A 72089-nucleotide genomic window follows, 5' to 3' on the forward strand; every position below is an offset into this window, starting at 1 on the left:
TATAAATGTTATAATATTGCATGAAGAAATTACTTGAAAGAATGCGCATGCATCATGAAATATAAGAGATATATTTTGCATTCAGTGAGCATTATCATGCATCATCCTTTTAATATAAATGTTATAGTCTAAGGGTGAATGGAAGCATGTTTTGCTTGTTTTATTGCGGTTTTGTATAAGTGTTATATCAAAGAAGTAGCAATGAATGGACAATGCATTGAGCATGACATTTAAGTCGTTTGTAAGCATTATGAATGCCTTACATGTGTTAGCTTCGCGTTATGGTTATTTCTGTTTATAAGTTTTATAAAGGAAATTAGACCTAAAATCGATAATTCAGAGTTGCATGTGGACTTAGGGTAAACTCATTTTGTAAAAGGGTTTTAAAATTGGATTGAGATAGACCTAAGTTCAGTGGTTCTAAAGAGTTTAGTAACCTAGATTAATCTTTTAAAATCGGTTTAATAGGATTAAATTGGTTGGCATAAAAGATTAAATTTGTTGTAAACCTATCTATAAAGGACCTTTTGTCTAAGGTGGGTTCTGGCTAGGCTAAGGTTCTTAAGTTGATGGAAATGTAACACCCCTACCTGGAAAGGTGAATTAGAAAGATTTTCAACAAGCATGCGACGTTTTGGTCAAAGACCTCGTTAAAGAGTTTAATGGATGATGATCAAAAGTTGTTCAACTGTCCAAGGTAAAAGTTACTCTTGGGAAAACCTAAAAGTCACTTAGTTAAAATCCTTAGCTGTGTTTTTTCTAAGTAAACTAAACCCTAGGTTATAAAATACTCAGTGGGAGGAGAAGGTGTATTAGATATGTCTATGATTCCACTCACGTTTATCCTTGTGTGTTCACAATGTGAGATTCATGCTTAACCTCGAGATGCCTCAGGTTGCATTCCCCTTTGGATGGTGTTTGCATGAGTCAATATCAAGGTAGACGAAGAGAGTATTTATAGTAAGTGGGTGAAGGATATGTGCCAACACGTCCTATGGTCTCTGTCATTGGTTCACGCCATGAGATCATTCTGTACGCCCTCGTGTCGCCTTCAGAGTGGCCCCCTTCGGATGGATTTTGTGCAGTTGGTCAATATCAAGATGAACTCCAGAAATGGATAGGATCGCTTTAGGTTTTGCCCCAATCGGTTTTTTTTCCTTCGGATTGGCCTTTTGGGATGGGCGTCTAGGGATTAAAATGGTGGGTCACACTTACAGAAGTTTGTTAAGTAAATTAATGATCTCTTGGCCAAATCAATGATGGCTATTCATTATAGGAACAAGAGTTTTTTTGATATTAATGACTGATTGAGAACTTCTCAATTCAGAGGAGGGATAACTCACCTTCCTTCGGCTTTTATCCTAAACCTTTGAAGCGTCATTGCGAAACTAGATGTCACATGGGGTTCATGTTAGTTTTGCTAAAACCTTATTGGATGTTGTTTTATTTTACAACGGGTATTTGCTTAAAACCTAACATAGGTCAATGTGTTTTTCTTTTCAACAACTCGTTAGTATTTCCGTTTAAAGCTTTTAAAAATGACCGATTATTTACAGTGGAAAGAATCATGTGAAACGAATTTCGTGGAAAATGACCTCCATCCCACTACTCTCCAAAAGAGGAGACAAGACAATAAATATGATTTATTGGTCTTGGAGACATGTCTGATAGAGAATGATGATTCTGTCTGGATCCTCGATTCAGGTACTACTAATCATGTCAGTTCCTCTTACCAAGGATTTAGTTCCTGGCAAACGTTGCCACAGGGAGAAATGACTCTTAGAGTTGGTAATGGTGAAGTTGTTTCAGCTGTTGCTGTAGGTAGACTGAAGTTATTTATTGACAAGAAACGTTATCTGTTACTGGATAATGTTTTTGTAGTTCTCATATTAAGAGAAACTTAATCTCGGTTTCTTGTTTTATTGAACAAGACTATACCGTCTCCTTTTATGAGAATAAAGGGTTTTTTGAGAAAAATTCAAGAATGGAATGGAGATTGGTTCTGGTTCAATGGAAAATAACTTATATGTACTAAGGTCGTTAGTTATAAAAACCTTGTTTAATACTGAAATGTTCAATATGGCAACAACAGCGAAAAGACCAAAGGTTTCTCCAAAGGAAAATGCCCATCTTTGGCATCTAAGGTTAGGTCACATCAACCTCAATAGGGTTGAGAAGTTGGTGAAAAGTGGACTTCTAAAGAGTTTAGAAGAAAATTCCTTGCCGGTATGTGAATCATGCCTCAAAGGCAAGACGACCAAATGACCTTTTACTGAAAAAGGTTCCAGAGCCAGGGAAGCCTTGGAGCTTGTACATTCAGACCTCTGTGGTCCGATGAATGTTAAAGCTCGAGGTGGGTATAAATATTTCATCTTTTTCATAGATGATTATTCAAGATTTGGGTATCTCTTCCTAATGCAACGTAAGTCTGAAGCCCTTAACAAGTTCAAGGAGTATAAGACTGAAGTTGAAAACTTATTAGGCAAGAAGATAAAAACACCACGATCTGATCGTGGTGGAGAGTATATGGACCTCCAATTCCAGAACTCTATGATAGAACATGGGATTGCGCCCCAACTCTCGGCCCCTGGTACACCTCAGCAGAATGATGTATTAGAAAGGAGAAATAGGACCTTGTTGGACATGATTCGGTCTATGATGAGCTATGCTCATCTTCCAGACTCGTTTTGGGGTTATGCAGTGGAGACTGCATGTTATATCCTGAACAACGTTCCCTCAAAAAGTGTTTTTGAAACACCTATTGAGTTGTGGAGAGGCCGTAAAGGTAGTTTACGCCACTTTCAGGATTTAGGGTTGTCCGACATATGTGCTAGTGACTAACCCAAAGAAGTTGGAACCATGTTCGAAGGTTTGCCTCTTTGTGGGCTACCCCAAGGAAATAAGAGGAGGATACTTCTACGATCCAGGTGAGAACAAAGTGTTTGTTTCCACTAATGCTATCTTCTTGGAAAAAGATCACATAAGAGATCATAAGCCACGAAGTAAGCTCGTTTTACGTGAGATCTCTAGTGAGACTGAGACTGCTGAGGGTTCAACAAGAGTTGTTGAACAGGCCGACAGTTTAACAAGAGTTGTTGATGTAGGGGCATCTAGTCAACTAGCTCAAGAGTTGAGACTGCCTCGACGTAGTAGGAGGGTTATGAACCCACCAGATCGCTACATGGGTTTAATTGAAGCCCAAACCGTCATTACGAATGATGGGGTCGAGGATCCATTGTCTTTTAATAAAGCAATGGAGGATGTTGACAAAGATGAATGGGTTAAGACCATGAACCAGGAAATGGAATCTATGTACTTCAACAACATCTGGAAGCTTGTTGATCCACCTGATGGGGTAAGACTTATTGGGTGTAAGTGGATCTTTAAGCGAAAGAGAGGTGTAGATGGAAAGGTGCAAACCTTTAAGGCTAGACTCGTGGCAAAGGGTTATACCCAGGTTGAGGGAGTTGACTATGAGGAGACTTTCTCACCTATTGTTATGCTAAAGTCTATAAGGATTCTCCTATCTATAGCCACATTTTATGATTATGAAATATGGCAGATGTCAGGACTGCCTTTCTGAATGGTAATCTTGAGGAGGCCATCTATATGACTCAACCAGAGGGGTTTATAGTTTCAGATCAAGAGAAAAGAGTTTGCAAGCTTAGTAGGTCCATTTATGGGCTGAAACAAGCATCTCGATCTCGGAACATCAGATTTGACACTACTGTTAAGTCGTTTGGGTTTGACCAGAACGTTGATGAGCCTTGTGTTTACAAGAAGATCATCAACAGCTCAGTAGCTTTCCTGGTACTGTATGTGGATGATATCCTACTCATTGGGAATGATGTAAGATATCTGACTGACATTAAGAGTTGGATAGCTGCCCAGTTTTAAATGAAAGATTTGGGTGAGGCACAGTATGTTCTCGGGATCTAGATCATTCGGGATCGCAAGAACAAACGGTTAGCCCTGTCTCAAGCATCGTACATTGATCATGTTGATCAGGTGCAGGATGTAGGATTCCAAGAAGGGTTTGTTACCTTTCAGGCATGGAAACGTTCTGTCTAAGGATTAATGTCCTAAGACATCTCAAGAAGTTGAGAAGATGAGACGATTTCCCTATGCTTCTGCTATAGGAAGCTTGATGTATGGAATATTGTGTACCAGACCTGACATTTGCTATGCAGTAGGGATTGTCAATCGATATCAGTCCAATCCAGGATTTGGTAATTAGATGTCGGTCAAGCTGATCCTCAAGTATCTTCGGAGAACGAGGGTCTACATACTTGTGTATGGAGCTAAGGATCTAATCCTTACGGAATACAATGTTGTTGATCCTTTTACAAAGGCTCTCACGGTTAACGTGTTTGAAGGTCACATGGATAGTTTGGGTCTGCGGGATATGTGACATCTTGTCTAGGGCAAGTGGGAGATGATATTGAGGCATGCCCTAGTTTATTGTATATTGTACATTTTTATATTGTATCATACATTAGTCTCCCGAGTCATTAGAACAAGTGGGAGAATGTTGGGATTGGTATCCTAATTCTCCTAGAGTCTCGTTGTTTGATAAAGATACACATTGTTCAATGAATAAAATAAGTGTTATTTAATTCTGGCATTTACTCATATCCAATAAACAAAACTCCTTGGTTATCTTATGTGAACTTAAGTATGTATATATCATATACAAGTGGATCATGCCTTAAGTGATAACTTTAATCGGTCTGTAGTATAAGGATTAAGGTGAGATACCTGATTCTGGTGACACTACAAATACGACCCGCTTTGTAGAGGTTTGCAAGTATTGTAAACTACTACAGATGGTTGATCCGAACCATTCATGTGGAGACGTAGAGCGGAGGTGTCCTATAAAAAGAATTTGTATAAGACCTAGACCACGAGATGACTAGACTCTGTATATAACGTCGTTGATACTAGAGACATGCATCTCACCTAAACGACCATAGGTGACACGACCTCAATCCTGAGTGTTTTGTGAACTTCTGCCTTTAAGGGCGGTCCTTTGATTAGTATGGGTGAGAGTGGCCAAATTGCCAACTCAACATACCTACCTTTTTGGGGACTTGTCTGATCTGGGAGCTAGGAACTCAATCCACAATATGGAATTCACTCATTTTTTGAAGCAGGGATTAGTAGAGAGATTGCTCTCTTAAGGGCTAATTCCGAGGCTTGAACATAGTGACCACAACTTCTCTTTGGAAGATAAGACTTAGTCATAGTATGACTATGATTTATGTTCATTAGAGGGATCAGTGGTACTTAAGGAGACAGATGTAACTATAGGGGTATAGCGGTTATTGGCCCAGTTGTACTTACGAGCGATCTGTGAAGGGTTGTCGTACTGTTGATTGGTTAAGATGGATGCATAATATATCTGTAGTGAGGAGAGTTCAGCTGTCGATTTTTAGTGGAGTACCTAGCAGTTAACGGATGGTGGATCCCATGACTAAAGGGCTTAGTCAGTTATTCAAGTACTGTTGGAGGTTCGGATCTACAGGTCCATAAGGTCCCCTTGGTAGCTTGGATTCATGTTGAAGGATCAAGTTCTTGGTGTTGATTTGAAATGTTCAAATTGACAAGAGGTATTTTGATTACATATGATATAATCGGTATGATGTATGAGATACATCTAGTGGAGGATTGATGTAAATGAGATTTACATTAAGTACCATGGAATAAGAAAAGAACTATGGTTTATATGTTTCATGAGATGAAATATTAAAACTATAGGTTAAATATTAAATTTTAGAACTATCAATGATAGATATTGATAGACTTCTATCAGTGTCTATCAGTGATATTGTAAGACGCTAATAGAAATCTATCAATAGACTGATAGAAATCTATCCGTATCTATCAACGTCTATCATTGATAATTTGAAAAATTTGCTATATCTTGTAAATATTTTCAACAGTTTTACCATTTGAAATAATTTTCCTTTAATTTAAGTGAGATTAATTTGAAAAGTGGTTAAATAGAATCTAAATTAATAATAAAATCTGTTTTGAAACGTTAACTAGGTGAGGAAAATCAGGAAGGCGGTTAATTTGAGAAAGAGGTTATTTTTAGTTTTTCAAATGAATCGATTAGAGGAAAATTGGAGAATTAAAGACATCAACAATTACCCTATATACAGAACCTCGTCATTGTTTTTTATTCTACACTTACCATGTATTTGTAGTTTCATCAATAATAAAAGCTATGAACTAGATAAGTGTAAAAGCTACATTTATCATGGTGAGGGAGGTTGGAGGTAGGCTACAGTATCTTGGGAGCTTCTTGAGATATGAGGTCTTATTCAGGCAGTGGGGCCTAGGGTGAGGGGGGAAGATTATTGAGTTTTGGTGTCAGATGCTAGTGGTCGGTTTTCTATCGTTAATACGTGGGAGAGTTTGCGTCCTCGTTGTCCTAGGGTGTCTTGGATTGGTATTTTGTGGGAGGGAGTGGTATTTCGCGTCACTCCTTCTATGCATGGTTAGCTATGAGGAACATGTTGTATAGCAGGATTGGTTGAGGAGTTGAGGTGTGTTGTCAGAGGGGGGTGTCTTCTGTGTGGGGGAGGTGTGGAGCTGCGGGATCATTTATTTTTTTGAGTGTTGGTTTGGGAGAGAGGTGTGGTCTAGTGTGTTGCGTCAATTGGGTTTGTCGCATCGAGTGGCGGGTTGGGATATGGAGTCGAGTTGGTTGTGCCAAGTGAGGTTGGGTAAAGGGGTGCGTAGTAAGTTGTTCTGTGTATTCTGGTGTGCTTTCATATACTACATCTGGCAGGAGTGTAATCGGCGGCTGCATAAAAGTCGACCGAAGTCAGTGTCTGCTTTTGTTCACCTTATGATCTCTATGGTTCGTGCTCGTGCTGCTTTCGGTGGGTTGATCTTCTTGGTCTTATTTAGTGTGTTTACAAATGTTTTTTTTTCCTTTTGAACTTTCCGTTGTTCTTTGTTTTGCTGTTGTCCCTAGTTTGTGGGGTCTTGGTTTCTTTTCTCTGGCTTTCTCCCTGGTGTTTTGCGTTTTTGTGTTGGTTTTGTTCTGGTCTTATCTTGTAGGCTTTGTTTTGGTTTTGTTGCCCTGTCTTTGCTTGTGCTTTGTTGCTTTGATGCCCTGATCCCGGATTGTGAGATCTCCCTTGTTGACCTATTCTTAAAAAAAATAGAGATTTGAAAATTTGTGACCACATGCATGTCATGTGAGTTGCCATAAATCTTATTAATTGCTGGTTTTGCCATTTTTCAAAACAAAAACCCTAAAATTTGCCATATGCTTCAATTATCCTAAAAAACACGAGAAAACAACTATAATTTTAAAAACAAAAAACCAATGCCCTATTTAGTAACCATTTAATTTTTTGTTTTTGTTTTTTTTTGAAAATCAAGTATATTTCTTCTTAATTTCATATAATAATTTGTATCTTTTTAAGTAAACCTTAAATTCTTAGTCAAATTTAAAAAACAAAACAAGTTTTTAAAAGCTACACTTTTAGTGTACAAATTTTGGCTTAGTTTTTTAAAACATTGGTTAAAATTAGATAAAGAAACACTAAGCTCTCTTTTAGTAACAGCTTCGCTTTTTATTTTTATTTTTGAAAATTAAGTCTATTTTCTCTCGATTTATTAAATGATTTGCATATTTTCCACGTAAAGAGTTGAATTCTTAGCCTACTCCCAAAAATAAAAAACAAAATTTTACCAACTATTTAATTTTTTTTTTTTTTTTTTTTTTTTTTGTAAAATGTGACTTAATTTTTAAAAATATTGGTAAAAAAAATAAATAATAAAACAAGAAATTTAAAAATGGAATGACCGTGTTTACAAATTAAGTTTTCAAATACGTAAAGCAAATAAAACTCAAATAATTACCGAACAGAAAAAATAATATAAAAAACATCTTAATTCTTTCCTCTAGAATTGAACTCAAATGCTTTTTTTTCCCCAAAAGAATTGAAGTCAAATAAAAGAAAGAATGAAAGGGAAAAAAACAAATCTTCGTCTTGGCAGCACTCTCATGGATGCTCTCAATTTCCATTTAAAAAATCTCAAGCCGCCCAACACCATTGAAGAAGAACCTAGAAGCAGCATTTCTCAAAGTGAGAGAAAAATGGAGGTTTTCAAGTTTTAGAAAAGAAGAAGAAGATGAAGAGCTTCAAAAATGGCGGAACATTGAAAAACTTTCAAAAGCTCTCAAAAAAGGCACTGAAAAAAGCTGAAAAAATGATAAGCTTTATTGCTTTGGAGTAATGAAGGGCATGTTCGGCCATCATGTCTTTTCCAAAGCCCACCATTTCCATTATGACTCACATGCCTTTGCTTTTTACTCAAATCCAAACTAACAAACAAACAAACCATTTATTTTATTTTAATAAAAAAAAAGGGAAAACTAAGCCCAAAATTTAACTGTAAAAATATAATTTTTAAAATTTTAAAACTAAATAGAAATTAATCTCAAGATTAAAAACAGTTCTAATAACTATAAAAAATGGGAGCTTTTAAAACAATTTAAAATGAAGTTCATGAAGATTCATAATTGCCTAGATTAGCCCCAATTGCTTTCAATCCTTTCACATCATCAACATAATACAAGTTTCATCCGTTTTGATTTGCTTATTACGCCAATCTTGCACAATCCTCTGATGGGTAGGCCTTAATTTCCTTCTGTAAATCTTCTAACACAAACAAAAAACCCCATTAGAGAGAGAGAGAGAGAGAGAGAGAGAGAGAGAGAAAATGGTCCATTCCACTGTCCATCAATCGGCCGTCTTCCTGGACGCTTCGTTTGTGTGGGACTGTTTTTGTAACTGTCATCAGCTCACGTGATCTTCTTTCTTTTTCATTCCCCCATTTCTGATTCCCCTTTTTTCTTCAATTTTGGACGCCATTGTAGTTTTGGACGCCATTGTAGTTGAGCTTCTGTTTGTTTGTGTGCATTCTTCTCTTCTTTGAAGAACAGAGTCTTAACAGTGAGTTCTTCTTAACCCCCCTTCTTCTTATTTACTTGTTTTCTGTTTTGTTTTTGCTGTTTTACCAACTGGAGAGAGAAAAAATTTGCTTCAAGAATCTTGTCATATGGGGATTGTAATGATGAGGGTCCATGATCTCCCATTCTGCATTTATGACCCCATTTGGATATATTCATCAGTTACCCAGAATCAAAATATCCTCAACATTCAAATTTTGTCTTCCAAATACCTTTATTTCTCCTCTGTTTTGAGTTTTAATGGCTGTCTTGATAGAGATATCAACTGGGTTTACCGATAACTGATAACTGATAACTGATTGAAGTTCTCTTATCTTCTTCATTTGTAGGGGAATACAGATGAGGGTTTTTTTTTGTAAGCTCTATTTGCTTTCTTTCTTTCTTTTTCTTCTTTATATTCCATTTAGATCTACTGCTAACTGAACCCCACTTCAGGATTTTGCTTGAAGATCGAGATAAAGAAGCTATGGATCTTGAGCATGGGAAGTGTTGGGATAGTTCAAAGGTTTGTGTTGAATAGCTTCAACTTCTACATTTTGAAAACACCCCAGTTGTTGAAATTGCTGCAATTTTGGGTTTCTTTTCAGAAGGATTCTTGGAAAACGGTTCTTGTATTGGCTTATCAAAGCCTTGGTGTTGTCTATGGCGATTTGAGCATCTCTCCTCTTTACGTTTACAGAAGCACTTTTGCTGAAGATATCCAACATTCAGATACTAATGAAGAAATCTATGGTGTTCTTTCATTTGTATTCTGGACTCTCACTATAGTCCCTCTTTTCAAATACGTCTTTATAGTTCTTAGAGCTGATGACAATGGGGAAGGTAAGAAAAGGAAGAAGCATATAGTGAAAGTAAAAAAAGCTTCAAAACCCAGTTGATGAATTCTTCTGAAATCGCCATTGCAGGTGGGACTTTTGCTCTATACTCGTTAATTTGTAGACATGCCAAAGTAAGTCTTCTCCCCAATAGACAAGTTGCAGATGAAGCTCTTTCCACTTACTTGCTGGAACATCCACCAGAGAAGAAGAAGCAATCTAAGGTTAAATTGCTGCTGGAGAAACACAGGGCTCTTCATACTGCTTTGTTGATTCTTGTTCTTCTAGGGACTTGTATGGTGATTGGAGATGGGCTTCTCACCCCTGCCATTTCTGGTACACTTCTTTTTCCATTTTCTTTTGACCCTTCAAGAATTTGATTGTTTTATTTATTTATTTATTTTTTTGTTTTGTGCAGTTTTCTCAGCAGTTTCTGGACTTGAGTTATCCATGTCCAAGGCTCACCATCAGTGTAAGCACCTTGACTTCGACTAAGCACCTTGACTTCGACTATCTCTATTAGTTTTTCTTTCATGTTGAATTATAATTTACTCAATATGCCTTAACTTCAGTGGTTGAAAAATATGAATTTAGATTCGATTTTTAGATGCTAGTACAATAGAAAGAAAAGGTCTAAGGCCAAACCAAACGTAACCGAATGGACAAGGCACCCATTATCATCCATTCGATCTTCCTCTCCTGCAATTGTTAAATTAATAAAGAAAAGGGTCTTGGAACTATTATGTTAATTCTCATTAAGAACAATAGGGTGTTTGATAAATTTTAATGAATAAAAGAACAATAACAAAGGATTTACAAGTATAGTTTCTAAGTTTTTTTTGAAAAGAAAACAAAAAAACTTTTCATTGAAATAATGAAAAGAGTCTAATGCTCAAATCACAAGGAGATATAATAATATAAAAGGATGAGATAAAGGGATCAGTAAGTGCACAAGTATAATTTCTACGTTGAAATTAGATTTACAGTGATTAAATATGTAATTTATCTTTAATTACTTACCAAAGGAAGTTAGGACAAGCTGTTTAAATAAGAGACAGCCTAGAAAGGAAATTGAGATGTGAAATTGTCTCAAGCGTTGTCTGATATCTATTGTCAAATTTTTTAGATTCTTTATGAAATTTTTGTCTGGTTTTAATAATAGAGTCATAGAGACTAGAGAGAGTTTTGGAGAAACAATGCAAATTAAAAAAATGTAGAGTTAGCTGTATCGATAAAAACTTTACTTTTTTCAAACTGATGATAAGACAGAAGGTTCTAGTGAGTTATTTTGACAAGACTGGAGGTGTTAGTTTCTTTTTGGCCTGTGGTACAAGAGGGACCTACTAACACAGTCAACTTTTTGTTTCCATTGGTTTCATCCAGCTTTCCTTTCATCGTCACTTGGTGTTGGAGCCACACCCAAATTAGGTCTCATTTGACAACCATTTTAACTTTAAGAATTGTGCTTGTTTTCTTATTAGATCTTTACCATAGTTTTCATCGTTCCTAACTATAAATTTGAATTCTTATCCACATACTAAAAACGGGACAGTTTTTAAAAAACCAAAGACAAGTTAATAAATCAAGTTTTTAAAACACTCTTTTAAAATTTTCAAAACTTGGTTTAATTTTTGAAAATACTCCTAAATAATATATCACAAAACAAAAGAAATCAATATATACAAGTAGGGTTTATAAGATTAATTTTCTTAAACCAAAAATAGAAAATCAAATGGTTATCAAATGGGAATTAAATTTTCAGTTGTTGTCTTCCTTTTCATAGTCAACCTAATTACTAATTGAGGAACCCGTTTAACTGAAGATTAATAGAAATTTCTTATTCTAGAGGTTGTCTGATTCACAAATAATGTTTTGTGTAACTTGGAGCAAAGAAACAGCTAGCTCTTTAGCTTCTAATATCTGTACTTTCTTCTTGATTCTAGATTAATTTTTCTGCCCTTGTTATGCAGTTGAATCTTTAGGCCATGGCTGTTCTAATCCAATGAGCTATATAGATTCCAACTTCTTAAACCCATCTACATATTGTAAACACAGGGATAACTCAACGATTAAGACATTTACTCTTTGCTTCAAAGTCGGATGTGCAAATCCTCTCCTCCACGTTTGCTGTACGCATAAGAAACTTATATACATATTGGATAAACAAAGCCCAAATCTTCCATCACCCATTCCTTTACAGAGTTCAAGTACCAATATACCTCTAAATTCTCAATATTAGACTTCATAAACCCAAACTTATTTAATTCAAATAAACCTTCTTAGATTGTGACCGAGTAAGAAAGAAATAAATAAACCTCTCCTTAGAGTTTCAGAAGATTTGTTTAAGCATGATAAATTATTTGGATTTGAAATTTTGATGATAGATTTGGCTTATCTCTCCATTATATTGTTTAAATCCTTGCAAGCTCATTATTCTGTTTCCTTCTTCCTTTTTCCCCTTTGTCAAAGATCTGTCCTTCCAGGATAAGAAATCTTCTGCCAAAAGAACTTCTGCCATGCATGTATATTGATTAGTGTTTTAAAATATTATCTTCATGTTCTTATAGCTAACATCAAGAAGTTACCTTCCTGCAGACGCAGTGGTACCAATCACTTGCTTTATCTTGGTTTGTCTATTTGCACTTCAACATTACGGCACACATCGAGTCGGCTTCGTCTTTGCTCCCATTGTATTGACATGGCTACTCTGCATCAGTACCCTTGGCATATACAATATTATACACTGGAATCCTCATGTTTATCAGGCTCTTTCTCCATATTACATGTTCAAGTTTTTGGAGAAGACAAGGAAGAGCGGTTGGATGTCGTTGGGGGGTATATTGTTGTGCATAACAGGTAAAACTAATGCCATAGCATGCTTATGAGGTTTTGGAAGCTTATCACTTGTTTCCTTTCCTTATTTCAAGTTCCAATTACTATATCCAAATTTTATTTGGTTTTAGTGTTTTTTTTATCTGTATTGGGAACTAAACCATTTTGGCTGCTCTCCATTTCGTGTAAAAACATTCAGTTAGGACTCAATAACAGAACAGATTCCAAAGTTCTATGTGGGGCTTATTGAATATTTGATTGAATGCAGGCTCAGAAGCAATGTTTGCTGATCTTGGTCACTTCTCATACACAGCAATACAGGTGATTCTGTCTTTAATGGCACTTAAGTTGTAACTTCCCTTTTCAGTTCTTCATAACATGGAAAAACATTATTTTCATAAACACATAGGCTGACTATCTTGCTCCATCCTATCTTCCCTCACCCCTCTTCAGATTGCTTTCACTTTTCTGGTGTATCCAGCGCTTATATTGGCATACATGGGCCAAGCTGCTTACTTATCACAACATCACCATACCACCAAAAGCATTGGCTTCTATGTTTCTGTTCCAGGTATGAATAGCTGAGAAATTCTCTACGACTATCCGTTGCAATGTCTAGATTTATAATTCATAAACACCGCATAATGTTTTGTGCGATGTTCTTGTACTGTTGTGATTCGTTGCAAGCTATTTTTAGGAGACTACTTACAAAGGGTTTTTGGAAAACAGAGAGCGTGAGATGGCCAGTGCTTACAATTGCTATACTTGCGTCGGTAGTTGGAAGCCAAGCAATCATCAGCGGAACATTCTCCATTATTAACCAGAGCCAGTCCCTTGGGTGCTTTCCTAGAGTGAAGGTTGTTCATACCTCTGATAAGATCCATGGTCAGATATACATTCCAGAGATAAATTGGATTCTTATGATTCTCTGTGTCGCTGTTACCATTGGATTTAGAGATATAAAACACCTCGGAAATGCATCAGGTGAGTCGGATGCAGCATACTTATCATATACTACATTCATCTCCATTTCTAGACATCTGGAAGTCATTTTTGCACACTCGGAATACATAGGTTCCATTATCGACAATCTTATTCGCAAACTTTCCATTTTCCAAATCTTGCGGCAGAGTCTTCCTCTAATCGAACTGATTGCTTAGGGTAGATATGGATTATACCATAAAGAAGAACTGACACAATTGGCCACTTGTTTTGTGCAGGTCTGGCTGTAATGACTGTGATGCTTGTGACAACCTGCCTTACATCTTTGGTGATTGTCCTTTGTTGGAACAAATCTCCACTTTTGGCTCTCTCCTTTTTTATCTTCTTTGGGTCTGTTGAATTGCTCTACTTCTCAGCTTCACTCACCAAGTTCAGGGAGGGGGCTTGGCTCCCCATTCTTTTAGCTCTCTTCCTCATGACCATTATGTTTGTTTGGCACTATGCAACCATCAAAAAGTACGAATTTGATCTTCACAACAAAGTTTCATTAGAATGGTTACTAGCATTGGGGCCAAGCCTTGGGATTGCTCGTGTCCCCGGCATTGGATTAGTTTTCACTGATCTCACCTCTGGCATCCCTGCCAACTTCTCCCGGTTTGTCACCAACCTCCCGGCATTTCATCGCATTCTTGTCTTTGTATGTATAAAGTCGGTACCAGTTCCTTTCGTACCTCCAGCTGAGCGATATCTCGTCGGAAGAGTTGGCCCAGCTACACATCGATCGTACAGGTGCATCGTTCGGTATGGCTACCGGGATGTTCACCAAGATGTGGACTCATTTGAATCTGAATTAATCAAGAAACTTGCAGACTTCATCCGTTATGATTGGTTTAGAAAGCAAAGAGGCAACTCTTGCAGTGAGGATGATGCATCCCGTTCAAATGAATCGACAAGCGAGTGCAGACTGGCTGTGATTGGAACCATAGCATTTGCAGGGGCCACTGCTTATGAAGAGACTGTGCAGCCTGCCAGCGTATCGGTCGGGTTCCAGACTGTTGACAGTATTGCTGATGTGATCGAAATGGAGCCACTGGGAGAAGAAAGAAGAGTCAGGTTTGCCATAGATAATGAGTTCGAAAGTGGCTCACAAGCTGAAACAGAAGCCCTTCTGCAAGAAGAGCTAGAAGATCTTGTAACAGCCCAGCAGTCTGGGACAGCATTCATTCTCGGGCATTCGCACGTCCGGGCGAAGCAAGGGTCATCTCTGTTGAAGAGGCTGGCCATTAACTACGGCTACAACTTCCTGAGAAGGAATTGTAGAGGAGCAGATGTTGCTCTTAAGGTGCCACCAGTGTCTCTTCTTGAAGTTGGTATGGTTTATGTTGTATAAGCCTCAACTGATTATTCTGTTCTCTCTCTCTCTCTGCTCTTATGTAAAGATGCTGCTGCCCTGAATGAAAGCTAAAATATTCCATGTAACTCTCCTACAAACCCAGAAGAATTATCTTCCCTCAAACATAAAAGTTGAGGCCTTGAAGATTAACCCATGATTTTATATATAACAAATGGACATTGAAACCCATGATGTTGGATAAAACATATAAGCAAATTTAGAAAAGGGAAAAATGAGAATCCATGCACTTTTATAGGCTCTAAACTATGCCTATACATAAAAAGAAGAATAATGGAAGATGTAAACCCAAAATAGTGTCAATCTTGTACTCGAAAAACAACTCCAGATAATTTGAACTTTGATGGATAAAAACATTTATTACCATACTAAAAGTCAATAACTTGATTTCTCTCCTACAATTAGACACTTACGAGGTCTGTTATTTCAATTTTTTAAGATTAATGATATGATTGATAATTGTAAGGTATAGACACAAGTATGGATGGATGTAGATAGAATTTCGACTTTCCCTAAAGTTTCATATCGAATAACTAGAATTTTAAGTAGTGAAAAGCTGATTTTGAAAATGTATAATAAATGTACATTTTTCGTGAAAGAGTAACTCTTATCTATAAAACAACTTTTCCGCATCGTCATCGAATCACTAAGTCCGACTTTTGGACTTTTGTCCCTAGTACTACACAAACATGTGAATCTTAAGAGTCAAGCTCCAATCTCATTACTAGCCATAAATTAATTACTAATTCCTAAGATTCATAACCTAGCAAAAATACATCAAGTGGCCATGGAAAATGGAGAGATCAAGAGTATCAAACACGGCCACGTAGCTCCACTTCACAGCAACCACAACGCCCAATCTCTCCCGACCTCTAATTTTCACTTATAAACACAGAGAAACTGCCGTCGATTCTTAGAATTTCAGATTCAATCGAACGAACTAACCGGCGGCGGCGATGGTGGCGATTTCTCCGTCCCACGGCGGGTTTCCGTCTCAATTAAGGCAGGGGTGGAAGACGGTAAGGGGGAGGCCTGATAGGAGCTCCAATTTGAGAGTATTGGCCAAAGCGGCGGAGAAGGGCGAGGAGAGAGAAAGCGGCGGCGGCGGAGGAGAGAATAAGAAATCGTTGTTCAGCAGCGTGACGGAGGCGTTGGATTTCTCGGCGGTGCGATCGAGTCGCGACGCCGAGCTCCTCGATGATGCCCGTCAGGCCACCAAAGCCGGCGGCAGAATGACCCGGGAACAGGTACTTGTTTGTTGGTTATAGTAAATTTACTATTATTGATTAAATTATCTAGGCCACTTTCGAATATAGTAATAAGATACAAAATATTTGCATTATACTATAAATTTACAGATATAACATAATTTTAAATATAGCTTTTGTACTTTATCACATACATTATATTACTAATAAGAGTCTATCAACAATAAAATTTATCACTAGTAAGAGTCTATTATCGATAGAATCAATTATCTATTAATTTTGCTATATTTATAATTCCTTAAAAATTATAAATTATACCCATAATTATTAGTCTTAAGAGTGCTATCAATTGCAATTATCCAATTATCTAAAAATAATTAAATTTTTGTTTGAATGACTTATTTTAAGAGGTCTAAATAAAACTTACCCAATTTTGAAAACCTAGGTTGTTTTTGGTAAATTCACCCAACAAATACATAATCTAAGGGTATAAAAACTTGATTTTTTAAATTTAGAGAAAATTCATTTGTGTCTCTCAAAACAGGTCACTGGTACAATAATTCTAAAAATATCCATCAACTATGAATTTGTTTCAATTCTTCTCTAAAATTTGAAAATTTTCGTTTTAGTTTGATATTGTTTCCAAATGATACTTGTAGGCTTCTGTCATTAAATTCATTGGTACGTAATAAATATATACAAACCTAAACATATACATAAAAATTAATAACAATAACAAACTTATATAAGATTTGTGAACCATCTTCCTCATTTCAACCCACATCTCCATTTTTTTAAGGGTTGTCTTGAAACAAATTTCTAATTCAAGGGTGAAACATTTCAGAATCTGGAGATATAATTGAAACCAAGAATGAAAATATATGTGAATATGTTGATATGTTTATCAATATATCCGTAAATTAAAGGGTTCAATATCAATATTAAATATCCATAGATATTTCCAACATCTTTTATCAATGCTTGTAAAACATAAAAAATGTCATTTATTTAGTTCAATATGAATATGACTACAAATAGCAATTTCCATAATTTAATTTTAGAGTAAAAATAACTTAATTGTTAATATAAAGATATTTTATAAATTTGTGACTTATAGAAATACATGTTGATATCAATATTTTATCTATATATCAATAAAATTAAAATCGATATCGACATCGATATTTTTATCCTTGGTTGAAACCATATATATAATTGAATGATACTTTTGATCATTTAGCCTTAATAATTTATCTAGTTGGAAGATATTACAAGATTTTATTAGAATAACTTTTTGTTTCTAAATTTTTGTAGAGGTAATTATTTAGTCCATAAAATTTGAACCTTCCATTTCAAAAAAAGATAAAAAAGAGTACATAACCATAACTATTGAGCTAAACTTGTGATTGAGTCAATAAACTCGAGTGGTAACCGGAATGATTTTTTACTTTTGATTTTTATGACAATTTAGTTCTTCATTTTAGTCTTGTGTAATTCTTACAAATATTTTATGAAATTTCTTACATGGGATGGTTAATGAAATTAATTAGTAACCAAATATATATCTCTCTTTTCTTCCTTCTTATGATGTAGTTCTAAAAAATTTAAGGGTTGTTTGAAACGCTGAGTTGATCTATTTCTTGTTGATTTCTAATAATAGCTTTCATTTTTTTAGAAAAAGAGTTCAATTCTTAATAAAAAAATTAAAAAACCAAAACAAGATTTTAAAAATTAATTTTTTTAGTTTTTCAAATTTAGCTTGATTTTTGAAAATATTGGTAAAAAGTTGATAACAAAGCAAATAACTTAAAGGTGAAATTGGTGTTTATAAGTTTAAATTTCAAAAAACAAAAATAAAAAAACCAAATGGTTACCAAATGATGCATAAACTTTCAATTTTATGTCCAATAGGCATCAAACTTTCAAATTTTGAGACTAATAAGTCTTTGATCTATTCAACATTTGTTTTTTACAATTTACGAATTTACTAAATACTAAATTGAATGTTTAGGATTCCATTAGATAAACTTCAATTTTATATCTAGTATATCGATTATTTATCTTTTGAATATTGATTAGGTCAAGGATCTATTCGATCACAAAATAGATATTTAGATACATGTTAGATATACTTAACTTTCGATAATTTATTAGAAACATGAAAGTTCACGATGGATATGAGCTTGAAAGATCAACTAATCTAGGAAATATATTATTTTGTAAATATTTCAGGAACTAGCATTCTTCAACCACTTGTACAATTTCGTTGTAGTAATTGTCTAAACTGGGCTTCTTGGTTTGGATGCAGTATGGAGCTTTAAGAAGGAAAATAGGAGGGACCTACAAGGACTTCTTCAAATCTTACATAGAAGGTATGTTTCTAATAATCACTGATTTTACAATAAAAAATATCAATTTATAATCCGAAATTTTAAGGTTTTTGTCGATTAATATTCGAAACTTTCGTAATTGTATCAATCTATACTCTTCATTATGTTTCGTTATATAACATCGAGTTAGCTGACTTATAATTTTATCAATTAAACTTCTAAACTTTTATAAACAAATCAATTTAGACTCTTCATTTAAGATTTTCTTGTCAATCTATCAATTCTAATTACCTATTTTATAAATATGACACTCAAAAGAAGTCTTTAAATGTGTAAGAATTGACACGTGGATGATTATCAAAGGTTTCTTAACAAATGATCTAAATTGTTCAACTATAAACCTTACACTATTTTCAGACGAAATTTGAAAGAGGGTGTAAATTGGTATACTTATGAAAGTTTATAGTTTACACTGACAAAATTATTAGTTTTGAATTTTAATTGATACAAGTCTAAAGGGGTATAAGTTGATTTATTTTCTTTTTACTTCACTTCTCTTCTAGATACTCATTATCAAAATTGATGAATAATATTGGATTGTTTGAATGGATGAAAAAATAGTGGATGGTCAATATGTTGAAGAAGGGTGGGTGGACAAGACATGCAAAGTGTGCAAGAAGGACACAAGGGGAGAAGCAAGACAAGTTGACAAACTTGGAAGATATGTACATGTTGCTTGTTTGGAGAAATCCAAATCTTCCTCAGGGAATTTCTTCTCCAAGCTTTTCTCCAAATGAAAAACTTAGTTTGATCACAGAAATTTGAATTTGTGTAACGTGTATTTAGTTCCTCATACCAAATATATTATCCATTTCCTAACAAGTTTTTAAAATGTGCTAATGTGGCTTCCAAATCATCAGATAGACATGTGGTTGATAAGGATAACGAACCTCCACATATCTCCACAATTATATGATATTATCTACTTTAGGTATATACCCTCATGGTTTTACTTTTAGAACTACTCCAAAAGGCCTTGTACCAATGAAGATAATTGTACTTACTTATATATCCATGATCACTCACTTTCCTAACCAATGTGGGATTTTGTTCGTACTTCTAACAATCCTCCCTTTGAACAAAGTACCACTTTGAGCCTCCCTTCGAACAAATCCATCTACTCCCAATCATAAGAGCTTGCTCTAAATACCAACGTAGTTCTCGTTCATCTTTGGTCACTTTCTTTTCATCTTGAGACACATCCCGTTCTGAAGAAGCTTTGACTCAAATACCTCAGTTTTTTGTTTGTTTATAACTAACTTTGTAAATGGTCAGCTGGTATACTCTATAATTACCTCTAATTTTAAATTCAACAGAGAGAGTAATCATCGTTTTCCTTAGTTTTCTGTAAACAACAAAACTGTACGCAATCTTCATCAGTAAAGGAATTCAGATCTTCCCGTGGACGTAGACAATCTTGCCGAACCATGTAGACACCGTGTCTTCATATTCTTGCTTTATCTTTCTTGTTCATACGAGTGTTTTCTTTACTGCAAATTGCGCGCCATTCATTCATCATTCAAATCACATCGAGTAATCTGAATATCGAGTCAATCGTGCATCGTTCTTCGCTATCGAGTAGCTTTGAGTACATCGTTTTCATCTTCGAGTCGCACCGAGTATTGTTCAAGAACCGTCGAGTACGATTGAGTATTAGTTTAGTTGCCATCGAGTTCCATCAAGGATTTAACAGAGACTCGTCAGACAAAGAAGGGAATTCTCATCGAGGATCGAGTAGGAAGACATTGAGCATCGAGTGTCGAGTATCAAGGATTTGGTAGAATATTTTTTAGCCTTTTCTTCATCTTTCCAGCGTTGATCCTAGGTATTTGGGCCTTTTGAAGAGTGGTTAGCCCAACAATTTGTGGTATCAGAGCTTTTAAAGATCATCAAGGTCAACATTCTTGGAGTATTAAGATACTCAAGAAATTAAGACTCGATACTTGATCAGATCATAAATGGCTGTTGCAAGGTATGAAATTGAGAATTTTGATAGGAAGGGCGATTTTGGCTTATGGAAGGTCAAAATCAAAGCCATTCTTGGACAATAGAGAGCACATAAGGCCCTTTTGGACCCATCAAATCAGTACAAGAAAGAGAAGACATGGAGCTTACAGCATATGAGACTCTGGTTTTGAATCTCAGTGACAGTATCTTGAGACAAGTAATTGATCAAGACACGACCTACAAGATGTGGTCAAGCTGGAAGGTCTTTTTGCAACCAAGGATCTCCCCAACAAGATGTATCTAAGGGATAAGTTTTTCACGTTCAAGATGGATTCTGTCAAGCCTCTTTCAGATAATTTGGATGAGTTCAAGAGGATAGTCTCAGAGTTCAAGAGCCTTGGCGAGAAAATTGGTGATGAAAATGAAGCTTAAACTCTCTACCCGAAGCCTATAAAGGAGGTGAAGAATGCCTTGAAATATGGCAGAGAATCAACTACCACTGATGCCATCATTTCAGCATTAAGAACTAAAGAGTTAGAGCTTCCATCAGTTAAGAAGGAGCAGTCTAGTGCAGAGGGCCTGTTTGCCAAGGGGAAGAACAAGCAGAATCAATCTAAGGGGAATAAAAACTAGTCATGTGAAAAGCACAAATCGAAGACCAAGATGAGATGCAACTATTGCAAGAAGAAAGGTCACTTGATGAGAGATTGCTACAGTCTGACAAAGAAAAACCAAGAAAAAGAGAAGGATCAGAAGGGAAAGCAACCAGAAGCTTCAATGGCTGAAGGTTCCTACTTTTATTTTGATGCCTTAACCTCCAATGGAAATCAAACCAACCAAATCAGTCCTCTTGAGAAGCATGACTGAGTACTTGTCTCTGGTTGTACCTATCATATGACATCTTTCAGATCTTGGTTTAATACTTACAAGGAAGTAGATGGAGAATCTGTGTACATGGGAAACAATGAAGCCTACAAGATCAAAGGGGTTGGTTCAGTATCCTTGAAGCTAAAGGATGAATCGATCAAGCTTCTAAGAAATGTGAGACATGTACCTTTGCTCAAGAGAAACTTGATATCTCTGGGCATGTTGGACTCCATTGGGTGCGAATGTAGAGGAAAAGGTGGAGTTTTTGAGGTGATCAAGGATTCTACGGTTATGTTGGTTGGTGAAAAGGTCAATGACCTTTATATTGTGAGAGGAGTAGAGATGATGATAAGTGCCTACACGGTTCCAACAGTAAGCTTAACAGAGGCTGACTTGTGGCACAAAAGACATCCCATATTAGGAAAAAGGGATGCAAGCACTTTCTAAGCAAGGAATTATGCCCAAAGGTATCAGTGAACACCTTTCCTTTTGTGAACACTGCATCCTAGGTAAAGCAACCTGACAAAGTTTCACAAAATCTCAGCATATCACCAAAGAAACATTAGATTATGTCCATTTTGACCTATGAGGACCATCTCCTACACCAAGCCTTAGTGGCTCAAGGTATTTTCTAACCTTTATAGATGACTTTTCTAAGAAGAGCTAGATATACTTCCTTAAAGTTAAGGACCAAGTTTTTGGGAAGTTTAAGGAATGGAAAGCCATGATAGAAAATCAAACATCTAAAAAGTTAAAATAATTTAGAACTGATAATGGGCTTGAGTTTTGCAATGCACAATTTGATAATTTTTGTAGTGAGAATGGTATAACTAGGCATAGAACAATGAGGTATATACCTCAACAAAATGGGGTTGCTGAGAGGTTAAATAGAACCATAATGGAAAGGGTTAGGTGTTTACTCTCTGATGCTATCTTAGGGGAAAATTATCAGAAGTTGCAGCCTATAAAGTGTATACTTTGAATATGTGCCCTCGCACATTTTTAGAGTTGCTTACCCTTGAGAAAAAGTGGACTAATCATCCTCCTAACCTAGATAACCTCAAGGTCTTTGGATGTGTAGGGTTAGTACACCAAAATAAGGGAAAGTTAAAGGCCAGAGTAGTCAAGTGCATGTTTGTAGGCTTTCCAAAGGGTGTCAAGGGGTTTAAAATATGGCATCTGGTTGAGAAGAAGTTCATAGTGAGCAGAGACATAACCTTTAGGGAAGAGGAGATGTTTATGCAAAAGGAGAAAAAGCTTGAGGATGAAGGAGAGTCATCCAACACAGGAATTGAGGTGGAGTTACCAACTGAGCAACCAATAGAGTCTAGCCTATTGGATTTTATGTCCTAAAACTCGTAGTTTGTAATATCATATTCATGTTCAATAAAGCTGTTATTGAAAATATTTAGTAAATTTAAATTCTATATTCATGAATCCAATAAACTAAGGTTCCGGGGCTATTAAGTTTAAGTTTGAACTTTATGTAGTGACATAAATGTGGATCAAGTTCAAATATATATAGCCAAAATGGTCTATAGTATATGAATAAGGTTGGGCGCCTTATTCTAGGGACACTATGGATGCGGCCCATTTTGTAGTTAGTACAAACGATGTGATCCTAAACCGTTCATGTAGAGACATGAAAATGGGGGCATCCTATGTAAAGAGTTTACATAAGACTGAACCATGAAATAGTCACTTTTTACGTACTAAATGCCGTTTAATGTATAAAACTGACTATTTCATTAATTGATTACCTAGGTAATTTAATCTTAATCCTGAGCTAACTATGGACTCCTGTTCACTCAAAATTATCCTTAGATCTACATAGGTGAGGGCAGCTCATTATCGCTGGCCCAATAAGCCTCCCATTTCAGGGCTAAGATCAGGTGGATAGCTGGGAACATAAGGTGCAAGACGGAATTCACTCCTTCCCGTTATAGGGATAGTAGATAGGTTGTTCCCTTTAGTATTGAATCTAGGTCTTGAACAAGGGGCCTCACCTTCTCATTGGCCCAAGAGGGGTTCGGTTTATAGGTTGGACCTTAAACCAATTGTTCATTAGAGGATTAATGGAACTTAAGGAATAAGATGTAGTCTCGGGGGTGAAATAATTTTTATGACCCAACCAAGATTACGAATAACCTGTGAGGGACTAGTTTACTAATCATGGTTATATCATATGAACACAAATATATCTATAGTGAGGGGAGTGCAACTACGGGACTATAATGGAATGACCCGTGAGTTAATGAATGTTGATTAGCTCCATCTAAAAAGTTTAACCAGCTAATCTCGGATCGTTGGAGCTCATGATCTATAGGTCCATTAGGTTCCCCTACTAGCTCATATGGAATAAACTTAGAACAGTATGATAGAATAATTCGAATTGTTCGAATTAGGTGAAGAGAGAGAAACCGACAAGTATATGTGATATAGTGGTCGATTTTTTAGTTTAGAGATACAACTTTAATATTTAAATGTGATTTAAATATCAAGAATATGAATACGTTCATATTCGGAAGCTCAGAAATAATGAAAATTGTCAAAGATGTAAAAAGTCAAAGAGTTGACTTTTGACTTGAAAAGTCAAACTTTGACCGACCTTATATTCAAATGTGATTTGAATTTCGAGAAAACAAATGCGGATTCATGCTCGGGAGGTCAAAATTAGTCAACACGGAAAAAATCATAAAAAGTCAAAATGTTGACTTTTTGGTCAAAGTTTGACTTTGACAAAATGACTATTTTGCCCTTTGACTAAAATTAGTGGAAAAATCCAAACTTTTGTTGGATAATTCCACTAACAAAATAGTGGGCTGTGTTGGCTTATAGTGGAGACATTAAGCCCACTTAGATAGTAGATTCTAGGTGTTAAGTTTTTAAAAAGTTGTTTCATGCATTTTTGCATGACCCTTTCTATAAATATGGGTCTTTGAATTTGGATTAAAAACTTTTGGACATTTTGCAAAAAATAGTTTTTAAAAATTTGGGCTGAAAAGACCTATACCCAGCCCAAAATTCATTCTTCTATTTCCATCTCTTTTTCTCTCTCGGGTTCTTCATCCATCGGGTCCCACAACCCGGTTCTGAGTCTAGAGGATAGTAGGTCAGTTCTAGTGGTTGTCCGGTTCATGTTGGAGCGGAGATAGACGAGTTTTGGGAGCTTCAAAGGTAATGTTTTTAAAAACCTTAATTAATTGATTAAGGGTTGTATGTTTAATTTATGCAATTAGAGTAAAATTGTTCCTCTTTTCCGCTGTGCATGCCTACTTTTCCATCATAACCAACCTAGTGACACAGAAGAAACTGAGGAAGATGTAGGGGAACATGAGGAGACAACATGTGAGCAACCTGATTTAAGCAAGTATGTCTTAGCTAGGGATAGACAAAGGAGAACTATCACACCTCCAGCTAGATATACTAAAATGAACTATATGAATCTGGTTTTAAATGTTGTTGTAGCTCCTACCAACCAAGAACCAACAACCATCGAGGAAGCATTAAGTTGTGCTAATGCAAGGGATTGGATTGAAGTAATGAATGGGGAGATGCATTCACTAAAGGTGAATGACACTTGGTCCTTAGTTCCTCTACCAAAGGGTTACAAACCTGTTACCTCTAAATAGATTTTCAAACTTAAAGAAGAAGTATCCTTGAAGGGAAACCCAACATGAGGAGATCCTTGAGCAGAAATAGATCGTCCAAATTCCATTTCGATTGAAAACTTAAATTTACAGTACAACAAATAGATTACGCAATCAAAGTAAATTACAACATACTTTTCAAATAAAACATAGTTCAAGGGATATTACCTTTGAAGAACACTTCTTCTTGTATCCCTCGAACGGTCACGAACTCCTCGATCAAACCACAACAAGAACTTGAAGACCTTCTTCAAGTGAATCACGAATCAAATGGGAAGAGAACACTACCACTCGGATTCCTCAATATACTTAGGGTGAGAACCCAGGAGTGGTGGACTTTGACTATTTTGGTTAAGAGGATATTTGTGAGTTTGGAGAAGGAAGACGATTGAAGAAGAAGCACTATCGTGTAGTATGCTTCTCGATCGTTTAGGCTATCACATAATAAAACTTCCTATCACATAGACTATTGCATAGACAAAGAGAGCCCATCGTATATGCTCTGTTTGTTGTGTAGGCTATCACATAGTCTATTCTTTGTGATCTTTAGAAATTAGTTTCTTTCTCTTAGTCTTTGAAGTAAAATGAAAAACTTTTTTTCCATTTTATTCCAATTACTATAAAATTTTCATAACCACCCACTAAGGTAATTTTTTAGAAAAAAGGGATTATTATTCAAAATAATAAATAATATAAATAAATATGATAACCAACTTATCATATTATATTTATAACCTATAGTTTTAATATTGCATCACATATAATATAAACTGTAGTTCTTTTTCTCCATTTTATGACATTTAATATAAATCATATTTATATTAAATTAACAACTATTTGAATCTCATTCCAATATTTATTCCTCCAATTAATGTATAAAATACATTATATCAATTATATAATTGAATTAATTGAATTATATCATATATAATTAAATTCCCTCTTATTAATTTGAACAATTCAAATTAACCCAAAAACTGATTCTCAACATAATTCTTTTGAGCTACCAAGGGGACCTTATGGACATGTAGCTTGAAGTTCCAATGGTACGTGAATAATTAATTAAACTCTTTAATTACATTATCTACCATTCGTTAACTGTCGGTCACTCTACTAAAGATCGACAGTTACACTCTTCGCATTACAGATATATTTCTGTGTCCATTGGATATAACCAATAAGCAGTGTGATGACCGTTCATAAATTGCTCGTAAGTACAACTAGGCCAAATTACCGTTTTGCTCGTAAGTACAGCTAGGCCAAATTACCGTTTTCCCCCTATAGTTACATCTAACTTCTTAAGTACCACTAATTTCTCTAATGAACAATAAGTCATAGTCCCACTATGACTAAGTCCTCTTGGGCCAGGAGAGGGTGTGGCCACTATGTTCAAGACCCAGAATCAGTCCTTAAGGGAGAAATTTATCTACTTACCCCTGCATCGAGGAAGAAGTAAATTCCATCTTGTGTAGCTGAGTTCCCAACTCCCTAATCAGACGAATTCCCAAAATGGTAGGCTTGTTGAGTTGGCAATCTGGCCACTTTCACCCATACAAATCAAAGGACCACTTTCATGAGCAGGAGTTCACAACTCACTCAGGATTCAGGTTGTGTCACCTATGGTCATCCTAGTGAAATGTAAGTCTCTATTATCAACGATGTTATATAAAAAGACTAATCATTTGGTGGTCCGGTTTTATACAAACTCTTTGTATAGAATACCCTCGTTTGCATGTCTCCACATGAATGATCAGGATCAGATAATTTGTAGCACTTTACAACATTTGTAACACCTACAAAGCGGGTCGTATCCGTAGTGTCACTAGGATAAGGTACCCAACCTTATCCATCTACTACAAACCATTTAGATTATTATTTAAACAAGATCCACCTGTATGTCTCTACATACTTGTTTAAATTTACATAAAATAACCTCGGATCTTAGTTTATTAGATTGAGTATATGCTTATAAAACAACACTTATTTTATTAATAACAATATGCTTATAAAATAACAATATGTTTCCATCCTTAGTTGCTCAAAATAATCTTGAATTATATCAACTAGATATCAAAACTACTTTTCTTCATGGACATTTAGAGAAAACAATCAATATGATGCAACCTAAAGGATTTGACGTTAAAGGAAAAGAAAATCTCTTTTGCTTACTCAACAAGTCTATATATGGGTTAAAACAATCACCTAGGTGCTGGTATAAGAGATTCATGCCTATATTTCTAGCATTGGGTTCAAAAAAAGTTCATTTGACATATGTGTTTATGTAAATACAGGTTCTTACAAGAATAATGTTTACCTACTCATATATGTAGATGACATGTTGCTAGCAGATAGATCCAAAGGAGATCTAACCTATGTTAAAAACCTCTTAAAAGGAGAGTTTGATATGAAAGACTTAGGAGAAGCAAGTAAGGTCCTAGGAATAGAGATCCAAAGGAACAAAGAGGAGTCTATTCTAAGCATTAACCAGTCTAATTACTGTGAGAAGATCCTTAAAAGGTTCAACATGAATGATGCAAAACCTGTGATCTTACCTATTGCTCAGCACTTTAAGCTTTCCTCAGCTAACTCTCCTAAAGATTTTGACCAAGAACATCTGAAACAGATGGCTTTCATTCCCTATAGTCAAGCAATCAGAAGCCTAATGTATTTAATGATTTTTACCAGACCCGATCTCTTATATTCAGCTAGCTTAGTTAGTAGATATATGTCTAATCCTGGTAAGAGACACTGGGAAGCTACTAAACGGATCCTAAGGTATTTGGTTTGGTCTAAAAACTCAAGATTAGTCTACTAAAGGTCAACTGAACCAAATTTAGAGCTTTATGGATATGTGGATGCTGACTATGCTGGTGATTTAGACAAAAGGAGGTCCTTAGCAGGTTACCTTTTCCTTTATGGTCCTAATCTAATCAGCTAGAAAATATCACTACAACCTATAGTAGCCTTATCTACAACAGAAGCTGAATACATGGCTTTAACAGAAGCAATCAAAGAGGCATTGTGGCTCAAGGGATTGCTAAAAGACTTTGAAATAGATCAAATAGTGGTGAAACTCTATTGTGACAACCAAAGTGCTATCCATTTGTCTCAAATTCCACAATTTCACACTAGAACTAAGCACATTAATATCAAGTATCATTTCATTAGAGATAAAATTGAGACAGAGGAGATAAAACTTTTAAAGTTTCATACTTCAGACAATGCAACTGACATGTTAACAAAACCTGTTTCAAAGTTTAAATTGTTTAAATGTTTAGAACATGTTGGCTTTGAGCTTCCAGACACAAGGTAGACAAATCGGTCAACATTAGGAAGATCAGAAGATTGCAAGGCATTAGAGTTAAGGTGGACAATTTGAAGAAGCTTTGACTCAAATACCTCAGTTTTTTGTTTGTTTATAACTAACTTTGTAAACGGTCAGCTGGTATACTCTATAAATGCCTCTGATTTTAAATTAAACAGAGAGAGTTATCATCATTTTCCTTAGTTTTCTATAAACAACAAAACTGTACGCAATCTTCATCAGTAAAGGAATTCAGATCTTCCCGTGGACGTAGGCAATCTTGTCGAACCACGTAAACATTGCGTCTTCATCTTCTTGCCTTATCTTTCTTGTTCATACGAGTGTTTTCTTTACTGCAAATCACGCGCCATTCATTCATCATTCAAATCGCATCGAGTAATTTGAATATCGAGTTTATCGTCCATCGTTCTTCACATCGAGTAGCTTCAAGTACGTCGTTTTCACCTTCAAGTCGCATCGAGTATCGTTCAAGAACCGTCGAGTATGATCGATTATTAGTTCAGTTGTCACCGAGTTCCATCGAGGATTTAATAGAGACTCGTCAGACGAAGAAGGAAATTCTCATCGAGGATTGAGTAGGAAGACATTGAGCATCGAGGGTCGAGAAGACATTGAGCATCGAGGGTCGAGTATTAAGGATTTGGCAGAATATTTCTGAGCCTTTTCTTCATCTTTCCAGTGTTGATCTTGGGTATTTAGGCCTTGTGAAGAGTGGTTAGCCCAACACGTTCATCTCGGGTCAATATCCAAATAGAGCACATAAGCATGAGCATGGATCAGTCTTGCTCATATCAAGGTAGGGGAAACCACAAGGCTACCTAGATAGAGCACGAACAAGGCTCACAAAATTTCTTTGTTCATTATCTAAGGACTTCACCCACACAACTAGGTTTAGACCAAGGTTCTGATACCAATTGATAAGGACAATGGACCTCCATATATTTCCACAATGATATGATATTGTCCACTTTGGGTATAAACCCTCGTGACTTTGCTTTTGAAATTACCTCAAAAGGCCTCATACCAAGGGAGATAACTATAATCACTCCCTTCCTTGTTCTTATGTTAGTAATTCAAATGCAAGTCTATTTTTAGTTACTTTGAATCAACCTTTACAAATGGTAAACTCTTTAGTCAAAGCATTGCAACATTATCAATTGAAGACATCTTCTCCAATTTTATCTTTCCTTCATAGATAGCATGTCTGATAAAATTAAAATGGACATTAATGTACTTTGTTCTCTCATTGTAAATCTATTTTGGACAGAAAAGCAAAACTTTGACTATTACAATAAACAAGAATTTGGGTTTTCAAACAAATACCTAATTCTTCAATCAATTCTTTCAACCAGATTGCTTCTTTGAAAGCTTATGTCACTGCCGTACCTTCAGATTCTATTGTTGAAGGATAAACAATATGTTGAAGAGAAGAACACCGGCTAATTATATTCCTAAGATAGGTAAATACATATCAAGCTATCACTACAAGGAAACTGTGATACCATAACATTTAAAAACTATTATATTTTGAATTCATGACAATTATTTTCTGTCATGGTATCCCCTGTAAAGACCAAGGCTTTGATATCAATTGATAAGGACAATGTCACCATTCTCATACCCAACGAACTTCTCATGATTTGTACACTGATCGGAATATTGTAAATCAATAGAAATTATACCTTACATATCTCAAATTCCATTTTATAGCATACCAATAAGTTTTTCTGGGGTTGGACATATATATACCAATCACGCTTAAAGCAGGAGCAAAATCAAACCTTATACAAAGCATAAGATAAATTAGACTCCCTGCAACATATTATCATAAGAAACAAACTCCATTTCATATTTTTATTTTGAAGTTTGAGCACAATCATTCAAAGAAAGTTTAAAATGATTTGCAATGGGACTTGAGTCAATCATTTTAAACTTTGTTAGCATCTTTGCACAATACATTTTCTGACTCAACTTCATTAACAAGTCTTTTTATCCCCGAATATTTCAATTCTAAGTATTTTCTAAGTAGCACCCAAGTTTTTTATCTAAAAAAATTTCATTTAATCCATGCTTCAGTTTCTTAATTTATAATCTATTTTTACTAGCAATTAACATGTCATCAATGTAAACAAAAAAATAGAATGAACAATGTCCATGATTTCAATGCTTAAAGTAATCACATTGATCAAATTTACTTATAACAAAACCAAATGATAACATGAATGACTGAAATTTGAGATATCATTGTTTTGGTGCTTGTTTTAAACCATACGACAACTTCTTCAAGAGACATATATCTTTGTCTCTAGTTGATTCAAAGCCCAATGGTTGTTGCATATAGGTGATTTCAGACTCGTTCCCATGAAGAAAAGCTATTTTAACATATAGTTGGTTTAAGTTCAATATTGTAGGCTGGAAAACCAAAGACAAGTAGTATCCTTATAGATGTGTGTCTTACAACTAGAGAGAAAATTTCTCTATAATCAACCTATTTCTTTTGTGCAAAGTCCTTGGCAACAAGCTTTGGTGTTGGGCTTTTGCAGATCTCAGTTCCAAAACAGAAAGCAATTTGATGCAGAGAAGACACACGAATGATCTTTGCTAGGTGAAACGCTTGGATGAAGGAAAGCGACGTAAAGAACTTATTCTTCACACATGTGGAGAGGTAACTTTCACTTGTTTGAAGGAAATTCATTTGAAGAAAAATCTATCCCTCTGTAATTTTGGCTTCTGCCTTCGCTCTCTCTAACTTGAAAATTTTTCTCTAATGGTGATTTTGATACAAGGTGGATCTAATACATAACGATTGATGAGTAAAGGAAAGGAGGAGAAGAACACAAAAGATACGTGGTTCGGCCAAAATCAACCCACATCTGCAAGAAGGATTTTCTTTAAGGATTGCAAGTTAAGTTTCTATTTATTTTATGAAATGATAAACTCTCTACTGATTATCCAGATTTGATTTGGTATTTATAGGTTATACCAATCAGTTACAAGTTTGTAAGTTTGTTGAGAAAAAGCAAAAAACTAGTCGTTGGAGTCATTTTATATTAATTTTCCAACTTGAATCCAATATATGAAACCTTTAAATTGTTCAATTTCTGATACTTTTACACTGTCTCTGGTAGATTGAAGCCGATTAACTCAAGGCACTTCAGAAGCTTTGAGTTTAGGAACTGGTTTCATTAGCATATCAGTAGCATTATCTGAGATATGAACTTTATGTACTTCTATTTCTCCACTTTCAATTTTTTCTTGCACAAAATGATACTTAATATCAACATGTTTCATTCTTGTGTGGTATTATGGGTTCTTAAAGAGATGAATGACACTTTGATTGTCACAGTAGATTTTAACTACTGTTTGATCTAAACCATAGTCCTTCATCAATCCTTTGAGTCACAATCCCTACTTTATAGCTTCTGTAAAAGTCATATATTCTGCCTCTATTGTAGATAGGGCCACTATAGATTGTAGTGATGCTTTCCAGCTGGTTAGATTAGAACCATAGAGGAAAATATAGTGTAAATCCTAAAACTTATATTTCTAAATGCCTATGCTTGAAAATTTATAATGTTATTTAGTGTCTTAAAGTATGGTAAGTAAGTTAGTTTTAATTGTTAAGTTTGTGGTTAGTAGGTAAGTTAAAGCTCTAAAAAGGAATGAACGAAGTTTTAGTTGAAAAATATTATAAATATAGAAGGAGGAGCTCTTGGATGGAATTGAGCAATTCCAACACTTAATAAAATCTTGAGAAATTTTGAGGAGAAGAAGGCTAGGCGTTAAGACTTGTGGCTTGAAGAGTGTATGTAGAGGGTCTTGATGGCAAGCTAAAGGAAAGTTTGGTGTGGAAAGCTTTAGGCAATGACCTTGGTAGGCAAGACATGAGAAGCTTGCCAAGGGGCAAGGAAGATTGCCAAAAGGGCTTAGGTGATAAAGTGAAGGTGGTCCTTGACGAGGAAGAATGACATAGTAGAGGTATTGACAAGGGAGGTGGCGTGGCGGTGAGATGAGCCTATGGCCATGAATTAGAGAGTGTGAAGGCTATGCCATCTTAGGCATTGATATGCTAAGGGAAAAAATTTACCAGCCTAATTAGTGGGTTAAGTGACATACTTAGAAGCTTGAGACAAAGATTAATGACATGAGGTGTCACTTAATTAGATAAAGTAGCCATGCAAGAGCAAGTATAAATAGAGACTGAAAAGATGAAGTTGGTTTTACCAATTCTTTCATGCAAAAGAAGAGCTTCAGCAGCCAAATTAAAGCTTGATTGATTTACTTGATGATCTAGGGTTGTTGTGAAGAAATTCCCACTGTTTGATGTTGAAATCTTGAAGTAATTGAAGAATGTTATGATTTCTATACTATTCTAAGCAAGCTGTGAAGATTGGCAAATCTTGAGCTCTCTAAGAGAAACTAGAAGCTCTAATTTTGAGATAAGTTAGTTTAAAGAATATGTAAGAAGTTCACAGAATGAAGTTTTGAGTTTTGATGAATAGATTTTAAGTTATCAGTTCTAGAAGTTAAATATAGAATTTGGTGTTGAATAAGCAAGCAACTGCATGGATTAAAGAAGCAGGCAGTTGGTCGAGGACTGAGGAAGTTGGCATTGAGTAGGGCTGGTGGTGAAGTGTCCCACATGGCCTTACACTAATCAGGTGAGCAACCGTGCCCCAAGGTGATCAAGTTTGCCCGTCGCCCAGTCTTTACAATGTCTAGAATGCGTGTGCTGCTACTGAGCATACCATTCAACCGAGCGACCATGTGTGTGATTGTCGCCCATGAGGGGCCACTTGGCTGCCTTGTACGCGCGACCTACAGACCCATATGCATGTCCTAGCATCCATGTCTAATGTTAGCATGCGTGTGCCCTGCATCCATCAGGCCTAATGGTGTGCCTAAGCTGCTGAGGGCTTGACATTTGCCTAGTTTTGGGATTTTAGTGTTGGTAAACTATTGTTAAGTCACTTAAGGAATATTATGGATATTAAGCTATAAGAATGCATAAGTAGGAATCTAGAAAGAGTGTGAAGTTTAACTTGAGTTAACAAGATAAGGACCTAAAATACTGAGTTAGTTAAAGTTATTTAAGCTCAAGAAGTGAGCTAATGTCATTGACAAAGGACATGTTAGTTAAAGTTGATAAGTTCATTTTCCTAGTAGACTTTGTTGTGTTGGATATAGAGGAGGACGCAGAAGTTCTAATTATTTTGAGACGACCATTTTTGGCCACAGGTAGGGCTTTAATAGATGTCTAGGAAGGCAAACTCACATTAAGAGTAGATGATGATGAGGTAAAATTAACATCTTTCCTCTCTAAAATTTGCTGAACCTGAGAATTATTTTCATAGGATAAATGGAGTAGATAGTAAGTGGATGTTCCAGAAAATTGTGAAAAATTAGAAAAATCTTAGTAAGAAAAATGATAAAGAAAATATGGCCAGTCCTTAAAGACCTCTCAAAGATGGTACAGTGAATTTTCTTGAATATGTCCATAAAGGTGATGTAGATTTAATTAACAAGGAGAAACTAAATTATTCATTTCCTGGCGATTGCAGTTCAACTAATTTTTTTATGTGAATGTTAGTGTGGGCGAAAATTGTTGATTTCAGGTGCTTCAGTGCATGAAATAGTGAATCCCTCTTGGAATCCTAGTTGACTTGGAAGCCCCATCTAGCTAAAGACGTTAAACTGATTGCTTCTTGGTAGAAAACTCAAGTGTTTCTAGTTTTGATTTTCTTTGTTTTTTTTGGTTGTTTTTTTTAGGATAGAGAACATGAGATAGCTCTCTATCCTAAAAAATCTGAGTGAGAGCATGCATACCTAGGACCTTGGTTATTTAGTATTTGTTATTCTTCTTATTTTTGTTCCTTCCTTCTTTCTTTTGCTTGAAACTAGCAATGTTTTAACTTTGGGGTTGTGAAAAGCACTTGAAAAGTGCTTTAATTATCTTCAAATCTAGAGCTATTATTGCTAGTTTTGTATGGTTTGATGTGGTTTGTTGTGTGATTTTAGGAAACTGAACATTAGGAGTAAATTGGGGAAAAATGATCAAAAGTTGGGACAAAAGTATAAATACGAATATCTAGGTGCCAACTATGAAATCACGAGGGAAGCTACAGGCCAAAATTGAAGAAAAGAGGTAGAATTTAGAAGAAAAATTGGGGGGTTAGTGTTGAGCTTGCATTGCAACGCTGTCTCGTGACACTGACGACCCCAGAGCAGAGAACAAGGAAGCATCGCAACGCTGCCTTGCAGCATTGCGACGTTTCGGATGGCAAGTGCACACTACGATTGCTTCGAACGTCAGTGTTGCAACGCTGCGATAATTCTTCTTAAAAAGTAGTAGTGTCATTTGAGAAAAAGGAGAAGAAAATAGTTCTTGGGAGAGATTTCGACCTACGACAAAGAGCATTCATCTGGAAAGTGATTCTCAGCTGGAGATCAACTCGAAATTCGTTGGCGAAGGTCAAGAAGATCGTGATTGAGATCCGGTTACGGTGAAGGGGAGACTATTTCTTTAATTCTTAATTCATTCTTTCTCCATGATGAATTCTCTTTGTCTAGGGATTATTATTATTGGAATCATGTGTAGCTAAACTCTAAATTCTAGGGTGTTGTTGGATTTTTGGGTTTCTTAAATAGATTCTTGATATTATGATTGATTAATTCTTGATCAGGTTTCTAAATTATCTGTTCTTAATGCTTTTACTTAACTGGCCATTAATCAATTGATTTAGGGTTAATTATTATGCTTGAGAAAGAGATTAATTTGTTGGATATGATTATATAGAATGTTATTCAAGATTGCATGAGCATGATTCAAGAATAATAAGAGGTAGAATTGAAGGATCTTAATGCAACACTAGTTTAAGCAATAGGTAGAAATTCAATCTTGATAAACTCGGGTTAGAACAGATTGAATTTGAAAAAGGATTTCCTGAATTTGGAACTTCTAGCCTCATCTAATCTTTATTAGTCAATTGCATGTCAATTTCCATTTGTACACCGTTAATGAAACAACACCCAGGAATCAAACTCCTCTTGATTGTCTCTTTCTTTTTATTAGTTGTACTTTAATTTTATTCACAAATCAATATTTTGGTTGCTTAATTAAAATCAATAAAGAACTACAATAGCTAAGCTTAGGAGAAACTATTCATGCTAGTCTCTGAGGACGGTACCCGATTTTAATTGAGAGTTTATTACTTCGATATGTACGCTTGCATTTCGGTAACAACACTCACTTATGGCACTGCGATATTGCATCAATTTTTCCTCTATTAAAAAGTCCTTATGGACAGTTGGAGGGGAGCTCAATTAGGGATCACTCAGGGTGTTCCATAGAGGTTGAGAAGTAGTTGTTTAGAGAGTTTCCTAGAACTCAATCGCTGACTTATTCTCTATCCTTTTTGTTCTTTCCCTTTACTCTTTCGTATAGTATGTTTGAGGACCTTATTCTGAACATTATGAGTGGCTAAACTGGCATTAGATTATGCACGAGAGTGATAGAAAAAAGTTTTAATGTTGTGTCTAATAGTTTCAATTGCATGAAAATAGGGTTGGCATTTAGATATTAGAAACTGTTGAGCTTAAAAGAGGAAACCTGGATAATAGACTTCTAGGCCTAGGTAAATAATTAAATTGATTAAACCAAAACTCTTTTGACTCCACAACTTTGTCGAATAAAATCAACACCCTACGACGTTTTAGCTAAGTGAATTTCCAAGTTGATTATTTATTGCTTTTCTTTAATTTTATGCTTTCAAAACCACCATTGACTGTTGAGTCCCTAAATAATGTTAAGATGATTTTTTGATAGTTATAAAATTCATACATCTAATTCCCAAAGGACGATATTCGGTCTCTTCACCATTTTAACTATAATAAACTCGACGTGTATACTTGCACGTGTCAGTGTATTTGACATAATTAATCTGACATAATTAGGGCTTGTCGTTGTTTGTTACTAGGCATCTGTCTTTTGTAAATCTGACATTCAAATATTCATTACATAATTGATGTATACTTAAAGATTTTCAGTAAGGCCTTCCACCAACATTACATCTTCAAGGGATGGGAGACTAGGATACTTCTGTTTAACTTTCCTTATGATCTTGCCAGTTGCACCATCATCAAATGTGATTTGACCAGCTCCCACAGATTTGAACCTGTTATGAAATTTTCTTCTCTTGTCACATGTCAAGTGCTGCCACTATCAAAATACCAGTCATCTTTAGTGGAAGAATGAAGAGATGTAAGAACCACATGGTTGTTGGGATTTATGCCCTAAAGCCTCGCAGTTAATTAGTTATTGGTAATAATTGATTATTTTATATGTGCAATAATTAGTTATCTATTACAGGAAAAACCCAAGATTATTTTATGAGACTTGAAACAGTATGTATTAGATGGATCATGTTTCAAATAATAACCTAAAGGGTCTATAGTATATGGATTAAGATTGGGTGCCTTATCCTGGTAATACTATGGATACAATGTGCTTTGTAATTGTTGCAATTGTTGTAAGAGTTACAAACGATTTGGTCCAAATCGTTCATATAAAGAAATGCAAGTGGAGGTATCCTATACAATGAGTTTCTATAAGACTGAACCACAATATATTTAATCTCTTCTTGTAACACTGTTGACTAAAGAGATTAATATTTCATAGGATAATTATGTAACTTGATCTTGATCCTATGTGAGTTATGGACTCCTGTCCATGAGAGCAGTCCTTTGATTTGTATGGGTGAGAGTGGCCTGGGTCGCCGACTCAATAAACCTACCATTTTACAGACTTCTCTGAGTAGGGAGCTGGGAACATAACTACACAAGATGAAATTTACCCATTTCCTCCTTTAGGGTAAGTAGAGGAATAGTTCTCTAAAGTACTGATTCTGGGTCTTGAACAAAGGTATGCATGACTTTTTGCATCACGTATATGTTTTATGAGACAGTTAGCTTGTGGATTAGTTTTAAGCATTCAATGTCTTGGTTGACTGTATTTGTGTGTTGAGTCTCAATAAGAGTGTTGATTTTCATTCAAGGAATGCTTGGTTTTTGCTGACGCATCTGAGGAATTCACTTGTTTTTAGCAATGGCATGTGAGAACCCAAGTCATTTATTGAGCTGGTAGTTGTTAGAATTTCTTAATTTCCAATTGGATGCATTGTGAGGATTGGAGGGTTCTCTATGGTCTATCCAAGCGTGATTCATGATGTTTGTTGCATATAAAGACGAGGTAGTCGATTTTGGAGGGAAAACAGCATAAGAGGAGTAGTAATTTTCAAGAAAGGGAATGATATATTGTAGAGAAGAAAGGAAGGCGTATCAAAGACATCTTTGAGCTTTAGTCATTTTCACTATTTCCATCTACTCTTTTGTTATTTTATTTTTCTAGTTTAACATATTTTTTCTCGGTTGTATTCGGTGACCCATTTGATGGGCTAAATACCTTATTAGATATTTTTGGCTGTATACTTAAATTGGGGTTGAGTCCCTTGGCTTAATCAAGAATGAGAAAAGAAAATAACAATGATTTGTAAAATAGGAACCTTAAAGCCTAGCAAAAGTACAAGTTTGGAGGAGGGTGTATTCTCATTTAGGTATGGATCTTTGGCGAAACCCATGAATCATTAGGGAGTACACCATGTTTTATAACTCCTAGCTAGGTTAGTATGGCATATTGACTAGGAGGGAAGTTGAGCCTAAAGTTAGTTGAGGGAAGTTGAGCCTAAAATTGGGCCTTTTGGAAGTTGGAACAAATAAGACACTAAGGTTTAAGATCACTACTAAAAGTTGCCTATTTTGCATTTATACTTGACCAAGCATGTTAACTAACTTTTAGTATCTACTACATGGTTTTGTTTACTTGAGGACAAGTAAAGATTCAAGTTTAGGGGTGTGATAAATGCCTAAAGGTGATTTATTTCACTATCTATTTTATTACTTTTTGTTTGTAAAATAATCACTTCATATATTTAACCCTGAAATGGCTTCAATGAGTAAATGAGTAAACATGTATGTTTGAACTGCTTTAAGTTAGTTTTAACTATTTTGAACCAGTTTTATGAACTTTTATAGAGGTTTTAATTGTTGTTGTAGAAAATAACATTGATGCACCCTCATCAAGCCATCGCTACGTCTGCATTAAGCCCTTATTGTGCTCGCATCATAACTTAGTCCAAAATCAATTCGCGCCCAGTTATTCAAACTTCTTGGTTTTTTTGGTCTACAAGTATTATTGATCGTTGAAATCTCTTGGGTCATTTACAGAATGGAGTTCAACCCTCCTTTAACCTACTCGGCCTATATAAAGTGGTTGAAGCTTTATCATTCAGGAAGTTCAACTCCAAAGAAGAAATCTCACAATTTATATCCAAAAATTCTTCAAGAACGAGAGTTCCTCTAGAGAAGAGTAGTCTTTAGGTCATTCTTACCCATGAGAACGTGTGTAGAGTGAGGATTCATCCTTGAAAAAGGTTGAATCCGTCCTAGAGAATCTTTGAGGGTGGGGTTTGACTCAAGGAGTTTGTATCATTGTTTTTTCAGCATGTAATTATCCATTCTTTGTTTCTTTTACATTTCTTTATCTTTTACTCTTGAATCTGACACTTGTAAATTATGACTTTTGCATCAATAAAATTTATTCATTTGTCTCCAGTTATGGGTTAATTTTCTAAGGGATTTTGTCTTGTGAATACCGTAAAACAATATGGATTGAGTTAATGCTATCACATCGCATCACTTTGATCTTTCTATTCCCTTTGTTGATTACAATATCATCTTATCAACTTAAATCAACCATGTTAGTTGAGTCCTAATACTGAGAAGGCAAAGATAAAAACAAATTTCACAAAGGGATATAGGACTAAAACCTGGACATAAGTTGTCATGTAACCTTAGACATAAGCTACATTACAAGACTAAGAAATTGCGTAAATTGGTCTAATTTTAAGTTAGCCATAAAGATATAGGAATAGTTGCTTAGGCTTCTAAAGGAACTTGTGATACAATACTGAATAAGAGTAGTTTTCTGTCTATAGTTGGTCAATGTTAACTTGATACAGTCGCATAGCTCAAGGTATAATGATTGCAGGTTGAAACTTGACTATTAATCCATGTTGTCTTCTACTGTTTACTTTATTATACAATATACAACTACAATCTCATTTATTGCCACTAGTTACCACCATTTTGCGTTGTTAGTATTTTCTTAAAAAGAATTGAACTACAACTAGTCTCTTGGGATACGATACTTGGAATACTACCAAGTTTATTGTCTTTTGAGAGTGTATGCTTGTATTAGACCATACTAAATTATATTCCTATCGTTCATACACATTTGGTCAACCAAAAAATGGTCTTGAAAAGATCTTGTCAATGGGAAAAGCCTCTATAATTCTAACTAGTCTAGGATATGCTCGCAAGAATCACAACATTGGCACGAGCTTTTCTCCAAAAGAGAAATAAAAGGTGGAAGTAGTCAAAGATCAAAAGAAGATGTTTGTTAACATGTCTCCAACATCTACTTAGACTTCTTATTTCTTGGAGGAGTATATAAAACTTAAAAAGAATATGGATATGGAATTTTTTTTGAAAAATAAATCATATTCGATCATACTATTTTAGCTACATGAATTTTATAACAATATGTCTTGGTAACCTTTTCCATAGGTTAACAAAACAAATGTTTGAAGAACCTCAATGCCTAAGCCCAGACAAGAGTGGCATGTAAAGTCAAATACATGTTACCATTGAAGGGATCAAATCCTATAGTAGAAACGAGTGATCGCTTTACTTTGATTTTGTTTTAAAATTACAACACAAAAAAGAAGAAACATACATTAATTTATATAAAATTAAGCATGAAATTAGAAGGAAGAAAAAACATATCCTTTGAAGAACTTTTCTTCAAGAAAAGTCATAGCAATTTCTTCTTCCTCTACGAATAACAATAGATCTCATCTTGAATATGAATGTCGACGCCTCCATAGGGTCTTCTCAGCTGTTCTCTTGGCAAGAACCGATTTGTGGGAACCAACTTTTGAAAAAGAGCAAAGGGAATTGAATTATTTTGGAGTGGAGGAGAATTTTTTTAAAAAAATTTAGAGAAACATTTTCTCTTCAATACTTGAAAGAGATCTATCAATGAGAGAAGAAGAAGATTTTTTTCTCCACAATCACTAATGACATTGAGAAAAACTTACCACCTTCTTTTTAATATGAAGTGGGATTGATTTTTCAAATAAGAAACCACCCACTTCACATGTATTTAACTAAAATAAAATGAAAATACTTTAATTAAAACAAATAAATAATTAATCAAATTAATTAGTTAATTTTAAATTAAATATCTCATATATAATTAGATGTACATTTAAATCATATACAATGCACGTCTCACATAACCTATGGTTTTAATATGAATCTCATTCACATCTATTAACCTATAGTTTTATATTAATCCTATTCATATTAATTATTTGAATCATATTCAAATAATAAATCTCCTTTTATTGTAAAGTTTAATTTTGAATTTCATTCAAAATTAACTTTATATTATAATGTATCTATATACATTATATTAATTGTATCATACACATTTAACATTATTCCCATATTTAATTTGAACAATTCACATTCTTTCAAAACTCTTGGTCCTTGTTTACTCGTTGTAAGCTAGCAGGGAACCTAATGAACCTACATATTAGAAGCTCAAATGATTCGATATTAACTAATTAAACTATTTAATTATGTTAATGAACATTCTTAACTATGTGTCACTCCATTAAAGACCCACAACTGCATTCTTCGCGCTATATAATTTATGAATCTATGGATTTAACCATTACAGTAAGTCGATCCTTCACGGGCAATTCACAATTATAGTTGAGTAAAATAATCGTTTTACCCCAATAATTACCTCTTACTTCTTAAGTACAAATGACATGCAGAAATGCACGTCATCTTAGGCCTTTTATTTAGAATTATGAAGGCTGTTAAGCAGAATATGCGGCAATTATGTTAGGAATTCATGAGAAAATGAGTTTGCGTCGTTCAGCATTAAGAATCTTGGCTAACCCATTATTGTGCGTTATTATGCGTTAAATTGTCTATCTTTGTAGTTAATGCAAAAAGCGGACGCAGACGCGGATGTCGGGCTATCACATAGACGACCGCATGCGGAGAAATTCTCCATCGCAAATGCGAATCCATACGTTCAATGCATGGGTGTTACTGTAATCAACCGCATGCGTCCATCGCATAGGGGTTGCGATCGTCAAGCGATTGCGGTAATCGTGTAGAAGTTGTGGTAACCAAGCGAATGTGGTCATCATTGAGAACTTACAGTAATCATGTAGAAGTTGTGGTACCGAACGAATGCGATCATCGTAAGGACATTGCGGCTACATGACGATAACCATAATAGAGGAATGAACGCAAGGTCGGTGGAATGGAAGCATCAACGCATATCTCGGAAAATCAAAAGATGATGTTCACATTTCACCTACCACGTCGTTAGCAGCAGAGAATTCAGAAAAGGACCATCACGCCGCAAATGTCAGAATCAGAGCAGGTCCATTAATGTTGTCGGCGATCAAGCTCTATAAATAGAAGCCGATGAGCAGAATTTCATTTCATCCAAGGTTTTCATCTAAGGTTTCCTACCTTTGGGTGGATCCTTGTGATCTAGACGAACGCGTTAGAAGAAAGCTTGAGAGTTCTTCATCTCCTTCATCCATTCCAAGTGATGACCGGAGCCTTTGTCGGAGTTAGATCTCGAGAGAGTCAGCTCCACCGCCCATCCATGGCACCACCGACAGCCTTGACACACATTTGCTGGAAGAAAGACATTGCTTCCAGCTGGTCATTTCATTTTCTCTTCTTTTCTTATATTATATTGTATTACATTTTGGATTAAGAAATTAATACATTGTGTGTTCAATGCATTTCTATATTTCCTTCGATTCCATTTCCATCTTCATTACTTAGTATCCTTAATCTTCATTGCATCACTTAGTGAGACTGTTAGAGTATTGCATACTTAGTCATACGGATTAGAGATATGAAGCATGTAGCAAATTACCGAAAGGTGTGCGTTGTGATAGTATGTGAAAAAGCCTTATTTGCTTAGTGTAAATCTATAGCAATGCCTGTCTATAGGCGGACGCAATGCTTGTCTATGAGTAAAGTCAGCAACAACCAACTGCCCGGAAGGATAAGTGGTTGGTCGCATTAAGCAATGTAAGAAAGTATTTACTAGAGATAGGAATAATTTTATGTCAGCCAAGTTTATGCGATTACCTTGTCTTATGAGCGCGTCATTCACCATTTAGGCATACTTGGAAGAGTAGTCTAAAAACCAAATCTAATCCTCTCGAGAGCGGATTAGATCGAATAAGCAAGAATGGGAAACTTAGGAATAAGCTTCGTTTTCTATTACACAGCATATGCACCCTACGGAGAAGATATTGCATGTGTCCAATAAGTAGGATACGATGATGGTATGCGGTCATCTTGTTTATGTGTGGGAGCACATGAGCAAGAATAGAGACTTAGGAATAAGGCCTCTCGACATTTCGCATACACATCACATACGTCCTAGATTTAGGCTCGAGTGTGTGTAGCATGATCGTATAGCTTGCGTTGGCTGATGTTGCCCTTGCGGTCAATCTTAAGGGTTGCGATGGAGATATCCTCACATTTTATCTATTTTCCATCCATTTACTACACGTCAATAGTTCTCATGTCTCTACCTTTCATTCATACTTCCAATTCTTTGTCTATTAGTTAAGAGTAGGAGTAGTTTGTAGCTTAATGCCCCCCATCATTCTTTTATTTAACCGCCGTGAACACATTATCGCATAACATTTAGTTACAAGTCCCTAAGTTCGACATCGGATCACCCGAGAAACTTGCATTCGCGTTATACTTGGCGTGAGCGCAAGAAAACTTGGGACGGGAACGCATGGTCATCGCATACATTCGTTAACGCATAGTTTCATTCCAATGCATGACCGCCGACGCATGAGAATTAACGCATAGGTCAAGACATGCATCGCATATTGCGTTCACCTAATTTACGTCATCAAGTTTTTTGCACTGTTGTCGAGGACTTGGCAGCTAATTGTTTGTTGAGTTTTGTGTCTCTGCAGACAACCTTTTTATCTTGGGAGTATTGTAGCTTGTGCGACCTGCGACCAAGTTACAAACAATATTGAAGTGTAGGCGATGCGTCGAAAGCTAGTATTGACCCCAAGGTAGGAGGGCAATCAGTGGCATGAGCTGAAGGTAATTCTAAGCACATGGTGGCCAACATGCACCCAATAATTGCCGGAAATTCCAATGGTCAGAGCAAGCCCCTTTGACCTAAGCAGTTGAGAGAAATCTTCTGCATGGAAGACTCCTTGCGGTGACGACACTCCAATTTCTCCAGAGACGTATTCTACTCTATCTTTACCTTGCTTTCTTAGTTTAGTTTATTTTTATTTTTATTATTATTTTGGATATATGGCTGCTTCCTTGGTTGTGGTGCGTTTCCTCCTTATAGGTGCGGCAATAATTCGCCTCAGTGCGTAGCTACAACAAAAGAATTCCCTCAATCCTTCAACACATGGCTTCGATCGCTTGATTCCCACGCATGATTGCATGCCCGCTTAAGGTCATTTTCTTGTTATATTTTATGCATTATCCTTTTGAAATTATCCTTGTCCGATTACGGTCCTTTGCGAGGCATCTATGATGGTACGTATAATTCACCGCATCCGCTAACTAAGTTTGTTTTTAGCTTTGCGGTGAGAACGCTGCCAACCTCTAAGTTTGTGGGTGGCAGCGATCTCAGAGAATTGCGTTCATTACATTGCGATCAATGCAAAAAAAAAAAAAAATTGAGAATAACAACTCCACTGTCAACGCAATGGGGAAATCCATGTTGATAAGAGTTAAGTTGTAAAAGGCACTTACCCGTAGTTGGATGTTCGCATGACACATGTGGGGGCAAGCCAAAACAAAGGTAAATCGCCAAGATCAACGCATAAGCGCAACTCCTCTGTCGAGCGCAAGCCAATCAAGCAATACATGAGTTGAGTTGAATATGAAACGCAACCGAAGTTGGATGCCCGCATGACACACGTGGGGGTAAGCCAAAACGAAGAGCATAATCAGGTTCAACGCTGCATTGAATAAGTAATCGCAAAGTGTTGAATTGTTTTGAACGAACGCATTCTCAAAAGCTAAACGCAAAGTTGCATTGAATGAATAAAAAGTTTTTGAGTAAAGGCTTGCCAGATTTAAACTTAGACGATATCTTTTTGAAGAAGCAGCCGAAGTGGAGGAGAGCGTTACGGTCATGGTTAGAGATATGAGTAATTATACTCTGAGAGGCTGGTCATCGTAAGGGAAAGCCAGAAGGTGAGTTGAGAATTTCATGAGTATAACTCATGCTTGAGGACAAGCATGATTCTAAGTTTAGGGGTGTGATGACATGCAGAAATGCACGTCATCTTAGGCCTTTTATTTAGAATTATGAAAGCTGTTAAGCAAATATGTGGCAATTAAGTTAGGAATTCATGAGAAAATTAGTTTGCGTTGTTCAGCATTAAGAATCTCGGCTAACCCACCATTTTGCGTTATTATGTGTTAAATTGTCCATCTTCGTAGTTAACGCAAAAAGGGACGCAGACGCGGAAGCCAGGCTATCGCATAGACGACTGCATGCGAAGAAATTCTCCATCGCATACGCGAACACATACGTTCAACGCATGGATGTTGCGGTAATCAACCGCATGCGTCCATCGCATAGAGGTTGCGATCGTCTTGCGATAATCGTGTAGAATTTCGGTAACCAAGCGAATGCGGTCATCGCTGAGAACTTGCGATAATGGTGTAGAAGTTGCGGTAACCGAATGAATGCAGTCATCACAAGGACATTGCGGCTACATGACGATAACCATAATAGAGGGATGAATACAAGGTTGGTGGAATGGAAGCATCAACGCATATCTCGGGAAAATAAAGGGATGATGTTGACATTTCACCTACCACGCCGTTAGCAGTAGAGAATTCAGAAAAGGACCATCACGCCGCAAATGTCAGAATCAGAGCAGGTCCATTAATGTTGTCGGTGATCAAGCTCTATAAATAGAAACCGATGAGTAGAATTTCATTTCATCCAAGGTTTTCATCTAAGGTTTCCTACCTTTGGGTGGATCCTTGTGATCCAGACGAACGCGTTAGAAGAAAGCTTGAGAGTACTTCATCCCCTTCATCCATTCTGAGTGATGATCGGAGCCTTCGCCGGAGTTAGATCTCGAGAGAGTCAGCTCCACCGCCCATCCATGGCACCACCGACAGCCTTGACACACATTTGCTGGAAGCAAGACATTGTTTCCAGCTAGTCATTTCATTTTCTCTTCTTTTCTTATATTGTATTGTATTACATTTTGGATTAAGAAATTAATACATTGTGTGTTCAATGCATTTCTATTTTTCCTTCGATTCCATCTCCATCTTCATTACTGAGTATCCTTAATCTTCATTGCATCACTTAGTGAGACTGTTAGAGTATTGCATACTTAATCATACGGATTAGAGATATGAAGCATGTAGCAAACCATCGGAAGGTGTGCGTTGTGATAGTGTATGAGAAAACCTTATTTGCTTAGTGTGAAGCTGTAGCAATGCCTGTCTATAGGCGAACACAATGCTTGTCTATGAGTAAAGTCAGCAACAACCAACTACCCGGGAGGGTAAGTGGTTGGTCGCATTAAGCAATGTAAGAAAGTATTCACTAGAGATAGGAATAATCTTATGTCAGCCAAGTTTATGCGGTTACCTTGTCTTATGAGTGTGTCATTCACCATTTAGGCATACTTAGAAGAGTAGTCTAAAAACCAAATCTAAGCCTCTGGAGAGCGGATTGGATTACATAAGCAAGAATGGGGAACTTAGAAATAAGCTCCGTTTGCTATTACACAACGTATGCACCCTATGGAGAGGATATTGTATGCGTCCAATAAGTAGGATACGGTAGCGATATGCGGTCATCTTGTTTATGTGTGAGAGCACATGAGCAGGAATAGAGACTTAGGAATAAGGCCTCTCGACACTTCGCATACACATCGCATACGTCCTAGATTTAGGCTTCTTACTGGCCTGAGAGGGACTTTGTTTATGGTAGGACCATAAACAGATCGTTCATTAAAGGGATCAGTGGTACTTGATGATATAAATTAGGTGAATGCAATATGTGATGCATTTCTTGAGCTATGTGTTAATTCTCATGCATCGGTGGTCATGCATTGGCATGAAACTATACATTAATGAATGTATGCGATGACCATGCGTTTCCGTCACAAGTTTTCTTGCGCTCAAGCCAAGTATAACGTGAATGCAAGTTTCTCGAGTGATTCGAGGTCAAACTCAAGGACTTGTAACTAAATGCTATGCGGTAATGTGTTTGCGGCGGTTGAATAAAAGAATGATGGGGGGGTATTAAGCTACAAATTAATCCTACTTCTAACTAATAGAAAAAGCATTGGAAGTATGGAAAATAGATAAAATGTGAGGATGTCTTCATCACAACCTTTAAGATTGACTGCAAGGGCAACCTCAGCCAATGCAAGCTATGCGATCATGCTAAGCCATATATATATATATATATATATATATATATATATATATATATATTAGAACTACAACAATAACTCTCATTTTGATTGTATCAATGCGCATATGTCCATTTCATTTGTCAATCTCAAATTTAAATGTTCATTAGGATTTTACAGTACAATTTGAGATTTTAATTAACTAATCTTATGTTGTTTTAAATTTTGGATTTATTTTGAGATTTAAATTAAATATGAAATTTTCGAAAGTGGTTACTTGTACTCAATACGCTTGTCTCACAAAACGTCCTAACAATTTTAGATAACAATGAAACAACAGAGAGTGAAACAAAATAAATATACCAAGATCGATAGCTCAGTTTGGTAATAAAGCACTAATGTCAAGGGGGCAGTGTGTCCGAGAAAGATATTTCATTAATATATAAAAGTCAAGCAATTGCAACGTTGTACTTATCTGTAAATAACAACAATTACAGTGATACCTGTACAGCTCGACTGATCACCTAGACTCTCCCTAGATATGAGGACTCCCTCTCTCTCGAACTTAGGCTCCCCCAAGTATGTGAATGTTGGTGTTGAAACGCTGGGGTTCTCCCTAAATATGTGAGGCTCCCTCTCACTTGTTGATATCTTTGCTACTACTTGTGAACTCCCTTCACATGTGAACTTAGGCTGCCCCTAAGTCTTGAGAACTCCCTTCTCAATGAATAACATCTTAGGCTCCCTCTAAGACTTGAGAAATCCTTCTTGATCAACAAAATCTTAGGTTCCCCCTAAAACTGAGTAACCTTCGTTGTTGTGTTAAGCTTACTATAAAACCAAGTGAAGAATATATGGTCATGAACACAACACAAAACCTTGGTCATGAACACAACACAAAACCTTCTTCTTGAAATCAATGTAATGCAATATGTAATCGATAGAATTCTCCCAATGATCTCTAAAATAATATTTGTAGCAACCTTAGCAAGAAAACTTCTTGAGCTTAAATAGCACAGCGAAACGGTGGAAAATATTCCCATACAAAATCGTCAGCACATTAGGAAGGAAAAAATTTCAAATAAAATATTTTGTAGAATACGATAAATAAGGAAAGAATATTCTGCAGATTTGACAACAGAGAGAGCAACCTCTGAGACAAGATCCATCTGAGACAAGAGCAGAGACAACTTTAAAAAATCCAAGAAAATAATGCCAAAAATCTTAAACAAATATATTTAGCCAATATCATTTTTTTCTAACAAATCCCCCCTTTGTCTAAGATAAATATTTTTTTAAGACAGGATATATTAAACACTTCCAACCTACATCATCAATTAACAAGGGTAGACAAAAATAATAGAACTGTTAAGTCATAGTTGTAAAAGAAGTCCATGGTGAAATAAGAACAAGTCTAAGAACCTAAAGACAAAATATAATGAAATAGAAACAATAACAATCAAAATAACAACAAAAGCCCCAACACCAAACCAAACATTTGCAGTTGCCGTCATCCAGCCATCAACCCAAGCATTGGTAGCCAATTCCCCCTCTGGCTTAGAGAAATATTCATAAAAAGGGTCCAACACGATCAGGATCCACACCAGCTTGCCTCATCAAAGTCATTAGACTTTCAATCAGAAGCACGATCAATAATATCATTAATCCTAATCTCTTCATATAAGGATTGCAGTAGACGATGACCAAAGGAGAATGCAACAAAGTTTACACTTGGAGCTTTCTCAACAATACTAGGAGAAGATAGGGCTATATCTGGAACATGATGACCTTGAAACAGCTTGTAGTTAAAATTTAACAGACCTGGATTGGCACCAATAGGTTTTTCAGCAGAGAGTAAATCAAGCTTCTGAGATAACAAAATATCACAAATTAGGCATGGATAGGGAATAAGTAAACATAAAGCCTAAGAACTAATGTGCCGGCGAAGTTGACCAATGAAAAAAGCCCATAATCAAAAGTAGCACCTTTTCCAGTTTGATACAATAAAGTAGTCAGAGCAATTGAAAGACAGGAATGGTGAGAAGAAAGGGCACCAATTGGCAATCCCAATGCGAAATAACACAACATATTTAGCACTTAGCTCAACAGAAGCAAGTTGTCCATTCTTAAACCAAGAATTCTTAAAACTTCCGATTAATTAAGAGACCAAATATTTCACAGAAGGATGTAGTTCATGAGTGTTAAGGGGAACATTTCTATCAAGAAAAGAATTAATCACACCAGTAGTAAAAACAAAACTGTGGCCTCAGACATGAACCCTAAGAAAGTAAGGAGTATTCACATCATCAAAAGCAGGAAAAAGATTCACAATAAATTCTTTTGACAAGTTTAGATAATAAGGACCAAACTCATAGCGGTCTTCATTAGATTAGCTTTAACAATTAGTTCCATTATATCAAGACATTCTTGTGACTTTTTTTACCACCCATTTTCAACAAAAATCTTCCTCTAAATCACAAACATCCAAAAGAAGGAACTTTTCTCAAAGTGAAAAGAGACACCATTAAAAGGCACATGAGGGACAGAGATAGGATTTTCCTTTTTCTTTTGATCCCTTGTAGAAGCACGAGTGTCTAGCCCTTGAACTTTTCAGATTCATTGTCAGAATTGCTGATCAACCCCCAATCTCTAGAGGACTTAGATACATCTTCAACATCTTCAACATCTTCTTCATCAGAATTTTCTTTTAAAGATTCAGAAGTTACATTTACATCTTCTGCAACATCTTTTAACTTAGATAACATTCGACTGAGGGGAATATCATTCTAACTGGACGAATATGAAGGGTTTGTAGAACTCTCCCCTTTATCAAACTGAACATGATCAACATTAATTCTTTCAAGATTATCACTCACATCTTGCACCTTTTCAACATTCTCACTTGCAGAGAACAAATTAGTAGATTCGTCAATCCCTTGATCATTTAAAAAAACATTTTTATTAGACCCACCATCAACAATAGAAGTGGGTTCAATAGACTCAACAATAGCACTTTGAGTCTCATAAATAGGAAAAACCACAACAAACTCATTAGAAGCAAAAACATTTGCATCAACATTACCATTAGCACACAACTCAGACTTTTGCACAATCCGATCAATCAATTTAGAGGGACTATCAACATTTGGCAGAATGACAAGGCTAGTTCTAGAGACATTCACATTTGTAGCAACAAAACTAGATTCAACAATAAAGTAACCATTTGTTTTATCACTAAAAAAATGGTTGTGTTGAAATGCCTTGAATCTGTTTATTGGTGCTTCGAACAACAAAGTATTAGGGTTTAGAGTAGTGCGCTATATAAACTCTCTAACCCTAGAGGCGCCGTTTTGATGTAATTTCTGAAATCATTCTCTCAAATAATATTGTTCTCCCTCTGGCCATGGACGTAGCTAACACACTGTTAGTGAACCACGTATATATGTGTGTCGATCTTCTCTATCTCTACGTTCCTTTTGTATTATTTAATTGTCAATTTCGCAACAAACTGGTATCAGAGCCTTGTTAAGGTTTTTCCGAAATTCCGCATTTGTTCAACAATTGAAGATGTCTGGTGTGAACGTAAAGATTGACAAATTTACTGGGAGGAACAGTTTTGGTTTATGGCAGATCAAGATGCGATCCCTACTAAAGCAGCAGGGGTTGTGGGTGCCGCTGACAGGTAAGTCAAAGAAGACTGCCGTGGATGACGAAGAGTGGCAGACTCTTGAGGAGAAGGCTCATTCGACGATCATGCTATGTTTGGCTGATGACGTCATCATCGAGGTCGCAGATGAAGAAACTGCCGCTGGTCTTTGGTTGAAGTTGCATTACGAAATCTTTAACCAAGAAATTGTTTTTGAAGAAACGTCTGTATCATCTACGTATGCAGGAAGGTACGTGTCTACGAGACCGTCTTGATCAATTAAATAAAATTTTATTAGAACTGCGTAACATAGAGTTTATGGTTGATGATGGGGATGCTACCCTAATTCTGTTGACTTCTTTGCCCCCGTCATATGAGACTTTCTTTGATTCGTATATTGGAGGGAAAGAAACTCTGACCTTAGAAGATACAAAGTCCACGTTACTTATAAGAGAGGACCGTCAGAATGCAGGAACTTCAGTTACAGAAAGTCAGGCATCTAGGTTAGCTACTATAGGGAGCAAGAGACATAGGAATTTTGGTAAGTAGAAGTCGAACCAGAATAAAAGGTCTTCGAAGTCAAAGGGTTCTATATCAGATGATATTTGTAACTACTGTAAAGAAAAGGGGCATTGGAAAACTGAATGGCCTAAGATAAAAAGAAATTAGGAAAATAAGTAAAAGAGTGACAAAAGGGAAGCATCCGCCTCTATTGCACAAGTTGAGATTGATTCTGAAGAAGTCGAAATCGATTCTGAAGAAGATCTAGCTTTAGTTGTGAATGAACATTCATTTTCTGATGATGTGTGGGTTCTTGATTCTGGGGCATCTTATCATATGTGCCTAAATAGAGAGTGGTTCTCAACCTATCAATAAATAGATGGAGGGAATGTTAGCATGGCTAATGGTGCTGTATGTAAGATAGTTGGAATCGGTTCAGTCAAGATACAAACACATAATGGTGCCTTCTACACTTTAAAAGAGGTTTGGCATGTTCCACTAATGAAGAAGATTTTGATATCCTTTAGTGTACTCGATAGCAAGGGTTACAGTTTTGAAGGTAAAGATGGAGCAATATATGTATATAAGGGTTCTAAGGTAGTTCTGAAAGGCATAAAGCGTGGAACACTGTATTTTCTATTAGATTCCACGATAATAGGTTATGCTGTTGTTGCATCATCGATCGTTCACAAGGATGATATGACTAAGTTATGGCATATGAGACTTGGTCATATAAGTGAAAAAGGGATGCAAATTCTGTCAAAAAGAGATCTTCTTTGTGGGCACAAGGTGCAAGATTTTGAATTTTGTGAACATTGTGTATTTGGGAAGCTTCATCACAGCAAGTTTCCAAGAGGTGTTCATCGTACAAAAGGAACACTTGATTATATTCATTCAGACTGTTGGGGACCTTCCAAAGTTGAATATATTGAAGGCAGTAGGTATTTTTTTATCTATAATTGATGATTACTCAAGAATGACTTGGGTTTTTATGATGAAACATAAAAATGAAGCCTTCAAGAATTTCAAGCAGTGGAAGATATTGATTGAAAATCAAACTGAGAAGAAGATCAAAAGGCTGCGAACTGATATTGGTCTGGAATTCTGTGGATCTGAATTTAATGAGTTCTGTAAAGCTGAGGGGATTGTTCGCCATCACACTGTTAAGGATACTCCACAGCAAAATAGGGTTGCAGAACGTATGAATCAGACGTTGTTGGAGAGAGCAAGATGCATGCTCTCTAATGCAGGGTTGGTTAGAAGGTTTTGGGCAAAAGTAGTAAATACATCATGTTATCTGATCAATCGTGGACCTCACACAGCTATTGATTGTAAAACACCTTATGAGGTGTGGTCTGGTAAGCTTGCAGATTATTCTTTATTAAAAGTTTTTGGTTGTACTGTTTATTATCATGTTAATGAGAGTAAATTAGAACCGAGAGCTAAAAAGGGTATATTTATGGGTTTTGGGGATGAAGTTAAAGGATATAGAGTCTGGTCACCTTCTGAGAATAGAGTCATACTTAGTAGGACTGTGATATTTGATGAAAATTCCATGCTTAATTCAACTATAAAGCCTTTTGTGTCGTCTATTGATGTGAAAGAAAGTAGTAGTGTTGATAAACAGGTGGAGATGCAATTCACTTCAGCTGTGAATGAATTACAACATCAAGGTGGAGAAGATCAACATGTTACTACAAAAACTAAAGTGCAACAAAAAATTAATGTGCCTAAAACGTCAGAAGATGCTTTGCTTGAGAATTCTAGATCAACTGAGCATAGCTCGTGATAGAGCTAGAAGAGTTGGTGTTCGACCTCCTGTGAGATATGGTTTTGAAGATAGGGTTACTTTTGCATCACAGGTTGGTGAAGAGGTGGATCCTCATGAGCCATCCACTTATAGAGAAGTTGTGTCATGTGGTGAGTCTGCTAAATGGCTTACTGCTATAGGGGATGAGATGGAATCTCTTGACAAAAATCAGACTTGGGAATTAGTTAGACGATCTAAGGAGAGAAAAATTGTCACTTGTAAATGGGTCTTCAAGAAAAAGGAGGGAATATCACCTTCAAAGGGCATTTAATATAAAGCTCGAGTTGTTGCTAGAAGGTTCACACAAAGGGAAGAAGTTGATTATAATGAGATCTTCTCACCAGTAGTCAGACATACTTCTATCAGGGTGTTACTAGCTATAGTAGCACATCCGAATTTGGAACTTGAACAACTAGATGTGAAGATAGCTTTCTTACATGGAGAGTTGAAGGAAGAGATTTATATGACCCAACCAGATGGGTTCCAGTGTCCAGGTAAAGAATATTATGTTTGCAAGTTGAAGAAATCTTTGTATGGGTTAAAGCAGTCTCCAAGGCAGTGGTACAAACAATTTGACAGCTATATGATTGGAATTGGCTATAACAGAAGTCCGTATGATTGTTGTGTATATCACAACAAAGCTGATGATGATTCAAAGATTTATCTACTTTTATACGTAGATGATATGCTCATAGCTGCAATGTCCAAGTTTGATATTCTAAAATTGAAGAATTTTTTCAGTGTTAAGTTTGATATGAAGGATTTGGGTGCTGGTCAAAAAATTTTAGGTATGGAGATTTATAGGGACAGAGATAAGAATAAGCTCTTTTTGTCGCAGAAAGGATATATTCAGAAAATATTGTCTAGGTTTGGTATGTCATCAGCTAAGCCCATAGATACCTCTAATGCTGTAAATGCTCGTTTGTCATCTGTGCTTTCACCGCAGTCTGAAGCTGAGTAGGAGTACATGTCTCAAGTTCCTTATGCTAGTGCAGTGGGAAGTTTGATGTATGCTATGGTCTGTACGAGGCCTGATCTTGCCCATGTTGTTAGTGTTATCAACAGGTTCATGGGTCAACCTGGGAAGGAGCATTGAAAAGCCGTTAAAAGGGTTCTTCATTACTTTAGAGGTACATCTGATGTTGGTCTTGTTTATAGGAATTGCATAGAGTGTTTGGTGATCGGTTATTCTGATTCTAACTATGCTTGAGATGTTGATAGTAGGAGATCTATGACTGGCTATGTGTTCACTCTGGGTGGTTCTGTTGTTAGTTGGAAGGCAACCTTACAGCCTACAGTTACTTTGTCTACTACTGAAGCAAAGTACATGGATTTGATAGAAGCTGCTAAAGAGGGAATATGGCTGAGGGGGTTAGTTGGTGATCTTGGTTTGCATCATGACCAAGCTATTGTATATTGTGATAGTTTGAGTGCAATATGCCTAGCCAAGGATCAAGTTCATCATGAGAGAACTAAGCATATAGATGTAAAATATCACTTCTTAAGAGGTGAGCAGAGAGTTAAAGTGATGAAAATTGGTACTGCTGATAACCCTGTTGATATGTTCACCAAACCGCTTCCACAAGGCAAGTTCCAACATTGTTTAGACTTGCTGAATGTTTTGAATTGTTAGTGGTCCCCTTTGTGGGACACTTTAAGGCATGAGGGAGAAGTCTGGGTACGTCTGGTGATATTGATTTATGTTGCATTTGGTACATCTGTTATCTGGGAGAGAATTCAAGTCAAGGTGGAGATTTGTTGAAATGCCTTGAATCTGTTTGTTGGCGCTTCGAACAACCAAGTACGGGAGTCTCGTTGTCCCTAGGGTTTAGAATAGTGCACTATATAAATTCTCTAACCCTAGAGGCGCCGTTTTGATGTGATTTCTGAAAAAATTCTCTCAAATAATATTGTTCTCCCTCTGCTTGTGGACGTAGTTAACACACTGCTAGTGAACCACGTATATCTGTGTGTCGATCTTCTCTATCTCTACGTTCCTTTTTATGTTCTTTAATTGTCGATTTTGCAATAGGTTGAAAAACCCTAATTTCTTTGCTAGAAGGTTCACCAAGATTAGAAGACACATTTTGTTCAAAACCACAACTCACTACACGGTATTGTTGTTCAGTTTTAGAGGAATTACTAGAAGATGATTCGTTAGAGTCGACTAAAATTGTCTTACTTGATCCCATCAGATCAGTCATAGTCAAAGCGATTGTGGAAAACAGGTCAACCTTTCTCTTAGCAGTGACTGAAGAACCAATATTTGATCTCTTTCGCTTGATGAAATGAGAAGCAACAACATTATTAGTCGAGGGAGAGTGTAACCCTCGCATTTGAATGCCATAACCATTGGTAGTAGTCGTAGGGACATCTACTTCAACAATCTTCTTTCTATTAGCTTTCTCTTTGAAGCAAACCATCTTTTAATTAGGAACATAAGCCTTCTTCCTAGTATTCACCATCATGCTAGAAAAATACTCAAAACAGAGAACTCGAGCAGTTGGAGCAACATAGGGAAGAAGATGAACAACCACGTTGGAAGGGATTAGTGCCTCAATTAATAACTGCCACCTACTTAAATTAAAATTTAAACAAATAACAACATTAAGCTGAGTGTGGGCCATCAACGTATTAAAATAAATGGCTTGTTTACTAAAGGCCCAAACCTGCAAAAACAACATTTGTTAATCAATTGCTATAAATTAATTTTGCAAAGGCGTAAACTTGACCTTAAGGCTTCAAACTGAACTGCATCCAAGGCTTTAGTAAATATATTTTCTAGTTTATCTTTAGTATGGATGCGTTCAAAACCAATTTGCTTATTTTAAAAAAGATCACAAATGAAGTGATATCGTATATCAATGTGTTTGGTTTGACTGTGCTGAAAATGATTCTTTGATATACTGATAGCACTAAGGTTGTCATAATAAAGAGTCATGGATACCTATGGAACATCATATTCCTTCAGCATCTGCTTCATCCATATCAGTTGAGTACAACTATCGTCTATAACAATGTATTCGGCTTCTACAGTAGATAAAGAAACATAATTTTGTTTCTTGATAAACCCTGATATAAGATTTTTTTTCAAAGGAAGAAACAACTCCTAAAGTGCTCTTTCTGTCCTCAAAACTCCCTACCCAGTCATTATCACAATAGCCTTCAAAAGAGCTACTTGTGTAAAAGGTGTAATATAAACCATACTCATTTGTTCCATTGATATAATTGATTATTCTCTTGGCACTAAGAAGATTAATAGATTTGGCACAAGATTGTTATCGAGCATAAACTCTAGATATAAGAGCAATGTTTGGTCTACTAGTAGTGAAATATAACAAAATACCAATGATGCTTCTATATAAGCTTTCATCAACACTATCTCCATTTGCATCTTTAGTAAGCTTAGCGTGTGTGGGAACAGAAGTTCGTTTGACTTTGGTCTTTTCAAGCCCAAATTTCTTCACAATGCTTCTAGCATTCTTACTTTGTGAAATAAATATGCTCCATTCTAGTTGTTTGATTTGGAACCCCAAGAAGTAGGTCAATGTTGGGTTTTATGTCCTAAAATTCGTGGTTTGTAAACAATAACTTATTCTGTTAATCAATATAGATTTTATCGAAGTTTGATTCAATAAAGTTGTTATTGAATTTTTAAATTGCTCGTTTCATTTTAGAAATAACCTAAATCCAATAAACTAAGATACATGGCTATTACATGAATAGTTGAACTTTATGTGGAGACATAAGAGTGGATCAAGTTCGATTTAATAGCCAAAATGGTCTATAGTATATGGATAAGACTGGGTACCTTATTCTTGGGACACTATTAAATGCGACCCACTTTGTAGATGTTACAATTGTTTGTAAAGTGCTAAAAATGAAATGATTCTAATTCGTTCATGTGTAGACATATGAGTGAGGGCATCCTATGCAAAGAGTTTGTATAAGACCGGACCAAGAAATAAAGTCACTCTTACTTTATAACGTTGTTTACTGTTTAAGACTGACTATTTCAAAGCGATGACCTAGATAACTGGACCTTAATCCTGAGCTAACTATGAACTCCTCTTTATTCAGGATTATTCTTAGATTTGCATGGGTGAGGGTTGCCTCAACAATGCCAACTGAATAAGCCTCCCATTTCAGAGGTAAGACCGGGTAGATAGCTAGAGACATAGGGTGCAAGATGAAATTCACTCCTACCCGTTTTTAGGGATAGTAGTTGGTTATTCCCTTAAGTGTTGACTCTGTGTCTTGAACAAAGAGCCTCACCCTCTCATTGGCTCAAGAGGGACTCAGTTTAGTGATTGGATCACAAACCAATTGTTCATTAGAGAGCCAGTAAGACTTAAGGAGCAAGATGTAATCTCGAGGGTAAAACAACTTTTGGCCTAGCCATTATTACGAATAACCTGTGAAGGGTCAACTTACTTACTATGGTTAAATCGAGTGGGCAGAAATATATCTACAGTGAGAGGAATGCAACTACTGAGCTTTAGTAGAGTGACCCGATAGTTAAGAATGCTGGTTAATTCAGGTTAAAGAGTTTACTCGGTTAATCTGGGATTGTTGGAGCCCATGATCTGTAGGACCATTAGGTTCCCTACTAGCTCACAAACAGATTAAACCTTAGAATAGCATGATGAGAGAATTTGAAACGTTCAAATTCAAATTATGGGAATTAGTAATTATATATGATATAATTACACGTTTAATTATCGAATTAAATGAAATTGAAGAATTGGATAATATTTAAATGTGATTTAAATATTTAAATTACATGAATGAAGATTCATGCTTGTGGAATTGTTGTTTAATTAATTAATATTTGATATTAAATTAATATAATTCATTAAATTTTTAATAATTAATTTTATAAGAAATTAATTATATATAAAATTAATAAGGTTTTAAATGGATATTAATTATAGTAATAAGGGTCTTGGATTTAATTTATTTTTAAAGTAATGATTTTATTGTGCTTTAAAATTTAAATTGAATTTGAGATTTATTAAACTGATATTAGTTGTTTGAGCTTTAAAATACCAATTCATTATTTAGATATTTTACCATTAAAATATTACGTTTTGCTACTTTTACAAACAATACCAGTTCATTAGTTGTTTGAACTGAGATTTTACCAATTCATTATTCACTATTTAGATATTTACTAATCTTATGTAATTAGTAAATCCAATTTAATTTTAACATATAAAGTTCGACTACTTTTACACTAACAAAGGTTTCTTTTACCATTTTTCAAAATATAACGTTAAAAGGCCCATTTGATAACTATTTGGTTTTTTTATTTATAATTTTTTGAAAATTAAGTTTAACATCCGTTCTACCTCTAAAATCCCTTTTAAAACTAGTTTGGGTTTATTTTTTTGATTTTGGTCTTGACCATTTGTTTTGTTTTCCATTTTTACAAAACAAAAATCATACATGATTACTGTTTTTGTTTTTTTTTTTTTTTTTAAAAAAAACAAAGAACAAAAACACATGTTTGATCATTGTTTTTAGTTTTATGTTTTCAAAAACTAAAAACTCAAAACATGTTTGATAATTGTGCTTTTGTTTTCAGTTTTTACAAAATCAAAGTAAGTTTTGATGACTTATTTATTTATTATTTTTATATATTTTTTTTATAAAAATAAAATCAAACTATTTTTGCAATACTTTTCCATTTGATATACATAATTATGAATTTATATCTTCTTTTATAACGTTTTTAAAACGAAAACCATATTAATAAACAATATCATTATTTGAAATATACAGACTAAAATTTTTCGAAAAAATATACATAACGACGAAAATATACGATTTAAAAGTATAAGAACTAGAATGATTGAGAGCAATCACTATAACTAATGTGGGTTCTTTTGACACTTACCAATTGTGGTAACCACCTTTCATATGATATTTTTTTTTATTTGTTGAATCAAACATCCAGAAGTTAATTTGAAATGATTTTATATTTTGTCGATAACAACTAATAATTTTCAATAATAAACTTTTATTGGCAAATTTACTATGACAAGTTGTCATTGTTCATAAATAACTAATAACTTCGACATTATGTCAAGATGCGGATACTAACAACAATGAAAAATAATCAATAAAATATTTATACTTACATTATGACATTGTCGCAAAAAAAGAACATTAATAATTTTCATAAAAATATTAATGTTACAATTGACCATATCATAACATTTTTACGTCAACCCTGTCATACAATGACACCTATTTATTATCACAGAAGCTTGATTGATGACCAATTTCACATTAACTAAAAATATCTCATGACATTTTTATTCGGGGAATTATTTGTTTGATACTTATCACATATGTTATGTGTTTTTCTATGGGTATTAAATTAATCTAATTTTGACACAAAATAGGTATAAACATAAATAAGAACTTTCATATACAAATGATAAATCAATTATATTCCCCTACCTTCATGTGTTTATTTTTTGAACCTACCCTCATATGTTAGTACTAAACAATAGATAAATAAGAACTTTCACAATATATAATGATAATGTTTGTGGCCTTTCTACAAAAAATAAATAAAGGAATAAAGGAATAAATAAACTTAAAAAAAAAAAGAGTTAGTTAAGTATTTTTATGAAGAAACTAAATACAAGTAGTGAAAAAACTCATATAAATCAAATTATTGCTTAATGGCTTCACACATAACTGAGTTCATTGCAAGGCTTAGTAAAACAAATAGTTAATATAAAATTTCTAAAGTCCTTATTTAGTTCAAACAACATTGGGGAGATTTTAGATTTTATATTTTTGGCGAAAAATATATGTATAAACTAGTCGAACTATACTTAGATTGACGATATAAACCATTATGTAGCTCGATATGAAAACTCAATGAGACATGTTTTTAAGTACAATAATTTTTAAAGAAGAAAAGGACCACAATAAGGTCGAGTTTTTGTTTATTGAATTTAGTGTGAATAAAAGATCAAGGTCCATAGACATTGACAAATCAAATATATTAAATGTTGGATGCTGATTTTTTAGGAATCTTCTACTAATATTTTATGGAATCTTTGGTTTCATTCAATATTTGATTTCTAATATTTCTGTAAAGTTAAAAACTTTTGTTTTTCCCATTGCTATTTTTAAAAACTTTGTAGCTGTAAATGAAACAAAACTATAATATAATGTGGAACCCTTTAATCATAGAAGGCATCTAAATGACTTGTACACATCATGGCATCAATCCACCCTTCTTAAATTTAAAATAATAATAATAATAAAAAATAAAATGATGCATATGTCTCTTGAGTGTCCAATTTTTTCCTTAAATTCATGAGTGCCCAACAATTTTATGCATTTATGGAATAATCTTACGGAACAATTTATATAGGGTTTACCATAGATTGAACTCGTTCCCTCTAAGTTCTTTATCAAATTCATGTCCGTTTTGACTATTAGACCAACACATTCGACTAACCCTTATATCATTGCACTTTTTGTTGGGCTTGAGTTGCGGAAAACGGGCTGAAAGAAAACTGATTTACTAACTCTTTTGGGATTTGACAAAACGATGGCCCTTAAACGAATACCAGATACCACCTTGTCTCTTCACACAAACACAAAATAGCGTGTTGAAAGCACAATCCGTGTGATGAACGATCTCGACCTTACACTTTGATGGCTGAGATTAGAGCTTCACTCTTCTGCTGGAAATGCCCTTCGAATGACTAATCTTTTCTTTTCTTTTTGCAGAGAAAGAACGAGAGAAAAGAAAAGAGAGGCTGCTGAAAATCGCAGCGGCGATGAGTCTTCGATTGTCTAGGCGATGGGAGGTAAAGCTGGGGTCGTCTAGACGATAAGGCACAAATCGTCTAGACGATGAAAGCTTTACTGAAAATCGTCTAGACGAGGTCGTCTAAACGATGGTCCTCTACACGATGAGGCTTGCAGAAGTAAACGATCGTTGGCTAAAAGCTAGACGATCGTTGCTAAAAGCTACACAATTGGTGGGTCAGAGGTATATATAGGAAGATGATGAGAGGAAGAAGAACACGATAGTTTTATGTGGTTCGGCCAAGGGAGGCCTACGTCCACGGAGAAACTGAGGAGTTTTATTCAAGATTGTTTCAAGATAAGTGTGGTCACTCAATTACAATATGCTCTCTCTCTGTACAAATTAGTTATACAAAGTATTTAAAGATAGCTAGATTTGTAACTGATTCTGTAACTGAATGAAGTTATTTTCATCTTCTGTATAACACTTTCTTTAGGTTTTTGAAAAGATTTTTTTTTTTAATTCAATAATTGCAATGATGTAAAATCAAACATTCGATTTTAAAGGAAAAAGTACATGTCAATTACAACTAGTTCCAGCTAAACGTCGTCGGAAAAGTAAATTATTTGATGTTTGGGAGGGAGAGACAAAATTAATCTTTCTTGAATGTATTTTTCTAGTTGAAATAGTAGATATGTATTAACAACAAAGACCTTCTAATGAATTAAAGTGTTTAATTAGAAGCTATTAAATCATAGGTGTATTTTCTAAAAATTGCATCATAGATTTTGTTCACTTTTTAGATAGGATTATCTTTCTATAATTTTGAAACTTTTGTGAGGAAAATATCTTTTGTTCTACTTTATCTTTTATTTTCATTCTGTATATAAATAATATAACACGTTTAAATTAAGCTATACATAGTAAATTTTGCAAGATATTGGAAGAAAATCAGATAAAAGTAGAAAATGCTATTGTTGTGAAATTATTCTTTCATACATGTTTCTAACATCCAATTAAACAAAGTTATAAAATTTCTTTTTGAAAAAAAATTAAAGCATAACTTTCCATACAAATCCTTAAATTATTGAGTTTTTATTAAATATAATCCGTAAAAATCGATCCAGTAATTGATCTATATTTTAGAGTATGTTTGAGAGTGATTTTGAAAGGTCTAAAATCACTTTTGTCTAAAGACAAAAATATTGTTATCGGTATAAATATTGGTAATTCAGATTTACGAATATATTAACGGATATTTCGGAAAAAATCACAGGTATGTCAAAAATTTATAAAAATAATGTAAATTTTTAGTAAAAGTTTAGAACAAAATTATTCAATAATAAATTATAATCTTAAGCATATAAACTAGTAATTAGAAGTCAAATATGATTAGTAATAAAATAATAGAAATAGTGAAGATCGAAAAATTGTTATAAATTAAATATTTTATTAATAAAATCTGAATGTCAGTAATAAAAATAAACTTGAATAATTTGTAAACAAATAAGTATTTAATTCATAATTCAATAATAACAAGAACAGGATATTTCAACATTAATATTATAATCTAAAATCAAAATTAAAAATAAAAAAAAGAAATAAAAGAAATAATAGACAAGAAATAAAGAGAGATTTAGATTATGGACTAGAGAAAAAAGATAACAACAAAATATAAACTATACAATATACAAAAATAGAAAAAATACATATATAGTGAGAGAATTAAAAAAAAAATAGATAAGGAGAGATGATGGTTGTGAATGATAGAGAGAGAAAAACAAACTAAAAACTAAAAAATAATAATAAAAATTATATAATAATTAATAAAAAAGAAAAGCTAAACAGAAAGAAAAAGAAAATACTGAGAGATTAAAAGAGGAAAAAAATAGGAGAGAGTAAAATGGAACGAAACCCTTTTTTTTTTTTTTTTTTTTTTTTTTTTAATTTGAACTTGCAAGCTCTAGGTTGATAGGTTGATGGATGGGCATTCTACAAACCTGGCAATAACAATAATTTGTGAAAGAATTTAGGTGACATTTTCTCATAACAAAACAAGCTGCAAATTTAAAAAGAAATTTAAAATATTGTGGAAATATCAACGATATCATCTATCAGTAATATTACAAATATTTTCGATACTTCGCATATATTTCAGCAATTTTCTATAAAAACACTACCCTTGATATATGTATCTGTTCCTTAATTTTGGTGATATTTCGATAAAATATTGTGATTTTTTCATCATTGTTTTTGTCACATTTAAAATCAACCATTTTGATAGAAAAAATGGTTTTAATAATATAACATTCAATTAATTTGAAAAAAGTGTGTAAATCAAATATTTAATTTATTTTAAATGAGTAAAGGAATATTTCATAGTAATTTTAAACATATTATATAAATTGATTTTAATCATTCTAAATGTGCCTTAATCTTTTTTGACAAATGGATTTTAAAGTTGATCATTTTAGAAAAGATTACTTATATACACATGTGTGTAAGAAATTCTAAAATCGATTTCTAGTCTAAACTTTACTTTATGACGACTATGACTCATTAGTCATGCATTATTGTTGTTTGTTTCTTTTAAATTTTTTTTTTTTTTCATATTCTTAGTTTTTTCTATTAAAATGTTAAAAAAATGTTAAAAATAAGTACACTTCAGCAATAGTAGTATGCATTTCTTCTTTTGAGTTCTAAAGTTTGATCTCTCATCCTCACACTTGTTGTACTAGTTCATAATCAATTTTTTATGTTCTTAGAAAAATAAAAACTTCACTTAAATTGTAAATTATTAAAAAGAATTCATATACAGTAATCCTCCAATATTATAGATAGATAGATAAGTGCAATAAAACTATATATGATTAAAGAACTTTACGGTTTTTGGTTTTCAATTTTTTTTAAGTATAGCTCAACGGTTAAAAACATCTCGTTGTTTTCTTATTTCATATTCTCAAATCGTATCTTTTAATTTTTTTTTAATTTTTAACTAGATAAGAAAAGAAAGAAAATCTTCAAAATATTATCAAAGAATCTCCCTTCCATTACCTAATTAGCAAAACAATCATATAACCCAAAAAAAAAAAAAAAAAAAAAAAGTTCTTATCACCAAGTTCAATTCCAAATTAAATAACATGCAACCAAAAACAGTCCTTGATGAGACTCAAAACACATAAAATCAAAAGAATATTCTCAATTATTTAGGTTAATCATATCTATTTGTGAATGAAAGTTGCAATATACTTTTTCCAAAGAAGAGATAGAGAAAGATCAAAGTGTTATGTTGGCAATGGATAGGGAGACATATAGAACAAGTTAAAAAAAAGTAGAGCCAATAATTAGGGTTGCATGAGAGTGAGGGAAGTCAAGTTATTGCTAAGTAAGGCAACAAATTTTGAAGGACCCTCCTTAAATAGTCTCCCTTTGGCTATATTGTAAATGGTCCAAAAAGGTCTCTGTTTATAATAACTTGATGTCTTTGTAAGCAACAGAAGAGATTGAAAACAACTTTGATGAGTCCCCTCTCATGAGTTAGCTTTGAAAGCAAACAGCAAAGCAAAATTGAATTTGTATTATCCTAATATTGCCCCACGAAACCAAAGATTCTCTCATGCTTGTAGAATCAAGGAGACAACTTATTTATTATGATCCATATGCATATATAATTCGAGCTCTAGTTTTTCCATATGTTATTTCCATATCATGATTTTTCAATTCAATAGTCTGTTTTAGGGTTTTTAATTAAGGACGGTTGCAAATATGGATATTAGACCCAAAGTATTAACAGATATAACATAACGTAAAAAAAAAATATACAAATATGACCAAATTTAAATAGTTCATTAGTGATAGACCATATCACTGATAAGAATCTATCAACGATAGAAATCTATCGCTGATAGACTTGGCTATATTTGCAATTTTTTTTAAAATGATGTTTTACACTTGGTTGTTATTCCTAAAAATGCTACCAATTGTAATTACACTTTTAATTAAGTGGGTTAGAGTTTGTTTGGAATAATTTGTGAAAAAAATATTGCTTTTTAAACCAAATGGATTTTTCTATAAATACTTTAGAAGAAACTAATAATTTAAAGTGTATTTACTATAGTTTTTTATTTTAAATGATTAGAAACGTCTTTGTGAAGAAACTTTGGAGAGAAATTATTTTTTTTGTCAACAAGAATGTAGCTCAACTGGTATAGTGTTCATACTATCAATCTTGTAGTCTGAGGTTTGATTCTCCACTTCACACTTTAATTACAATACCTTTGAAAAAAAAAATATTTTGGAGCTGAACAATTTTTCTGTCATCTAAAAATCAATCTAAGAACTATATTGGAAACAGATGTGAACATATTTGAAATGATTTGTTTTTTTTTTTTTAAAAAAAAACGTATTTTGCAAAAAAAAAATGATTTGTTTAAGATGGGTTTTTTTTTTTCGCTTGTTATTCCAAACACAATATTAATTACTTTAATTATATTAATCACTTGAAAGTCATTTGTATATAGAAACTTTTTTTTTTTTTGAAGTCTCTACTAACTTTTTCTTTCTCATTTGTGGCAATTAAATCTTCTCTTAAGAAAGGGATGCGACTTTTTTGTTAAGAGATTGAGAAAGTGATACCAACGAGTCTAATGAGAAAGTGATATCATTTTAAAAGTTACGATCCTTCATTTTTATACAATGTTTAACTCAAAAGGAAAAAATCGAAAAGAGTTCCATAATTATATTGTGATTATTTTTGTGATAGATGCATTTTTAGTTCAACAAAAGTGTGGATTTGAATTTCTAATTTTTTTTTTTTTTTTTTATGAAGAAGGTACGTATAGCTTTACTACCTCGCCAATACTAAGTGTTTGATGAGTTATATTTGTAATATGAAGAATCCTTACATAATAAAATTAGGTTAGTGTATATGATCAAACATTTAATTCTTATATATGTATAAATTAAAATGAAAGAGACAAAGTGAGTTTCGTTCGACCATAATTAACATGCACTCGCTCCTATAAAGTCAAGGTCGGTCTCCTATCCTTAATTACACTTGTTATATTGATTAAAATACAAATCATATAAAAGAAAGTAAATCTAAAATCGGTTATTTTTTAAATTGAGATTAGTTATAATTTTAGTTTCAACATTCTTTGAATCGGGGCGTGATGAGTGCACTAAGGAGGTGTCAACTTAGTTGAGAAGTCCAAGTACGTTCCATGATCCTTCAACCTCTAATACTTTGTTCAAAGAAAAAACGTTCAACATTCTTTATCCTTTTTTTTTTTTTAAATCTAGAAGAGAGAAAATGAAAAATCACCCAATAATAATATTCGTCTACCACACACTTGATTTCAATATTTTTATATAACAATATTTTTATATAACATTACTTTAACTTCTATATTTAAATTAGTCTTACACATATAAGGCAATTATGCATTAGCAATTCTAAAATATAATTCTAATAGAATATAAAGATGAAAGTTTACGATTTCAATTGATTCAACGAGAAACAAATCTTTAAATCTCATGTGACCATTTCATTATTCAATTCCCAATACCTCATTGAAACATTAAAAAAATATTGGAAAATTTTGATAGCATTATATGAGATGAATGCTATAGAAGATCCTATTCCAATTGTAAATGTGGAAGGAAATAAATGGATACAGCCAAGCTCCGTACAAGTTTGCATGAGTAATAAGAGTTTATATTGACCACACAGAATTGGCTTGAGATTGGTTCAATTATGTTGGCTGCCCAAGTTAGGTTATTTGACAATGCCAACTTACTGCTCTAGCAGGGAAAGAATCTTCATATCTTTTTGTTTTTTTTTTTTTCCTTCACACCAACTTTTGCCTTTAAGATTCTCTTTTTGCCAGATCAGATATTTTGGAAACAATATTCATTTGATACTGATCAATAATATAAAAAAAATATTGTATTCATCGCTTTTCGATTGAGAATTATTTCAAATGGAAAATGAACGATCCACCTTACCATCTTAATAAGATAAATTAGCTATTCCATCTCCTTTTATTGTCGATAAAACTCATGTCATCTAATACTTTTAGTTCGAAGTAAAAAATTATTTATTACTCTTGACAATAAATTTCTCCTATAATATAGTCTAACTTCGATTTCTTTTTCTATTCGACTTCAAAGACAACGAGGTAGGGATTCAAATCTCTTACTTATTATACCGATGACATATGATACTTTTAATTAGTTGAGCTCTCTTCAGGTTTAGTTGTCTACAATAAAATTAAACTCATATGAATTTTCTATTTTAAGGATATTATTAAAACTTGATTGATATTTTGTTTTTGTTTTTTTTTTTTTAATGTTTTTTTTAGTTAGGCAACTAAGAAATGTGACAAATTGCATATCATCGAATTCCGAAATGGTAATCAATGTCTTTATCTATCAAACTTACTTTGAATGAATAACTGGATGCAAGGATCATAAAATGGGATTAAGTTGAGGAAGAGATGTTGTAACGAAGGAACTTTAAACAATTGAGCATTTAAAATTGGAATTGGTAGTTGATAAAAAGAATCGCATTAAACATGATATATATTGTGTCATGTTAAATATGTTAAGTGAGCATCGCTCATAGTGGCAGTTGGTACGTAACATCCTTTTTAAAAATCGTTCTTTCAAATTTTCTCTACCTATATTTATACATTGTACTAGAAAAACAAATATATGTGTCATATTAAACGCACGTGCGCACATATATTAGGGTTTAGGACATATCATTGTTGTATAGAATTGTATTTACTCGATAGGTAAAGCATGTCTGCACTCTGTTTAATTGTTAAATAGTTTGGTGGATGTGGATTAATGGAGTTTTCTAGGATGATTCCTTTGGTTATTTAATTCTTTTACATTCAAAGTTAATTGTAAGGGCCCTTATGTTTTTGGGCATATTAACTTGCTATCGAGTCTGTAAATTCAAAGTATTTAAGTCTCTGTTGAGTCGCTCGTGATGAGGCTTCAAGGCAAGGAGTTTCTGTACTTTGAGGATGAAGACAACCAAGCATTGGGCGGGTCGTATAAACGATGGGGTAAGCGATCGTTGAGTATGGGATACTTGGTAGCTTGTTGATGCGCGCATACTAGACGATCGTGTAGCTCAACAAGCTTCATCATTTAGTTACTGACTACACGATCGCGGAGTAAACTATTACTTATCGCTTGTTATATGATCGTCTAGATGATCATGCTTCACAACAATGTCGTCGTCTAAACGATCGTTTAGACTTGCGGGTTTCTGTTTGATGCGCTAAACGATCGAGTGCCTCATGCTTCATCGCATTGTAAATGGTACTCGATCGTAGCTAAACATCATGTATACCCGGCCAGTTTACCCGGCCAGTTTACTAAACGATCAGGGAGGCTTTGCCTGGGCGGTTCAAGACCTGGTTTGCCTGTGAACCGATTTGCTCAATGGAGAAATGTGATAGATAGAATTTTATTTCCGGTTTTGAGGCGGTTCATCCCTGTCCATTAATCTTTGGTGAATGTACTTAAATGTATGTTTGATTATATATCATATGATATGCCATATGGTAGAAATCCCACCTTAGGTTATGCATTGGTCATGCATCATCTCTAATTGTAAGTGTTATGATTTAGAGAAGCATGATTTAAATTACATAAGAGCATGTTCATGCATCATATAATATAAGAGTTATATTTATGCATGCATTAAGCATAGACATGTATCATCTTTATTTTATAAGCGTTATAGTATAAAGGTATTTAGAAGCATGTTTGCTTGGTTCATTACAAGTGTATAAAAGTTATATATAGTAATGAATGGACATTGCATGAAGCATGACACATAAGTTAAATTTATAAGTCTTATAAATACCTAGTTGTGCATAGCAATGTGGTTGGATTTTTGGTTGTTTCTTTTATAAGAGTTATAAGGAAATTAGAACTAAAATCTATAAGAAAGACATGCATGTGAACTTAGGCTTGAATCATGGTTTTAAAAGTATTTTAAAACTTGGTGGAGATAGACCTAAGATCATGGCTCTAATGAGATTATAAACCTAAGGTTTAATCTTTTAATCAGTTTAATAGGATTAAATTGACTTATAAAAGATTAAAAATGTTGCAAATCTATCTATAAGAGACCTTTTGTCTAAGGCAGGTTCTGTTTAGGCTGGGGTATTTAAGCTGACGGAAACAGAACACCCCTACTTGGGAACCTACCTGGAAAGGTGAATTAGATAGATTTGATGAATGCATGCAAATTTGAGAACAGTCCATTAAAGAGTTTAATGTGACTACTTGAACTTGTTTAATTTCAAAGACAAGAGTTGTTTTTTAGCAGATTAAACTGACTTAGATAAAACCAGTAGCCGGATGGTCTAAGTTAATGAACCCCTAGGTAGAACATTCAGTGGGAGGTACTTGGGGTATATGATACTTCATTTAAAACTCTTCGCGTTTCTCCCTTTATGTTCACACCGTGAGATCTATCCTCAGCCTCGTGGCACCCTGGGGTGTCCCCCTAAAGGATGGTGTTTGGGTAGGTCAATATAAAGGTGGGTGGAGAGAATGTTCATAGTAAGTGGGAGCGGGACATGCGACAACATATCCTACGATCTCTCTCATTAGGTTGGATAATGTTTCTGTGCATCGCCTCGAGGCACCCTGGGAGTGTCCCCCTATAGGATGACAGTTTTGCACGATTCTTTATCTAATCTCCTGTATAGGATAAGGTCACTTTAGTCTCTTGTCCTAATCTGCTTTTTCCCTACGGTGGGCACATTAGGGCGGGACTCTAGTGCCGAAAACGAGGGGTTACACTTATGCGGAATTGTTCAGGGTTAACAGTTCTAGATCGAATGAATGGTGACTATTAGGTGCAGTTACAAGAGTTTTTTCTACCTAATGGTTGAGAGTGTCTCATCCCAGTGAAAGGGCACCTGATCACCCCATCTGATCATCCCAGTGAAAGGGCATCTGCCTAATGGCAGGGGCATCATTGCGAAATAGAAGTCTAATCACTTTGGTACTTGGAAACTATTTTGCTAAAACTAAATTTGGTGTTAAAATGTGGTATTGCATAGATTTATTAAGTTTGTTTGTTTTTCAGCAACGTAATTATGGCTACAGCCACATTAGCTCTACTTAGCGTCGACAAACTGACTGGCGAAAACTACGCTAGCTGGAAACACACGATCACAACAATTTTAATCATCGATGATCTCAGGTTCGTCCTTACGGAGGAGTGTCCTCCTATTCCACCTCAAAATGCCACTCGAAATGTTCGGGAGGCATATGAGCATTGGACACGGGCGAACGAGAAGTCCCGAGCCTATATCTTGGCTAGTCTTAATGACGTTTTAGCCAAGAAGCATAAGCCTATGGTCTCAGCACGTGAGATCATGGAGTCCCTGCGGGGTATGTTCGGACAACCGTCTGGACAGCTTAAGCACAAGGCTCTAAAATGCAACTTCAACTTCAAAATGAAGGAAGACACCTCTGTTCGAGAACATGTGCTTAATATGAAGGTACACTTCAATGTGGCAGAGATTAATGGGTTTCGGATCGATGAGGGTAGCCAGGATAGCATAATCCTGCATTTGTTGGCGGATAGCTTCTTGCACTTTGTCAGTAATGCGATTCTAAACAAAGTAGACTATACCCTTACAACTCTCTTCAACGGGTTACAGACATTCCAATCTTTACTGAAAAGTAAGGAGAAGAAGGGAGGTGAGGCAAATGTTGTTTCATCTTCAAAGACGTTCCATAAAGGTTCGACCTCAGGAATGAAGTCTGCACCTTCTATTTCTAACACTTCCAACTGGAAGAAGAAGAAGGGTTGTAAAAGGAAGGGGAAGACACCTACTAACCCACAACCTGTCGCCCAGCAGGGTAGGCGTCTAGTGCCGGTTGACAAAGGAAAGTGTTTTCACTGCAACCAGGATGGGCACTGGAAGAGGAATTTTCCTCGTTGGATAAAAGAGAAGAAGAAGGCGAAGGCTAAAGCCAAAGAAAAATAAGGTAAGTATGATTTATTGGTTTTGGAAACTTATTTAGTGCAGAATGATGAGTCTGTCTGGATTATTGACTCTGAGGCCACTAATCATGCTTGTTCTTCTTTTCAGGGGATTAGATCCTAGCGGTAGCTAGAGGCTGGTGAGATGACGATGCGAGTAGGCACCAGGTACGTCGTCTCAGCTGTGGTAGTGGGAGGAGTCCAGTTGACTTTACAAAAGAAATTTATCATTTTAGATAATGTTTATGTAGTTCCTGAGTTAAAGAGGAACTTGATTTCTGTAAAGTGTCTGATATAGTGTAATCACACTCTTAATTTTCAATTGAATAAAGTGTTTATTCATAAGGATGGAGTTGAAATCTGTTAAGCAAATATGGAAAATAACTTGTATGTGCTAAGGCTGTTAGTAACGAGTTCCCTCTATAACATAGAGATGTTTAAAACTACTGTAACTCAAAATAAACGACAAAAAGTTTCTCCAAAAGAAAATGCCCAACTTTGGCACCTTCGATTAGGGCACATCAATCTTAATAGGATTGAGAATTTGGTGAAGAATGGACTTCTAAGCGAGTTAGAGGAAAATTCTTTACCGGTGTGCGAATCTTGCCTTGAGGACAAGATGACTAAAGGACCTTTTCCTGGAAAAGGTTATCGAGCCAAAGAACCTCTAGAGTTAGTACATTCCGACCTCTGTGGTCTGATGAATGTGCGAGCCAGGGGAGGCTATGAGTATTTCATCATATTTATTGATGATTACTCTAGGTATGGATATGTTTATTTGATGCAACAGAAGTCTGAATCCTTTGAAAAGTTCAGAGAGTTCAAGGCTGAAGTTGAAAATGCATTGGATAGACGGATGAAGACACTTCGATCGGATCGAGGTGGAGAGCTTTTAGATTCGGGGTTCTAGAACTATTTGATAGAACATGGAATTGTTTTCCAACTTTCAGCTTCGGGTACACCTCAACAGAATGGTGTAGAGGAGAGGAGAAACAGAACCTTGTTGGACATGGTTTGGTCGATGATGAGTTATGCTTCCTTACCGGACTCGTTTTGGGGTTTTGCAGTTGAAACTGCAGTGTATATACTCAACTGTGTTCCTTCTAAGAGTGTTGCGAGAACACATCTGGAGTTGTAGAATGGGCATAAAGCTATTTTGCGTCACTTCTGCATATGAGGTTGCCCAACATATGTGATTGAGGCTATCCAAAGAAATTGGAACCACAATCGAGGTTGTGCCACTTTATAGCCTACCTCAAAGGTACACGAGGGGGTTATTTTTATGATCCTATGGAAAACAGAATGTTTGTGTCTACAAATGTTACC

General features: G+C 34.9%; 2 protein-coding genes and 1 long non-coding RNA gene across 6 annotated transcripts; all 3 read left to right on the plus strand.

Moving 5' to 3' along the window:
- The first annotated feature begins 8519 nt into the window (after positions 1-8519).
- On the plus strand, positions 8520-15166 carry KT2 (potassium transporter 2). 3 transcript variants are annotated; one of them, XM_039035384.2, is made up of 11 exons: positions 8520-8978; positions 9325-9350; positions 9431-9500; positions 9583-9817; positions 9901-10146; positions 10229-10282; positions 12406-12666; positions 12911-12963; positions 13096-13213; positions 13372-13626; positions 13863-15166. In XM_039035384.2, exons 3-11 carry the CDS (start codon positions 9462-9464, stop codon positions 14972-14974), a joined length of 2373 nt encoding a protein of 790 aa, XP_038891312.1. In that variant the 5' UTR covers positions 8520-8978; positions 9325-9350; positions 9431-9461; the 3' UTR covers positions 14975-15166. The 3 variants fall into 3 exon arrangements, with proteins under 3 accessions (XP_038891312.1, XP_038891314.1, XP_038891313.1); XM_039035386.2 differs by lacking the exon at positions 9325-9350 and having other exon boundaries at positions 8537-8978; XM_039035385.2 differs by lacking the exon at positions 8520-8978 and having other exon boundaries at positions 9018-9350.
- Positions 15167-15531: 365 nt separating this feature from the next.
- LOC120080762 (potassium transporter) lies at positions 15532-19433 on the plus strand. Its single transcript, XM_039035387.2, has 3 exons — positions 15532-16242; positions 18512-18575; positions 19155-19433. Exons 1-3 carry the CDS (start codon positions 15952-15954, stop codon positions 19328-19330), a joined length of 531 nt encoding a protein of 176 aa, XP_038891315.1. The 5' UTR covers positions 15532-15951; the 3' UTR covers positions 19331-19433.
- A 7732-nt stretch (positions 19434-27165) lies between these two features.
- LOC120081964 (uncharacterized) lies at positions 27166-38920 on the plus strand. 2 transcript variants are annotated; one of them, XR_016530598.1, is made up of 4 exons: positions 27166-29842; positions 30926-31047; positions 31169-31286; positions 38493-38920. It is a non-coding gene; the product is annotated as an uncharacterized LOC120081964 (long non-coding RNA). The 2 variants fall into 2 exon arrangements; XR_005482999.2 differs by lacking the exon at positions 38493-38920 and having other exon boundaries at positions 27168-29842; positions 31169-31657.
- Positions 38921-72089: the final 33169 nt, after the last annotated feature.

The sequence above is a fragment of the Benincasa hispida genome, chromosome 7, assembly GCF_027475165.1.
Source record: "Benincasa hispida cultivar pf3 chromosome 7, pf3_genome.v1.1, whole genome shotgun sequence".
Lineage (NCBI taxonomy): Eukaryota > Viridiplantae > Streptophyta > Magnoliopsida > Cucurbitales > Cucurbitaceae > Benincasa > Benincasa hispida.

What these genes read in the sequence shown, in the direction of transcription:
- KT2 (XM_039035384.2), top strand. Translation starts at nt 9,462, where the DNA reads ATGGATCTTGAGCATGGGAAGTGTTGGGATAGTTCAAAG. An exon ending in AGCTGATGACAATGGGGAAG is followed by an intron (nt 9,818 to 9,900) that starts GTAAGAAAAGGA and finishes TCGCCATTGCAG; the next exon opens with GTGGGACTTTTGCTCTATAC. An exon ending in TCTCACCCCTGCCATTTCTG is followed by an intron (nt 10,147 to 10,228) that starts GTACACTTCTTT and finishes TGTTTTGTGCAG; the next exon opens with TTTTCTCAGCAGTTTCTGGA.
- LOC120080762 (XM_039035387.2), top strand. Translation starts at nt 15,952, where the DNA reads ATGGTGGCGATTTCTCCGTCCCACGGCGGGTTTCCGTCTCAATTAAGG. An exon ending in GCAGAATGACCCGGGAACAG is followed by an intron (nt 16,243 to 18,511) that starts GTACTTGTTTGT and finishes GTTTGGATGCAG; the next exon opens with TATGGAGCTTTAAGAAGGAA. An exon ending in CTTCAAATCTTACATAGAAG is followed by an intron (nt 18,576 to 19,154) that starts GTATGTTTCTAA and finishes ATGAAAAAATAG; the next exon opens with TGGATGGTCAATATGTTGAA.